Genomic DNA, 68,883 nt, shown 5'->3' with positions numbered 1-68,883 from the left:
TTATACCATTTGCTGTGCAGAATTTGTCTTCTATGTACAAACATATCAGGCTTGTGTCTAGGCCATCACAGTAGAGGGAGTTTCAAACTGCTGACCTTAAGGTTCACAGCCCGATTCGTAACCACTATGCTACCAGAGCCTCTTATAGGTTACAGACCTGGAAATCTTCCATAGCAATAGTCTCTGTCTCACAGGATAGCTATCAGTTGGAATCAAATGGCCAGCACACAACAGAAATGAGACAGGGTCTGCTACCTGGGACTCCCCGTGACTTAAAATCTCATTTTATTCAATTTATATTTCTTAGCCATCAGCTGAAAGACTGTCTGAATTTGTAGAGTGGCAACACCAGAATGTGAGTACCACCCTCCTTCCCCGCCATCCAAAGAAAGCAAACAGTGGGAGGGGAAGTGCTAGTTTATGCATAACTTGATCAAGACTTAGACTCTGGAATACAGCAGAACACTACTACCTTTTTAGAGTCTTATTTTATGTCTCATGGATCACAACTGTAAGTGTGGGGGAAAGTAGAAAAATGCAAGCCTCATACTGAGAACACAGATTTCAGAGGACAGGGACTCTGGTTCCAAACCTCTCTGGCTTTGGGTCTACAGACAGTCTCTCTATCCCCTACCAGTTTGGGTAATGTTGTTATCACAGCAACAGGAAGGGACTTCAGCAAAGAGACCACAGTAAGTCTCTAACACCTTATTGTGCCCAAAGCTCCGTTTTGTGCCATCAAGTTGATTTTGCCTCATAAGTGACCCTGTATAGTAGGGTTTCTGAGACCATAAATCTTTGTTGTTAAGTGATGTTGAGCCGTTTCTGACTAATAGCAACCCTGTGTAGGTTTTCTGAGAACTGACTGGTGAGTTTGCACCACTGACCTTGTGGTTCAAACCGACCTTGCGGTCCAGGGCTTATCCGACAGCTCCATACTAGGAGCAGAAAACCCCATCTTTCTCCTGTGGAGTGGCTGGTGGATTCAAACTGCTGACCTTTCAGTTAGCAGGCCAACGTGTAAACCTCCCCATGCCACCATTGCTGCTTACTTATGATTAGGTTTGTCGTTTGGTTGTTAAGTGCCATACAGTCAATTCCAACTCATAGCAACTCTGTAGAGGGTTTCCAAGGAGTGGCTGGTGAGTTTGAACTGCCAACTTTGCAGTCCAGTGCATTATCCCACAGTGCCAAACCAGGACTCCAATGACTACGTTAGGAGAGGCAAATCCAATGGGGAACTGCATGGAACAATGGCACCTGTGTCCTGTACTGGGTGCAACACCGATAGGGCTGAGATGGCTCAGAGGAAGGATGATTCTGAAGTCTTCCAATTGAAATCAAGGAAATCAGTAAACTAAATAAGGCAACTCTCACACAAACCTGAAGAGAGCAACCAAGTGATTTTGTCGCCATGAAACACCCTTACTCCTGGTTCTGGTTTAAAGGTATCTGGAGGTTCCTCCACCTCATCCCCAAATCTCAGCTCATTTACATCTTTTAGTTCACACCTCTAGGTACTGAGGGCCAATGGTTTGGGACCAAATATGCATTATCTGTAATTCCAGTTCCTATCCAGGGGCAAATCCCTCCCTGTCTGATGTGTCTTTTTTATCCCCTCTAAAACAGAGCTAACCTTTATCTTAATGCACAGGGAGGGTAACACGACTGCTTAGAACAGCAAGCACCTAGCTTACAATACCTGATAAAACATACTTTGGTCAAAGAAGAAAGGAATTATTATGTATATAAAAATACATGTTTTGTCAAAAATGTGACCCCAATCCTAGTTTTCTTAGCACCATTTGGTTAAAGCTCAGTACAATGAACTTTATTAAGTTTATAAGCAACCTCAATTAGTATTGCACTGAGCACCATTTAAAAACTCCACTATATTTATAATGGAATAGAACTGTAAGGTTATACAGAATTTACAGTACTGATTTTTTATAATAAGATCCATAAATACTGAAATTATCTTACAGCTACAGGGTCCCTGATCCAGGACTTTTGAATAAACATTTCCATGCTTTGAGTAATCTTTTTTTTTTTTTTTTTTTTTTTTTTACAATTTTTAAGCTATACTGTGAAATAGTAAGACTTCCAGGGTAGCCAGGTTTGAGTAGTAGTTATCACAGAATGCTACCTTTCTTTCTGTTACTTGCTCTTTGGGGGCCATAGGGTCTTGGAGCAAGAAAGAGCACAGTAGACTTTGCTTATAGGGCTCAGCATGAGCCATTTCTGTGTTAAAGCATAATGCCTGGGGAGAAACCAATGGAACAGAGAAAAGTAAATAAAGGAGAGAGAGAAATCACTACCTCTGACTTTAGAGTAACTTTCCAAATGGCAAGCACTATTGGGAAGTCTCTAAAATATATAGCATCTGTACAAACACAAGTACACACCCTCATCTGTACAGACACCTACACAAATATCTGCTGATATGCACACCCACCAGCTACAGATAACAAAGATGTTAGCTATAAATGTGATGTCCACCTGTAATAAACACTCAAACATGTTCATACCCACAAATACATACCCCTGCTTGTGGAGAATACATAGCAGGACTTGGGGTTTGGAGGATTCAGTGGGACAGAGGAATCAATTTCAGCCAGCTAATAAGCTCATGGCATGTCCTAGAGCTATGGCTGTATCTAAATGCCTTCAGGAGTCAAAAGCAAAGATGAGATGTAAAAATGGGAGTACTTGACTACAACCTTGGTAGACATGAAGGACAAACACCCATTCCCATTCAACACACCAACATAGCCACAATCTCCCCACTGGCAAGGCTACTTCCTTATACCATTTGCTGTGCAGAATTTGTCTTCTATGTACAAACATATCAGGCTTGTGTCTAGGCCATCACAGTAGAGCTAGTATCAATAAAGCGAATCACATGAATTGTTTCCCAGTGCATATACAAGTTATGTTTAAACTACCTTTTATATTGTAGTAGTCTAGTAGGTTTGAAATATTGAATTACCACATTGTGACAGAGACATGAAATGAGTACATGCTGTTGGAAAAACAGGGCCATTGGACTTGCTGGATCCAGGGTTGTTTCAGGCCTTCAATTTGTAAAAAAAAAAACACAGTATGTGCAAAGCACAATAAAATGAGGTAAATGGGTAGACTGAGAAGAGGGAGACAGAAAGGGGGAGAGGGTGGTAACAGTTGGGCATAAAAAACACTGGTGGTCAAGCTATTATCATTGTTGGTAAGTTTTTCTCTGGAGACTTCCTTTATAAACTTGAACAAAAGTGCTCTGCATTTTGACTCGATAATGCAAAGGGTAGCTGAACTAATCTTAAAAATTACTTCCAACTCTAGGCATGAACGTTTTTCTTTTTTAAACATTTAATTCGTAAGACTATCAAAAACCCCCACCTTCAAAAGTACATACATGACTTCCGGCAAGATGGTGGGCTAGGTAGATGCACGACACAGAACCTTGACAACAAAGATATGAGAGACAAAAGAAAACAGGCACTGATGAAACTTCTGGACTCTGAACTTCAGGAGAAATATCAGAGGCGATGGAGTGCTTGCTGGGAGAGGACAAGCAGGGATGGTGAGAGAGGGAGACTGCTTAACTGGTGATCGGCTGGCTACATGTGGCTCAACTCACTTGTAAGCAGCTATGGCAGCATAGGGAGGCCTGGCCGAACAGACTCAAGCAGGCGACAGAAAAGCTGCAATTTCTACTTTTTCCCCATGCTCCCCTGGTGACCAGTTCCCACCCTCATTCACCCACAGCACAGACCCTGCTCTCTGGGAGTTCAGAGCCATGTGGTTGGGAGTCATGCCAAGGTGAGGGGGGTCAGCTGTGTCAATTTGGTGAGCTGTTTTGTTGCCTGGATTCAGGTGCTTGGTTCCAGACCTACAAAACCTGCAGAACCACCAGACCACCATTTAGCCAGTTACCTGCCCCCAGCTTCCCTGTGGTCCTAACAGACACTGACACCAGATCCATTAAGGGCCCCATGATCTACTTCTAGATTGAGTGCCCTGAACACAGACCACAGCGAGGCCAATAGGAACTTCATCTAGGGCCTGGAACTCTGCTGTCACATCCCTTCCACAAGTACCTCGTGAGCTCCTTGAGTTGCAGGAGGCCCCTAGAGATTTCTTCCCTTTGGGTCCAACAATTGCATTGTTTGTTTTTACAAATTTGACAAACCTACAAGACTGAAAACAGGGTACTAGAGATACTCATGTATAATGAAGTCAACTACAATGCTCCAGACATAGCAGACAATTTTTAAGTCACACAAAGAAACAAGAGAGAATGGTTAAAACAAACGACCAAGATGGAAGAGCCAGAAGACATTTCTGACATAGAAAAATAATTTAAAAAGAATGATAATTAGGTACTTTCAAAATGATCAATAGAAAGATCAAGGAAAGCAAGGAGAACACAATAAAAATTTAGAAGAATTGAGGAAAACACTACAAGAGCAAACAGACAAAATAGATGCAAAATTTGAAACAATATAAAACCTGCAGTTAGAAATCCAGAAGAATAATAGTAACATCTCGGAAATGGACAATACATTGAATGGGCAAAGGAGTGGATGCAAAGCAATGGAAATCCAAATTTGTGAGCTAGAAGATAAAGCTCTCAAAACTAGTATGCTGACCCCATGGTACTTAACAACAACTAGTATGCTAGAAGAACAATCAGAAAAAAGAATGACAAAAACCCAAAGATCGCCTAATATTTATGTGGGACAACATGAAGAACAACTTATGGGTGACTGCAATTTCCGAACAGAAAAGATAAGCAGAGAGAAAATTGTTGAAGAGTTGTTGGAAGAAAACTCCCCTAAAATCATGAAACAAAAAAGATAAAACATACAAGAAGCTGAATGAACCCTAAACAGGATAGATCCCAAAAGAAAATCACCAAGACACAGCATAATCAAACTTTCAAAATCAAAGATAAGGAAGCAACATGGGAAAAAATGAAGTTACCTAACAAAGGAGAACCAGTAAGACTAAGCTCTGATTTCTCAGCAGAAACCATGTAGGCAAAAAGGCAATGAAATGCCATATACAAAATTCTGAAAGAAAAACATTACCAACAAAGAATCACATAACCAGCAAAGTTGTCCCTCAAATATGATAGTGAAATTAGGACATTTCATGGCAAACATAAATTAAAGGAATTTGTAATGACCAGACCAACTTTACAAATAATGTTAAAGGGTGTTCTTCAGACAGAGAACCAACAGAAGACAACAACCTAATATCAGCAGACAACAACTTGAGATTACATACATGATATCAACACCCAGAAATCAACCCAGATATACAAATACTTAAAACACAACAAACCTACAAGACTGAAAACAGGGTACTAGAGATACTCATGTATAATGAAGTCAACTACAAAGTAAGAGGGAGTAGTGTAGATAAAAGTAAAAAGAGGGAATGGTGTAGATACAGGATTTCCAAATGGCAAGGAAGATTATAAAATAAGCTGTTTTAAGCAAGAAGAAATATAATAAACTACAGGGTAACCTTAAAGAAAGATAGTACACCTGTATATTATGTGGAACAAAGAAGCCAGCAGCAGCATGAAAAACAAGAAAAGTAACAGCAATCAATTCAAACCTATTGATAATTGAATGTAAATAGATTAAATATATCAGTCAAGAGACAATTTAAAAAAATGGAAAAGAAAACTGGATGTTTTAATATGCTAAAAGAGACATATCAAAAAGACACAGACAACTTAAATGCCCATCAACCGAAGAATGTTTAAACAAATTTTGGTACATACACACAATGGAATACTTCAGAACACTGAAGAAAGATATATCTGTGAAACACCTCACAGCATTGTTGAACCTGGAGGACATTATACTGAGTGAAATTTGTCAATCACAAAAGGACAAACATTGTATGAGACCAATGTTGTAAAAAGTTTTAAAAAAATAAGTTTTTCTTGATAAAAGAGTCTATGATAGTTAAGGGGAGGATTATTCATGTTAACAAGGGTGACAGGGTAGACAACATACAAGAGGGAGGTTAGCACAAGAAAGGTGAAGGTAGCAGGAGACACACGGAAGACTACAATAACTAAAGTGAATAGAGGTAAATGCTGTGAACTGTTGGTACATGGAGGGGGCTGCAACCATGTAATAAAGCAGAGTATATGGTTTGTCAAATGTAAAACTGATGATCTGCTCTGTAAACCTTCACTCAATTCACAATAAACAATTTTTTTTTTTTTTAAAGTATATATATAAGAACAAAAAGTTATCTACTGGCTAAAATACTGCCAGGACAAAGAGCAACCACAAACATCTACTCTTCACTAAGCTTGCCTTCTCTGCAACATTTATAGTTCCGATTTTAATAACTTAGGCTGAGTTACAGAAAAATCTATAAACATTTAAGGCAAATGAAATCCTGTCTCCTGTAATGTGGACATAGATTCAACTAGCCCATAGATCCAGTTTGCTCCCCTTTAAAACAATCACCTATTGGTCTCAAGAACTGAAATAAAAATGCATTGTTTTCAATTGGGCGATGCAGCTTTCTGAAACTTGAAATGTTTTAATGCCATTTACATTGCTCCCACTACACCAGTACTCAAGCTATTAAGAGTTTGAAAGTGCAAAGGCTTTACAAAGATCCTGTATTTTATTGTGTTATTCTTTCAAAAGGACTCAGTACAAAGTCAGTGTGAAAAAAAAAAAATCGATATTCAATTTAAAACCAAAAACAATCATTTTAGAAAGACTGACATTCTCCTATGCAAAGAATGGAAAAGGGGAAGAGGGAGAGAGAAAATAAATTCCATAATTGAAACCTTTCTCCACCATGCTGGGCAGGCACATGCCCCGGGTCAGACCAAAACACTCTTAAGTCAACTCCTTCTGGACAGGGAATTTAAGATAGGGTCTGAAGCACAGTACTTTAAAATACTGATGTACAGTGTCAATTACTACATTGCTGCTGGTAGTTGGCTCCAACTCAATGACTATCTTAAGTGTAACAGAAGGAAAAGCTGCCCGGTCCAGAGCCAACTGCATGCTCTTTGGTTGGTTATGTGCTGTGGAGTAGGTTCTGACTCATAGTGACCCTGTACAGGGTTTCTGAGGCTGTAAATCTTTACAGGTGTAGTAAACCTCATCTTTCTCCTGCAGAACCACTGGTAGTTTCAAACTGCTGACCTTAAGATTAGCAGTCCAGCTCGCATCCACTAAATTACAAGAGCTCCTGATCTTTGCTATATTTGAGCTCAATTAACTATATGCAATGGGTGGCACAATTAACTATGTGTAGTTACCTAAAGGCGCATCAGTTAAGCAAGCACCCAGCTGCTTACCAAAAGGAGGGTGATTCAAATTTACCCAGTGACTCCTCAGGAAGAAAGACCTGGTGATATGTTTTCATAAAGATTACAGCTAAGAAAACCCTACGGGGTGGTTTTATTCTGTCATAATGCGTCCAAATCAACTGGATGGCTACCTATAGCAAAGCTCCATTTATGATAGTTCCAGTGGTACAGGGCTCACGGTGCCGCCGCATGGACACATTCTCTAGTCTGAACAAGATCATGGTTATGCAGCCAAAGTCTCACACACATTCACCACCTTTATCCTGTCTTTCAACATATATTTCCTGAGAATGACATCATAAGGAACTTCCAGTTTGAAGGGACTTAAGGTAAAAACTAAGAACAAAAGCACCATGGTTAGATGGCACGTCTTTTTCATGAACAGAAACATGTAGTTAGAAGTCTATCTTGGCTCCATGCCACAGCCTACAATCTCCCTTCTTTCCCAGCACATCTTTGTGAGCTGTGGACTGTTGATTCAAGAATGGTGTTTCCTTTTTTCAGGTACAGGTGTATTACAAATAACCAAAGCCAATTCTGATTTTAAAAATGATAAAAGAAAATATTGTACTGCATCTGAAACACATCAACAGTAGGAGTGTACACACACACAGGACATTTCGACAGTGCCCTCCTATACTCACACAAGGTAACCAATGTCCCTAACTACCTGGCCAAGGTAAGAATACATACTTTCTCAAGGTTTGTTTTGGAAACAAGAAGTAAAGGCAGCCTCCCTGAAAGGTGTCTGCAGGATTCTGGGATGGCTCTGGCTCCAGGTAGAATCATCTGTCCCCCAGGTCCAGGGGAGAGCCTAGTGAAATCAGCTGTATTTTCAGAAACAGATCATGTATGAATCGTTCTCGACCCCTTGGCTCCTTTACTTCTTCTCTAAATTCAACAGCCTATACATTTGCCTTTTCCCATGTCTACCAACTCTGGAAAGTAATTTAAACAGGGTTGAACCAGCCCCTTCATTGTTAGTAAACAGCTGTGATCCGAAAATATAGTGACTGACATCAGTAGCTGCCATTGTGGTAGGCAATGTTTGGTCTCCGTTGGCAGGGTAGCTTGGTACGTAAGCTTTGTAAGATCTTGTTTCTGTGGAAAGTAAGCACCAATCTGTACCAGCCGGTCCTGAGCTCACAGTGATTGTCTTCCCCTGGTTGGTATATGGTGGGGGTGAGGGGTGGATGGGACTGGGAAGTTTGGGGTTCCTGCTAACTGTCACTGATCTCCCTGGTGGGCACTCTGTACTTCTTGTATGGGTAACTGACTTGTACAAAGGACCTGAGGTCACAAACCAAGAGCCAGGTTCCTGTCAGCCCTAAAGACTGAACCTTCCTGGTCAGAGCTTCCAGCCAGATGGGACTGTATGGTGGGGTGTATGTTGGGGAAGGTTGTGTGGAACAAACTTGCTATGGACAAGCATTGAAAAGGGTTGCTGGCTTCAAGTCAGTAGGGTTAAGAAACAGGGCAGGTAGATTTCTCTTGGGAAAGAATAAAATCATTTAGCATGTGTAATCTGATAGTGCACATTTTTGTTGTAATATTTCTCTGAAGAACCTAAGGCAACAAAGACAAGATATAAAGGAAGGCATTTTCTGAACTGCCCATGGCTCTAGAAGGGTGTGATGAAACAGAACATTTGCACACAGACCTAAGTGGACACGTAGTGTCCAGTTTCCTGAAAGAGTGAAGATGTGTGCCCTAGTTGGGGCCAATCGAAGCAACGGGAGGACGTGGCCGTGGAGGAGAGACAGGAACTAGTTGTAAGGCAAGGTTCCCAAGAATGCCCCAGCTCAATTTGGTTTATAGCTGCAGAGAAACTCCAGGGAACAGCTTCTTGAGAAGTCCCGCTGACAAGAGTCAGACATCATTAGTCATTATTTTCAGGGCAGACGTGGCCTGCTTCCTTCCAGATAAAGTGCAGATGGTCATAGAGGACTACTGGTCTATCATCTGCCAGTTTCAGTCAGCAATGGAAAATTAAAAAAAACAAAAACAAAAGACACCCCTCTGGTATACATACATATATATATATATATCTATATATACTCTTTTTTATAAACCCACAAATATAGAACTTTTAAACGGATGTCTCAGACTGTAAGCGAAGGACAAATTTGTGAGACTTGGGGTCTATGAACTCTTCTGAAAGTACGATGAAGGGAATTTTCTTCACATTGACAACGAGGCTGAAATCCAGGCACTTAAGGACAAAAATGACTCCATCCTTTAAGCCATTAGTCACTGCCTCATCACTGACAAGTTTCCACTGGGTAGAGAGCCACCGATCCTTGTCATATTGTAGGGTGGGCCCTGCACTGAGGTAACGTTCCAGGAAGGCCTGAAAACAGAAGAGGGAGATGGTTAAGGAAGTATCCAGATCCAAGGGGAGTCCTGGCTCTCTCTCTTCCGGGGGTGCTACTGATTCTTAAACCGATAACAAATGACTTTCAATCAAAAAAAGACTTTATACCAGAGCCCAGCTTACTATTAAATTCCTACCAAATTCTCACAGTAGAGTCATTAGTGGGGAGGGGAAACTTTGTCAAGTTCCAAATTGGAGGGTGAAGGTACTATTAACCACAGAGGAAAAGAGAAGATAGGAAGGCTGGGATCAATGTTTGCCCGGAAGTCTTCACTAGCCCACCAGCCCACTCCATGGATATGGATGCAACTGTACCTACCCTCAAGTTATACAGGTGCCCATCACTGTAGGTGTACCTCCTCCTCCTAAATGTTCCTCTAAACAAGGGCAGAGGAACACAGAGGAACACTCATTGAAAAGATGCATGAATATACTTGGATGCCCTGAACCAGATGCTCTCCCGTTTCCTGGTTGTGGGACTTTGGACAATGGATATCACCTCTGTGCATCTTGGTTTCCTCAGAGGTAAGTGGAGATAATACTTCTATGAGGATGACATGGGCTAACTCTTATCGTGGATGTATGTCCAGGCTTGGCACATAGTGCAATCAATCTATGTGCATGCTGGTTATTATATGAGAGTGTATATGACAAGCCCAAGGGATGAGCAGCTACATCTACTTGTCGTCTCCCAAGTTCTTGGCTCCAGCAGCACTGAGCTTCTTACAGTTCTCTGCTTTCCCAGTACCTTCACGTATGCTGCTCTTCCTGCCACTTTACCATTAAATCTTTACTCAAACTCCCTGCTTGAGCCTTGCAGACAGATTACCATGCCCTCCTCGAAGTTCTTATTATCACTGGGCATGACTCTAGTGGGACACTTTCCTTTCTGACCATTTACTACTGATTTGCTTGTCTGTCCCTAATACTAGCAGTCTTCACTCTCATCGAGGGCAAAGATGATACTTCTGTTTTTGCATTTTGTGCCTTGCATATAGTAGGTGCTCAATGGTAGCGGTGGTGGTTGAGTGCCTTCAAGTAGATTCCGACTCATAGCAACCTTGTATAGGGTTTCTGGGACTGTAAATCTTTTCAGAAAGCCTTTACAGAGAGCAGAAAGCCTCATCTTTCACTTGTGGAGCAGCTGGTAGATTCAAACTGCTGACCTTGAGGTTAGCAGCCCAACTCATAACCCACTACCCTATGAGGGACGATCTCAATAGTATGTACATTAAATCAATAAATATACTGATTTTGTGTAGAAAGAGTGAGAAAGAACCAATCATTAACACAGACAGAAAAATAGTGGGATCCATCAATCTTGTCTTAGACACAGGCCAAGGAGAGTTTTTAAGCGGTACTCTCTTCTAGTCACACCTCACTGCTACTTCCAGTTACATTATTTTTGACCTGTGGGACATAGTTTCTAATGCAGAAAGGAGAGCTGTGTCTGCTATACAAAACACAGTCCTGTGTACAGTACTGGGTACAATGTTATGAATCAAAATGGACTCAACAGCACTACTGGATACTGTGCTGGGCCACAAAGGTCAGTTTGAACCTCAAGGTCAGCAGTTCAGACTCTCCAGCTGCTCCTCAGAAACCCTACACAAGGTTGCTGTGGGTTAGAAGTGACTCAATGGCACTTAAAATCAGTAAGAAAAAGACCTCAAAATACAGGGAAATGAAATGATCGATAGGTGAATAAACATTCATGGAAATAAAAAAAATGAAGAGTTCCACTACACTAATAATTAAAGAAACTGCCAACACTGTGGTTCAAGCTGACCTTGAAGTCAAGTGCTTATCCTTTGATGCCATACCAGGACTCCCATATATGCAGAATCATGTATATATCTAATTCTGCTGAGTATTTTCTTAGGATGAGTCCTAGAAGTGAGATTTGGCGGAATCAAAGAGTATGGAAATCTTTATGGTTTCTTCTTGAATATTTCTAAGGGGTTGTCACTGATTACAATTAGACAAGCAGTGCACAGTATACTTTACACAACCTTACCTGTATGGTGTTACGCACAAACGTGGTCAACACTTACACACAAACAATGTAATATATGTACTTGTTTACATATTTACTATATGTCCTGGTGTGGTGCTGTGGGTTAATGCCTGGACTACAAAGTTGGTTTGAACCACAAGGTTGATGGTTCAAGCTCACCAGCCACTCCTTGGAAACCTTATACCGTGTCACTAAGGGTCAGAACCAACACAACGGCACTTAACAACAACAAGAAGCTAGTTTAGTCCCTACCAAGGGATTAATGTGCCTTGTGCCACAGATAATAAGATTCTCATAAAATGACCCTTTCAGGTTGATGCTATCATGATTCCCATTTTACACACGAGGAGACACATGCATAGTAACTTGTTCAAATTCACAAACCAATTAAGTGTTAGAGCTAATATTTGCACCTACTTCCTACAGACAGGGGATTCACTAAATCCTTACTTTATTTTGCCTCTTTGATCACATCTCTCTGTTAGCAAAATGGTTGTTGTTCTTTTTATAATATCTCTAAAATCATAATCCAAATGACAATTCAGTAAAACTAATTCTCCAACATTTAACACATCTAATAAAGTGACAGTATTACTTCTATTGAGTCCTTACCAAGTGTCAGGAGTGGTTTAAAGATGTCACTCTTTGAGCTCTCATAAAACAATCAATGAAGGACTTATCAGTATTAACCCCATTTCACAGATTTCACGAGGCACAGAGCCATTATCTATTTACCCACATTTATACAGTTTGTGAAGGAGCCCTGGTACAGTAGTGGATTATGAGCTGGGCTGCTAACTGCAAGGTCAGTAGTTCAATTCTACCAGTCTCTTCATGGGAGAAAGATGAGGGTTTTTTGCTCCCAAAAAGATGTACAGCTTTAGAAACCTTATAGAGGGTCATTATGAGTTTAGTGGTAGCAGAGCCAGGTTGGAGTAAGTCAGTTTGGCACCAGAGCCCACAGTATGCCCTGAACAAGTATTCATACTGTCAAAGGAAATTTGTTCCTTTGTTTGAATCTAGAGGTCCTTGAAAAGTTTGAAAAATTGTACTAAGATCAGTAAGTGAGAATCACAAATTCTTACTAACTGCTGTTTTTAGCTAAGCCTAGTATTTTATCATTCTGGGAAATACTTCAAAATGTGATCTGTGGAGCTCTAGGGCAGGCATGGCCGAGGTGAGCAGAGCCAGCCCGGATGGCGCACCTTCGGGGTCATGCTGTTGGTGATGCAGAAGGCCAGGTGCTGGAGAATGCTCTCCATGCTGTGGTAGTGTTGTTGCCGGGTGGTACGCAGGTACTTCTGCAAAGCCCTGGCCATGGAGGGGAAGATGGCCTGCGCAGCCTCCCTGGAATCCATCACTTCTCCTGGGGCTTTCTGCTGCTCTTCGGCCTGGAGACGCTGGATGTGGATGAAGGCCTCTTCCACTGCAACCACTAGCCTGGGAAGGCAAATGACAACCCAGTAATCAGCACAGTGCCTACTGTAGGGTTCCTGAACTGAAGTCATGAAGGATCTGGAGGGATTCCTGACCAACTCAAGACCCAATCATGGTGGCCCCTTCTCTAACTGGCACTCCAGATGGTGGGGAAGGAAAAAAAGGAGACAAGAAGTTCTAAGGGTTGAATTGTGTCTCCTAAGAGACATGAGGGTGATCTTTCTTTTGTCATGCTGATTAGGCCATAATCAGAGAGGTTGTTTGTGGGTCCCAAATCTAGTCATCTCCAAATGTGCCTTATGTTGCTGTTAAGTGCCATTGAGTCGGTTCTGATCCATAGCAACCCTGTACAGGGATTTTAAGCACTGGCTGTTTGAGCTTGAACCACTGACTTTGCGGTTCAAACTGACTTTGCAGTGCCAGTGCATTAGCCCACAGTGCCACAGGGTGAATAGACCTAGGGAGACAAACAGACACACACAGGGATAAGACCATGTGAGGAGCCATCTACAAACCCAGAAATGTCAAGAAATGCCCAGGGCTACCTAGTGCGGTACCCTAAGTGCTAGACTTCAAGGTCAGTTTGAACCACACGGTTGGTGGTTCAAACTCACCAGTCACTCCTCGGTAATCCTATATAGGGTCGCTATGAGTCGGAACCAACTCCCTGGCACTTAACAACAATAATAAAAACAACAGATTCTGAAAGACTCTTCCAAGAGAGAGAGAGAGAGCAGAGCCTTGTCAATGCCCTGAATTTAGACTTTTCCAAAACTGTGAGACAACAAATTCCTATTCTTTAAAATCATTCAATTGTATTTTTGGTGCAGCAATACTAGGTAACAAAGACAGACAAATAATCCAAAAATAACATGTAGCATGGAGCTAGAAAGCAGCCCTGGAAATGTGGTGAGGAAGTCTCATTTCTCCCACTAATGAACTTGAGTAGCTCACTTCAGCCCTTTTCACTTTTCATCTCTTAAATAAAGCAGTTAGATAAAAAAAAAGAGTTCTCAAGTGACCTCAAACACTGCTAAAAAAAAGGCTCTGCGCCCACCGAGTGATGGCTGGTGGTGCAGAAGCAGCCTTGTAAAGAACCAGAGCTGAAAAATCAAAACCAAGGACAGAGCTGTAGCGTCCTTGATCCAGGGAAAGAGGAAGGGAGAAAGGAGGCACAGCACACATGATGAAGGCCAGCACTGTCCACTTCAATTAATATGCTGAGGTCCTGAAAATCAGCAAGGCCTGGGGACTTGTGAGAACCATGTCTTTCTCCCAACTCCAGACACACTGCATAGTAATATTGGGGTTGGGGCCTGGGGCCTGTGATCTGTATTTCAGAAGTCCTCTGAGTCATACTTAGATAATGTAAAGTTTCACACACAAAGGAGCTGCATATACTCCAAAGGCTCAAACAGGCCACATCTGTAAACCTGACAGCTCATTCAGGGTGTTGGTGTGTCCTGGAGACAGGGGGGCGTACCTGGCTCTCCGCTTTTTGACCCGACGTTCATGTTCTGCTTCTTCGTAATACAACTCGTTGTGGCTTGAGTCCCTGCGGCGAGCTGCTGCGGCAATCATTGCTCGGGACTGACCAGTGGCATTGTTACTGGGGCCTTTAGGGAGGAGAGTGGAGGAAGAACATTTGAATGGCAGAATCTGTCAATATGATCCACCTATCCACGAAGCACACACACAAACCCCAAGAGTAACTTCCAGGAAGCTGAGCTCCTAGGAGCTTGGCTCCTTCTTTACTATGCCCCAAGGCAGGAAGGGAACAAAACCTTCCTGAACCCCAAACTGGATCCGTGGACATGGAAAACAGACTCAGAAGGGGATGGAGAATGCTCGACAACGAAAACACCGGCCAGAAATCACACAGAGTGAGCAGGAGATGTTACTTACCATCTGCTACACAAAGGGCATAAGGGCAGCTGGAACATCACGTTTCAGCAACAAGACAATGAGAGAGAATGAGAGGGGTGGGGAGAACAAGGACAGACAGAGAAAAGAGAATGTGTCAAGGGATGTGAAGATACTGATTACACACAGGAAAACAAGCTATACTGGAGAGTCACATCATGGTAGCCACCGCATGCCAGAAAGTCAGTACTGGAGAACATGCCACAGGACACACATATGAACACACACTCCTGACTCCTAGTCTCCTTCCCTGGAACACTCATCATCTGAGCTTTTCAGGACAAGTTAAGTCTCCTGTGTTCTTCTGCTTTGCCAACTTAAGTGACTTGGTTTTGATAGTGGGAATTTTCAGATGACATGTGAAATTTACCAATCCTTTAGGATTTGCAAGGAGCACACATCTCAAACAGCCAAAAATATACAAGGGTGAGACTATCTCCACCCCAGCTGACACTCTATAAATCATTTGACTTGCTGACAACATGATCCTGTTCTAGGATTTGCAAAGCTCTTGCCCAGACCCAAGGTGCCTGTGAAGAAATGACACCGTGTCCTGTTTCTTGCACGAAACCATCTGATACCCTAAAACATACCTCTGACTTTCTCGCCTGGCCTCCAGCCTCCTGTCACCCTCTCAACTCCAGCTCCTAGCCAAGACTGAGAAATGCTTAGAAAGGATCTCGCCAGGTGCCTATACTATTGAGATCTCTATTCTTCACCGATCGGGGTGGCTTTTCTGAGTCTTTGAGCAATTTATCCAAATTCTAAAAAGCAGTCCTTTCCTAATAGCTTTCAGTAAAATGTTCTGAGCAGGAGGCAATAGTGACATATTGCTGTTGTTTTCAATCATAAACTCCCCAAGTGCAGGAAACTCCTAGATATGCAGACAATTCCTCTGAATGTCTGTTTGCTTGCAATAAAACAGAAATTGTTCTGAAATCAGAATGTATCATGAGGATAAATACTAAGAAAGGAGTAGAACTAAACAGACCACAAAATTTAAGCTAAATAATCATTCAAACTGTGTCTGATGCCCAACATCCACCAAAGAATGATTTTAAGGCACCTACCGTCTACATTGTAGACTTTCAGCCCAGCCATGTGCTTGGCTGCTCGGAATTTGGAGGCTGTGAGGAGGTTGGGGTTGTAGATGGTGAAATCTTTGTAGTAATTTTCTAGGACCACCAACGCTGCTCGCTGGATACTGAGGAAAGAAGGCAAAATTAATGCAAAGCTTTTCCATTGGAAAAGCAGGTTCAACATGAAAAATACTCTTTTTGCGTCAGGTGAAGTCACAAAACACCAAGTATAATGCCATAGGGAAGGTTACTGGGTCTTATCACATCTCTGTCCCCAGGATGAGGATTTGAAGATAAAACCAAGTCCTGTGGCCAAGTGGCTTCTGAGTCTACCCCAGACTATGTCACTGACCACCTCTCATCAAGCTGATAGTTGAGAGAGAAATTACGACTCCCGTCACATTTCTATAGATTACACAAAAGTTTTTTATTTCCCCCCTCAGTTTACAAAAGGACCTTTGGTCATGCTGTGAGTTATGCGCTGGGCTGCTAAGCGAATAGTCAGCAGTTCAAACCCACCAGGAGGAAAAACAAAATAAAATCTCTCTGAGAGAGATGAGGCTGTCTGCTCCTATAAAAATGTAGTTTCAGAAATCCTTAGGGGTAGCTTTATTCTGTCTTATAGGGCTACTATGAGTTGGAGTTGACTCAATGTCAGTGGGCTTGGTTTTACAGTTTTCTTATCTTTTCCCCTCAGGTTACAAAAGAAGAAATTGAGACCTAATGAGGTCAAGAGGCCTAATGATGACCAAAGAGCTAAGTGTCTTAGGTCCCACTCTATGTGTTCTCCCAGACTCCTTTGCCTTCTGGTATAGGAAATCCTGGATTTTAGGTCAGAAATGAATCAGAACAATTACAACCACACAGAGAAGGGTTCACTTCACAAAAGCAGAATGCAAACATTAAAAACACCAAAACCAAACCCAGTGCCATGCAGTCCCTTCTGACTCATGGTAAACCCATGTGTTACAAAGCACTGTTGTACCAGGTTTGCTTGGCTATACCTTTACAGAAGCAGACTTCCTTCCACAGTGTGGCTAGGTAGGTTTCCAATGCCAACTCTCTGGATAGTAGCACAAGGCACACTGTTTGCACCGCCCAGAAAGGGGCCTGATGCAGACATTATGCATTAGTTGACGTTGACTCCCGTTCTTCATCCCACCTGCGCCCCACTGGCCAGTCTGGCACCCTCTTTCCAGACCTCACTGAGCTCCCTGAAGTTTCAGCTGAGGCTGCTTTCTCTTTCAGTCCACACTCCTGCTCTTTGGACTCAGGTCTCCTGCCTCAATGTCCTATGATCTCCAACCCATGTCCCACCTGGACCCTCAGAGATCAGCGGGGGAGTTTGAATGTAGGATGCATTCTTGTTTTCCTTACCTAGTGTTGCTGTAACAGAAATACAAGTGGGTAGCTTTAACAGGCAGAAACTTATTTCTCCTAGTTCAGGGTGCTGGCTCTAAGAAAGACTTTCTCTGTTTGTTTAGGAGGAAGCATCTACTCCTGGGTACTCTTCATGTGGCCTGGCATCTCTAGGTTCCATCTCTGCTCTGCTTGCTTGCTTAATCTTTCTTATAATCTCAAAAGAGATTAATTTAAAACACAGTCTACACCAATCTTATTAACATAACAAAAACAACACAATCCAAAATGGGATTATAGCATAACTTTAGAGATTAGGATTTGCAACACATATATTTGGGGGACACAATTCAATCCCTAACAATTCCAAAGGCTGACATGCTTGTAAACTGACATTTTAGCTTCTATACTGATGCTAACTTCCTTCATGTGCAGGCTCTCTGTACTTGTCAGCCTTGGGTGACTTTGTGTGTTCTGGATGCAGATGCTCCTCAATGGAAAAGGATCACTCCCCACGCCACACACTGGAGAAGCAGAGGCAGGGATGGGAAGAGCAAGGAGCTGCTTTTCTGGAGAACACAGAGGAGTATGAAGCCAAGATGTTCAACATGGAGAACATACAGCTCCTCCATCCCCCTGCCCTCTTCAGCTGGGCATTCCCCCAGCTCTGTCCTCAGACACCCTGCCCACTGCTCAAATGTGGGGCTGGCTGCCTTCCAGGTTGTTGTTGTTAAGTGTCGTCAAGTCGGTTCTGACTCACGGCAACCCTGGAAAGGGTTTCTGAGGAGTGGCTGGTGAGTTTGAACTGCTGACCTTTCAGTTCAAACCAAGCTTGTGGTTGAGTGCTTATCCTAGAGTGCCACATCAGGGCTCCGCCTTCAAAGCAAGACGACTTCAAAGGTGAGTCTTGGGAAGTTTCCCAGGCTGGGGTGACAGCTGGGTCTGAATAGGATTGCTGAGAAGGCAGATGGGCCCACATGTCCTTCTGCAGTCCTGGGGGAGGACCTGGGACAATAGGAAAAGGGTAGGAAAGTAGGTACTGAGAAGGTAGTTAGGCCTCAGAAATGAGTATGGGAGGCAAAAGAACACACCCTTGGTCTTAAATACAAGGCACTTGCCACTTCAAAGAGGGATGGGCAGTGAGAACAAGGGTGTGTTCATGTATCAGCTCTCTTGGCCACCACAGTCATTTAAAGCAGGTATTATCATCACTCCCACTTTGCATACAGGAAACTGCAGCTCAGAAACTAATGAACCATACAACTGCACTCATCTAACCCACAGCAGGGCTGGATTTACAAACGCCCACTAGTGCTCTCTCCACCTAAGTATGTGCATATTGACACCTCAGGTGGGGGGTGGGAGGCGGCAACCTCCACTGTGATTGTTCATTTTTTCCTTTCCTAGTTCTTGGTTATGTAGAAGAGTTTATACAGATAATTTGCAAAGCTGAGGTCCAAGATGGGGCTGGTCTTTAATTCATGGATGACCATACCAGGAATCAGAGCATCTTGGGGAGCTTAGGTGGTGGTGGTGGTTGTGTGCCATGGAGTCGGTTCTGACTCATAGTGACCCTGTACAGGGTTTCCAAGGCTATACATTTTGACGGGAGGAGAACGCCTTGCAGTTCGCAGCCGGATTCGTAGCCACTACGCAACCAGTGCTTTTTTGGGGAGCTTTACCCCACAGAAAAACAGTGCATTGTCTAAACTTTCAGCTGGGGACACTAGCAACTTGATTTCCCCTTTGGGCTCTATGCCTAGCAATCACCACCGAGTCTAAAAATCATTGTCCATTCACCTGCTGACAAAAGAGTTCTTATTTCTCAGGTATACCAACAATGCCTCAACCAATGAGCAGCATGCAGTTGGTGCCAAGTATCAACCCTGATATGCCTATTCATAGGTTAACACTGGTTAACACTGTCAGGTGAAATCTGGCAAGACCAACCTTGAAGACTGGAAGTACACAATTCCTAACAGCAAATCTAGATTTTGCAAGTCCTTGTGGCACTGGGGGATAAACACTAGACAGCTAACTGCAAGGTCAAGGGTTCAAACCCACCAGCTGCTCCTTGGAAACTCTATACAGGGTCGCTATAAGTCCGACTTCACGGCACATAATCACCACCACCACCACCACCACCACCACCAAACGTCTGTCAGTTTGTCGTACTATGGTGGCTTGTGTGTTGCTGTGATGCTGGAAGCTATGCCACTGGTATTTTAAATACCAGCAGGGTCACCCAAGGTGGACAGATTTCAGTAGAGCTTCCACACTGAGATAGACTTGGAAAAAGGTGAGGTGGACCGCTTCTGAATGGTTAGCCACTGAATGGTTAACCTTAGGAATAGTGGCAGAACATTGTGAGAAACAGTGCTGGATGATGAGCCCCTTAGGTTGGAAGCACTCAAAATGGGACTGGGGAAGAGCTGCCTCCTCAAAGTACAGTTCACCATAATGATGCGAAGTGAGCAAATTTTGGGGACCTTCATTTGCTGATTGGGCACAACTCAAAATAAGAAAAACCGCTTCAAACATCCATTAATAATCGGAACATGCAATGTATGAAGCAAGAATCTAGGAAAATTGTAAGTTGTCAAAAATGAAATGGACTGCATAAAGATCAATATTACATAGCAGTAAAATTTTACTGAAGATAATTAAAAAATGATTCCAGCAAGAACATCAACAGGTAGTAGCAGAAATTCAAGCCAGATGAAGAAGAGGATTTCACTGCTGTCAGATGGATCTTGACTGAAAGCAGAGAATACCAAAAAGACGTTTTCTTGTGCTTTAGTGTCTATTCAAAGGCATTCAACCGTGTGGACCATAACAAACTATGGACAAACATTGTAAAGAGTGGGTATTCCAGAATATTTAATTGTGCCCATAATGAACCCGTACACAGGCCAAGAGGCAGTTGTTAGAACAGAAGAGGGTACTGACTGGCTTAAAATCAGGAGAGGTGTGCGCTAGGGTTGTAACCTTTCAATCAGTATGAGGAGCAAATAATCCGAGAAACTGGATTATATGAAGAGGAATTTGGCACCAGGATTGCAGGAAAGTCTTTAACAACCTGCAATATGCAGACCAGAACTTGCTTGCTGAAAGCAAAGAGGACTTAAAATACTTACTGGGAAGATCAAAGACTAAGCCTTTAGTATGAATTGCCCCTCAGTATAAACAACACAAAAATCCTCACAAATAAATAACATCATGATAAATGGAGAAAACATCAAAGTTGTCAAAAGCCTCAATTTGCTCTGATCCACAATCAACACTCACAGAAGCAGCATTCAAAAAATCAAGGGACATACTGCATTAGGCAAATCTGTTGCAAAAGACCTCTGTAAAGTGTTCAAGAGTAAGGATGTCAGCTTGAGGATTAAGGTGCACCCAACATAAGCCATGGTATTTTCAGTTGCCCCATATGCCTATGAAAGTTGGACAATGAAGAAGGAAGACCGTAGAAGAATTCATGCATTTGAGTTACGAGTTACGGTGTTGGAGAAGAATATTGAAGGTACCTTGGACTGCCAGAAGAACAAACAAATCTGTCTTCAAAAAAATACAGCCAGCATGCTCTTTAAAAGTGAGGATGTCTCTTGTACTTCGGACCAGTTCCTAGAGAAGGATATCATGCTTGGAAAGCAAAGTGTCAGTGAAAAAGACGAAGACCCTCCCCAGTGAGACAGACTGGCACAGTGGTAGCAGCAAAGGACTCAAGCTTAATAATGATTGTGAAAATGGCAGAGAACCATGCAGTGTTTCATTCTGCTGTACAAAGGATTTATATGAGTGGCAACCAACTCAACTGCACTGAAAAACAGTAACAGCCACTCACTGACTCAACCACTCACTCATCATTCTCACGTTTAAGCTTCTACACCTGCCAAGCACTGGGGATATGGAGATAAGAAGGAAGTAGTTTCTCCTTATTTCAGTCATAACGTGGAACATAAGCCTGTGACCACATGCTCTTAGAAAGACGCGCCTAGCTTCTGGAGAAGGAATTGAGGTGACAGTGTTATGTAGGAGCTACTTCTAGTTAACAGGTAATCTGTGTGTTCTTACAGGCTCTAGTACCTCACCAGGTGGACCCCACTTAGCACCATATCCCCAATTGCCTTTTCCCCTCTGTCTGTGGCATACTCTAAAGCAGGTCAAGTGAGGCTTCATATTCTATTCCATCCAGGAATTCCACACCACCCTCTCCATGGGAACACATCACAAACATATTCTTTTGCACACCATACTGTCCCCTACCCCATACTCCAAGAGCTTACAGATCCTCTTAACTTTTGGAATACACACACAATGAGTCTCAGTTTATACACACAGGCATATTGGGGTTCGAACTACTTCATCCCTTTGTTATAGGATCTAGCCTCATGTACTCATGAGGCTAACCTCCAAATCTGTTATCCTGAGGAAAATTTTAAACCTGAACTGAAATTCTTCTCTGAAGTCATCTTCAAACTAAACAACAGTTTAATGGAAATCGTAAAGAAGGTTCGCCTGGAGCACTGCACTCTTTTAAGGAATTACCCATATCAGATCAAGCTGACAGGTGTTAACTGTAAAGCACAGATGAATAATTGATGGGGCAGAGTCTATGTCAATGGGGAAGTAATATAGGCAAGCAAGCAGGGATGGGGACATTGTGAAGAATGCGACCCATGCCACTGAACCTTACACGTAGAAATTGTTGAACAGGTGTGTGATATGCTGTGTTTATTTTCACCAAAAATATTACAGCAACAAAAGATCTCATCCCACACTGGAATACTCTCTGCCCTCCAAAGTCATGGCCCTGAGTGGACTCGGACTCAGATCATAGTGACCTTAACAGGGCAGAGTAGAACTGCCCCATAGGGTTTCCAAGGCTGGAATTTTTATGGAAGCTAACTTACTCCAGCAGAGCAGCAGGTGCGTTTAAACTGCTCTCCTTTCGATTAACAGCCAAGCGCATCAACCAGCGCTCCACCAGGGCTCATTCTGACATGGTACCATTCAGCCAACATCTCTAGGGCCCTGGATTCCAGCAGAAAATTATTTCTCTGATCAAAAGCCAAAAGTAAACAGGCAAATTTCAGAGGATACCCTCTGGTCTTGTCTTCAAAGCAAAACCATCTTTGCTTGTTGGGTTTTGATGTTCTACTCAGACAGACCACAAAGAGGATCTCAGGAAATCATACTAGCTTAGTAGGGATTGGGGAGATAGGAGGCAGAACTGCTAGATAGGAGCTTCACACTTCAACCTCTCCAGCTTGCAACCAGACAAAGCGCCCCCTGCTGCATGGAGGAAGAGCTACTGCCCACACCTGGCTTCAACAGGGCTTCTCCTTCTGAGGGTGTAGCCCACACATCCCCTCACACTCCACTGAGAGAAGGTCGCCAAACTGGGCAAGTACCCCGAGTTTAAAGTTCTAAGTCTACAACCTACCTCACAGTCCAGCTCAGACCAATGTTCTGGCAAGCATTCAAGGACAGAGTGGGTAACATCAGACAGGAGTTGTGGGTATTACTCAAGTGAGTCTCCCAGAGCTTAAGAATCTTAGCTCAGAAAAACTCAACACAGGAAGAAGTTCAGATGTCCTTCTCTTCCTCCGGCACTCTCATTTCAACAGTGGAATCAAATGACTCAGAACCCGAAATGGTTCTGGCCCGCCTCCCAGGCAGACAAGTTAACACCGGAGCTGAAGGGTTCTTGGGTGAAGTTTATAAAGACCTCTAAGAGTTGTTCACACCTTTGCCTTGAGAAAATGACATGCTTAACCCTTCACGTATCTCGCAATATCAGGGAATGAGAGTTTCGACATAAGTGAAAATAAAATACCACGTAATAAAGTGCCCACATGGAAAAAAAAAAAGTGGTTGGAATATTTTGGATTTAAACCTTTCACGCTTTTCTTTACCTTTTTAAAGAGAGCAAATGGGTGATGAAGGGTGAATTCTACACTTTTGAATATCCAAGTTTTTCAATGAATAAAATGCAGTTAAGACACTGGGTGTACACTGCGGCACAGGTTTGCATATTCAAGTCTGACTTTTGTGTTTTTCTATATTCCCCCCTTACTGTTGGCTATCAGAGTCACTACTAGTTGATGCCAACATACCTCTCCTTCTGTTCTCATATACTCGTAACTTGGTTATAAATCAGGAAAATGGGCTTATTGAGGGGCCCAAATGAGGAACTGTGCTCTAACTGATACTGGCTTAGTAGGGGAGTCTGACATCTATTTCATTTTGAAATCTAAGGCCATTTTTATCTCTTCAGGTTCCTGATACATGCTATGTATTCAGTTTGTTGAACAACCAACTTTAGGATGAAAATAATACATTACACATATATCATTCAGAGTCTTTGTGTGGCGCTGTAGGATAAGCACTGGACTGAAAGGTCAGTTTGAACCACAAAGTCAGCAGTTCAAACTCACCAGCTGCTCCTTGGAAACTGTAAACAGGATCACTATGAGTTGAAATCAACTCACCAGCACTTAGCAACAGCAGCCATTTATCATTCGGAAGAAAGATGCGGTTTTCTGCTCCTAAAAAGATTTAGTCTCAGAAACCCTATAGTCACCCTATGAGATGGAATTAATTTCACAGCACATGACAACCACCACCACCATCAGTGTATCAGTGATAGAGTCCCTTGTTGTTGTTGTTATGTGCCGTGGAGTCGGTTCCAACTCATAGCGACCCTGTACAGGGTTTCTGAGGCTGTAAATGTTTACGGGAGCAGCAAGCCTCATCTTTCTCCCGCAGAACAGCTGGTAGTTTCGAACTGCCGACCTTGTGGTTCACAGCCTGATTCGTAACCAATACGCTACCAGAGCTCCTTGAGTCCCTAAGTGGTAAAATGGTTTAGTCATGTGACTACTAACTGAAAGGTTGGCTGTTTGAACACACCCAAAGGAATCTCGAAAGAAAGGTTTTCCAGTATGCTTCCAAAACGTCCCAGGCTTGAAAACCCTTTGAAGTTGCTCTACTCTGTACACATGGATGGGGGGAGGGGGAGCAGGAGTCATAATTGATACAACAGCAATTCTTCCTTTCTACATTCCTTCCTCTCCCCCTTGCCCCCTTTTTTAAAATAGCTTTTATCATGAACTGAGTGAAGTTTTGAAGGTTTACAGGGAAGACCATCAGTTTTACATTCAACAAATCATTGCAATGATTATAACACCCCCCACTCATGCACCATCAGCTAACAGTATTTACTTGTATTACCATTTTCTTTTGAGGTCCACAAACCGCATTGAAAATGTGTATTCGTTAAATGGTCAAAGGGCACATTTTGCAAGTCGGCCTCCTGCCTGCAGGGACACTGCCTTCTTCAGTCCTCTGCTGCTCTGTCTGTCTACACCATTGCCTCTGCCACCATCTCTGTGGTCACTGCCTTTCTGGTTAGGATCCCTTGTTTCTCTCATGTTCTTCCCTCTAGATGGTTCTAGGGTCCTCTGTTCTTGAAATGACTTGTTAACTGCTCCCCCTTTTTACATAACTGCTCCCCCTCTTCCACATTTACAGTTGTGACAATCGGCATTAGACCTGATAACAATTACTCACAATTGAATCATAAAGTCCTATCCCCATCATCATCAAACCCATTTGGACAAGAGGAAAACTATTTAGTGGGGATTCTACCAAACTCCCTCATTCAGACACTAAGCATCCTCCTGAAAGCTTTGTAAGCTAGACACTGTCTTTATAGCCCACTCCCCCAATTTTGATAGCTGAAATCTAAGTTGCCCATCCCCCTCCCTTCCTTTTTAAAGATGGTATTGACTGGTGAGGATAATAATCCAGCATCTACTGGGCAGTGCTGAGCACATGGGCACTGCATCCTTCATAGCCCACAATACAGAGTTCAGGGAGCCCTTTTCCCTTAGTCTGGGCGTGCGAGGCTCAGAAGTTTGTAATTTTCTAGCTCCCAAAGATGGCATCACATAAAACCAAAGACTTTCCTTTAGGAAAAAGCCTTTCCCAACTCTCCGGTCCCACTGACTCCAGACTCCCAGCATCAGCAGCCACCACCTGTGACCACTGTAGCCTTTCAGGTGAGGCAGTGGGCTGGCCTCGCCTCTTCCACAAGCATATCTGTGTGAGCTCCTCATGAAGAGGGACTCGACCTTTGGTTTCCCCACGGGGACACAGTATGTGTTAGCTTGCCTTGTTCATTCATGGACCAGTCCTGAGTGTGTGTTTTATAAAAAGCATGCAACTCCAGAGGCAAAAGGGGCCTCAAAGATGAGTAAAAGTAAACACTTCAGCTGGGCCTAATCTCTAGGCCAGATGATTTCTGGGGAAGGAGGGAGTGAAGAAATTCCAAGTAGGTGAGAAACTTGCCACCTCTTTTCCAGTTGCTGTTGAGTGACTATAATTCCTGACAATTCCATGCGTGTCATAGCAAAACTGTACAGAACTCCATATGGTTTTCAACTGCAGAGCTTTTGAAAGGAGATCACCAGGATTTCTTCCTAGGTGCCTCTAAGTGAAGTCGAACCACCAACCTTTCAGTTAGCAGCTGACTCCAGTAGCTGTTTGCACCAACCAGGGACTCCATTACCTCTGACACCACTGTCATGCCCAGAGACAGAAAACATCATCTAACTAAAGCATCCTTATGTAGACACCCTGTATTACAGGGTGGAGCCTGAGGTATAGGCTGTGAGCACGGCCTATGGAAAACCCCCGGCAAGGAGCACTCTTCCAAGGTGGAGAACCATGAGCTCAATATCACTTTCTAATTTCCAGTGGAGTCTCCAGGTGGTATAAACAGTTTGAGTCTGACTCTAACCTAAAGGTTGGTGATTTGAACCTCCCCAGTGGTCCACTGGAAGAAAGGCCTCGTAATGTGTTTCCATGACAACTACACACAGGAACCCCTAGGGAGCAGTTTTCTGTATCACACGGGGTTATGAGTCAGAATCAACTGGATGGCAAAGGGTCTATGGAATGCACTTTCTTCTATTGTTGTCTAGAGAAAAACCCTCTCACAGACTAAATATTTTTGAAAAACAGCAAATGGAGATATCAGGACTCTTCAAAATTTCTTGGAAAAATGCCATTATCTTTCAATCCCACGTTTCCATGAACTTTCTAAAGCTCCCTCATATAAATAGCTAGAACAGAAACTGACTTAGATTTACATATTAAAACACAAATACAGGAACCCCAAATCTAAACATAAAAAGACAACTACAAAGTGGATCATTGAATACCCAGGATCAGAAGCAGCTGATGTTGTCACTAAAGGGAAATGGCAAGGCAGAGACTGGAGGGATGCAGCTATACGCCAAGGACACGAAGGATTGTTGAGAACCACCCGGAAGCTAGGAAGAGCCTTCAGTGGGAACAAGGCCCTATTAACACCTTGATGTTAGGCTTCTAGTCTCCAGGGTTGTGATAACACACTTAAGTTGTTTTAAACCATCCAGTTTGCAGTATTTTGTTACAACCACCCTTAGGAAACTAATAACACATATTCAGGAAAGAAGAATGGAGGTACATAAAGGGCAAGGCTGCCCTAAATTCAAGGGTCACTGAGGCCCTAAACAAAAGATGCAAAAAGGTGAGAAGTAAAGAGAGAGGACAAGGCGGAGGGCGCGGGCTGGGAGTGTGTGGGCCTGAGAGGGCAAGCTGACTGTGAGGAGCCAGGACATCAATATTAAATGCTGCCCAGGTAACTCAGAGACTAGTGTTTAAGGAATATCTGCTCAGGTGACTACAGATTGGGGTCCAAACCCGCATCTTTGAGGACCCCAAATGAAACGGATTCAACTTTTTGTGGAAGTCCCTGACCTGTGAGAGTTTTATTTGACAGCTACTTCTCAAGAATCCACAAAAGCTAAGTCTTCCCTGTTCTCTGGACTTGGAGATCAACTGGGCATTTGTCGTAGTTTGTGTGAGGCCAGAGAAGCAAATATAATTACCCCCTGTGAACACCACCACCCGCCTCTGCTGAGAACCAGGGCAGGTGGGTTTTCATCTCCGGACCCTTCTGCCTTCTAATTAAAATGTTTGTTTCACAGCTGCATTGAGGAAGTTAGCTTATACAAGTCCCACACAAGAACAAGGAGGGGCAGACACTGGAATGAGTTGTGTTTACTGACAGGTTTGGGTTAAGCTGCAGAAAAAGCTAGATTTTCTGGTACTTTCTGGAGACAGACTGCTGGCGAGGCCCACAGGAAGGCCATTCTTCTGGGTCGCTGATGTTTCCGGACACATCAGACCACAAGTTTGGAGAATAAATCTACTGGTGACTTATACCTGTATGTGGAAACTTCAGGGACCAAATTATTTTAATCAATGTTCACTAACCAGAAAGTATGCCTCCTATACTTTGAATATCCAGCTGTAGATAAGCAGGGATTTGCCCCTGAAAGATGAACAAACTGGGACTTGAACCCTAGTATATCTAATTCCAGAATCACTAGGTGGTGCAAATAATTAGCATGCTTAGTGGCTAACCAAATGGTTGGTGGTTCAAGGTCACCCAGAGGAGCCTCAGAAGAAAGATCTGGCAATCTATGTCTGAAAAATAGGTCTTTCAAAACTCTATGGAACAAAGTTTTATTCTGACACACATGAGGTTGCCATGTGTTGGAATTGATTTGACAGCAACCGGCTTATATCTAATTCTAATGTTCAAAGCAGGTAGAGTGAATAGGACTTGAAAATCATGAGATAGCCTCCAAAGTAAAGGCCGCAGGGGTTGGGGGGGTATGTGGGACCATACCCCAAGGGACTTCCCCCTTTAAGTTTCTGACAATAAAGTGTAGTGTGATTCTGGGAAATGGTGCTGTAGGATAAGCACTGGACCTCAAGGTCTGTTTGAACCACGAGGCAGGTGGTTCAAACTCATTAGCTGCTCCTTGGAAATCCTATACAGGGTTGCTATGAGTCAGAACCAATTTGAAGGCACTTAACAACAACAACAACACAGAGTACGCAGAGGAGTTCACTTTATCAACTCTGAGAAGACTAAGAGCCACATGTAACTACACCTGGTTCTTCAGTCTCAGGCACTAAACAACAGCATCCAGCTGTGTGCAACCCTGTGGAATGCATTGCCATGATCCACCAGGGGGGCTCAGCGGGCAGTGTCTGTCGTCATGGACAACACAGATAAGACAGCCTCCTTATGACTCTCTTCGCCACAGCAGAGATGCTGGCTGGCCTCTCGCCCTTGGGTGTCTGTGACAGATGTGTTTCCTCTGCAGAGAGGTCTGGCCACAGTCACAGCCTGCCTGGGGAACGCCCAGCCTCACCCTCAGGCCTCAACACAGGACTGCCACCTCCCTGCAAGGTCCAACCTACGGTGTGCCTCCCCTGCCTGGGGTGCGAACTCAACTTTCTCAGAGCTTTCAATTACTGTGCTGAATCACATGAAGATAAACAACAGAGACAAGGTATCAAAGACAACCGCCTGCTCTTAGCTTTTGATGATGTGGGTTCTCTAAGAAGTATATTTAGATGTGGACTAAGAGGACTCCTGACCCACCCAGAATGCCTGGCTGACCATGTTCTCCTCAACCTCAGCACCTCTTACTTGGGAAAATCCCCAGGGGCACACAATGGAAGGCTGGAGTCTGGGGTGACCCTCCTTGCCAATCAGTTTGTCCAACTGGACCTCTGCTCACAGGCCCAAACTAGTCCAGGAGCAGAGCGGAGCTGGGCAGTGGTTTTCCAGGACCAGGCAAGATCACTGCCAATGTGCTCTCCTGAATGAGTGTAGAACCTTGAATCACACCCATTCCCTCCCACACTCAAGGGTAGGTGTCCTGCAGGGGAAGAAACGGCACTGTTCAGGCACACTCTCCGGCTTCAGCTGTCTGGCTGCCTCTCAGAAAGACCAATTAAACAAGCTGGACTCTCTCCTTCACCCAGGTGTTCTGTGAGCGGGGACTCCACACTGCCTCAATGAGAGACTTGCGGGTAGACCACAAGCAAAGGAGGTTCTTCCAGCTGTGGCTGCTGTCTGGAGGCCACTGTATAAACACAAGGGTCCAGTGTCCAGCACCTCACACTCTCATTAAAGCCACTTGGAACACACACCACAGGATCAAACCACAAACGGTAACTCCATTCCCGCCTTAGAGATTCTCCCACAGCAAATCAAGTCTGAAGTAAAAATCTTCATAGTCCAACGTTTTAGTTCTGACTAGTTTTTAACCTTTTGCTATTTTAAAGAGGTGTGGGTGGCATACACTCTTTATGGAAAAGCCATCAGTCAAAACACACATTTCTAAAACTGAGACTGTATAGAAAACCATGATGGTAAATAACAAGAACCATGATCTCGGGTGGTCCCTTAGGGCACTCCCCAATGTCAAGTGCAATGGCTCTGGGCCCTCCCAAGGTAGACGGGATTGGTCTTTAAGCATGAGAGAGGGTTACAGCTCAATGCGACAATCAAGTTTGATGAGCGGTGACCCAGAATCAGACACGAGATTTTGAACAGAGCCAGAAGTGCCTGGGAATTACTGGAGTAACTTGAACCTCCCCAGGACACTCTCCTGTTCTCACTTCTATTTAGCAAACCAAAGTGCAAGCAAGAGAAGCAAGGTCTCCATTCAAGCTGAGAGGATGTATGTGTGAGCTGGGGGAGGAACAATATGAGTTTTGTTTCATCAGGGTCAAGCTGGGCTTCCTGACCCCCTTATTTCTCCCTGGTTTGGAGGTTAAAAATCATGAGTGTATGCAATGCTCCTTTTGCAACACAACAATGTGATGCTCACACACAAACATAAACTTGCACTGCTTGAGAAAGATTCCAAGAATCACTTCTTGTAAAGCACAGGTAGGTCTGTGGCTCAGTAACCAGACTGTTAATGAAAAAGGTCTACGGTCGCCACCACTTCCTATGATGCCCTTAGTCTCAATGAATGAAGTGTGTCTGGAAAGTCTACACAGTGAAGATTTGCTGAATAAACAAATCTGTGTTGGAATAAATGCAGCCAGAATGCTCCTTAGAAGCCAGGATAGCAAAACTTTGTCTCTCATACTTTGGACATGTTATTAGGGGGACCAGGCCCTGGAGAAGTATATTGTTGTTATGTGCCGTGGAGTTGGTTCCAACTCATAGCAACCTGTACAGGGTTTCTAAGGCTGTAAATCTTTACGGGAGCAGAAAACCTCATGTTTCTCCCGTGGAACAGGTGGTAGTTTCGGACTGCTGACCCTGAGGTTAGCAGCTCAATTCGTAACCACTACTATACCAGAGCTCCATTATAGTTCATAAAATAGAGGGTCAGCGAACAAGAGGAAGACTCAGCAATTTGTAATAACACAATGGCAGGAACAATGGACTCAAACACAGTATCAATTATGAGGATGGCTCAGGACAGTATTTCTTTCTGTTATGCATCGGGTCGCTATGAGTCAGAACCAACTTAAGGGCCCCTAATGGTGCTGTGGGTTAATGCAATGAAGTACAAGGCTGGTTTGAACCGCAAGGTTGGCAGTTCAAGCTCACCAGTCGCTCCTTGGAAATTCTATACAGGGTCGCTCTGAGTCAGAACCAACTCAACAGCACTTAACAACAATATGCAAAGTAAGAAAACAGAATCTGAGGCTAAGAGCCTGGGGAGGTTGCAGGGGTTGTTATAAATCATTAGTTGCCAGTACTGCTTCTCAGTACTCCCACCCTTGTTCAATCTTTTCTCCTAAAGCCTGGGTTGCGCTATACAAGAGAACCAACTTAGTGGAAGCAACACACCTGGGAACTTCTGCTTTGTGCCCTTGGGAGCCCTGAGTTGCCATATCAGCAGCCCAGCTACCCTAATGAGGGAACCCAGAAGAGGGGTTGTGTGGGGAGCGAGAGAATCTCAGACTACAGCAGACTCAACAGGTGAGTGCAATCATACAATGATCACTGTCCAAACCACCAAAATAACCTTCCTGCAAGTACAGCCCAGTTTGTACAACTGTGAGGACTAAAGCAGTTGTATAAAGCTACTAAATTTTGAGGTGGTTGTTACAGAAGTTTTCTATGAGACATGGAAAGTAAATACAATAAAAAAGATTAGCTGTCTACGGTCACTAACCAAAGGATAACACCTAGTTTGTGGTATTAAGGACCAAGCTTTGTTGACTGAATGAATGAATGACAGACAGAGCTAGTGAATGAACCAAAGAGTACAAAGCCAGCCATCTCTGACAATCCTCTTCATTCTCTCTTTTCTAGGCCTGAAGTTGTGAGATTCATTGAGATAATGTATAAAAATAAAAGGAGCACCCAGGCTGCCCCATGGTCATTGGTGTTAGGTACTATTGAGTCAGCCCCTGGCTTTGTTGTTACCAACATTGAGCTTCCTCATCATGTCTTTCCATAAATTTAATTGATTTGATTCCTATGTATTTCATCTGGCAAGGCCCAAGTTTATAGTCACCATTTAGGTTATGATGGGAGTATTATGGCTTCATACAATAAGCACTGGACTGCAAACCACAAGGATCTCAGTGTGAGCCCACCAGCCACTCCCGCAAAGATTTAAAAGCCTTGGAAACCCTATATAGGGTTGCGGTGAGTTGGACCTGATTCAAAGGCACTTAACAGCAACAACAACAATTTATGTTGGTGAAAAAAAAAGATATTTGCAATGAATGTCATTATTCTTGCAAAATTCTATCATGTGGTCTCAAGGGTTATTTCTATCACCAAGGCCATATTGTTCAGTAGTTACTGAACATTCTTTGTTTCCAACTTTTTGTATTATAATCACCAGTGACGATCATTGCAGCTTGATTGAATTGACAGATCAACATCAGATGGAGAAACTGACAGAATTTTCCAATTTCTTTATCTTTGGCATTAGTAGTTGCTGGAGGAGTTTGTAGGGATTAACTGACGTTCCTCGAATTCCTTGTAAGCATATGGATATTATCTTATCGCGGACAACATTTTACTTCAGTGTGTATATATATAGATGTATATTTGTTTTTAAACTTTTTATTGTGAATTTGGGTAAGCTCAGAATAGATCTTGAAATGTTATTTCTGACGATGAATGTCATGCCTCTTTATCATTCCTCACATAATAAACCATAGGATTGTCTAATTCAAAACAGTCCACTGCAGCTTACTAATGCCTGGGTTATTGATCTTTATGTGTTCCATTTCATTTCAGATGACTTCCAATCTTTGTACATTCCACATTCAATTATTAATGGATGCTTGCAGCTGTTTCTTCCCATTTTTTAAGAAAACAGCTGCAAACATCAGCAAATGAAGGTCTCAAAGCTTTACCCTACATCCATGTCATTATGGTAAACTCTACTTTGAGGAGGCAGCTTGTCCCCAATGGTATTCTGAGTGTCTTCCAACTGGAGGGACTCATCTTTGGCATAAATCAAGACAATGATCTGCTTTTATACATAGGGTTTTCATTGGTCAGTTTGTTTACATGGATATCACCAGGTTCTTCTTCCTCGTCTGTCTTAGTCTGGAAGCTACACTGAAACTTGTCCACCATGAGTGATTATACTGGTATTTGAAATACTGGTGGCATAGCCACCATTGTGCAACAAACTGACAGGACATTGAGTACATGGTAAGCACTCAAAAAAGTCTTACACACTTGTTCATGCATTTTTAAAGCAGTCACTTTAATCAGAGGCAGTAAGGTGAAATGGTGATGTTCACACTGGAACCAGACAACCTGGATTCAAGTTCTGGGTCCCACAATGACAAACTTACATCCTTGGACAACTTTTCTGTGCCTCAATTTTTAATGAGTATCATGCTTCACTAGGTGGTTGTGAACATCACTTAGCCAAATTGTTAAGAATTTACTAAGTACCTGGCATGCAGTAAGGACTCTGTAATTGTTAGTTAAGCTTTTCAATGTTTCTTGTTTGTACATTTCAGATTCAGTTGGTTAATTACATGAGCTTCTGCGCTCCATATTCATATTATTTCCCCCTTTAAACATTTCAAAAGGGAGGCATTATTACTTAGTATAATAAGATGCTCATTTTCAGTTTCTTCGCTCCATTCTTCTGACTTTCTCATTTCTGACCACCACGTGCAATCACATTTCTAATGACTTACAAATCTTATGTGAAATCTTAAAGAAAGCTCAAAACTCTGTTTGAGAATGGAGTCAGGAAAAGTGCCCAGTGAGGAGTATGTGGGGCATTATAATTTAAATGTGCTGAGGCACCAGGGAGTCAGGCAAAGGATGGTGCTGGTGTCTGGTGAACCTTAACTATAAAATGGGGAGATCACTATACCACCTGCCCTGACCATTCCAGGGCCACAAATAAAATTAGACCAAGCCTAGGAAAAGTTCTTATAATCCAAAATCACTGTACAAAGGGGAGAATGCAGCATCATCTGTTTGTGGTACTTGACTTTCTACAACACCCTTTCCATTTCTGAAAGTTTTCATGTAAGCCCAGTCTTCCTGCCAACAAGTAGGGCCAGGTCAAGTACCCATATTGAGAGCACAGGAGAAGCACATTTTTCTTAAGAACCCCAAAATGCAGGCAGTCTTTTAACAACTATCAAAAATAGCTCAGTCAGTTCTGTTAAATCATTTCTGAAAACCAAAAAAAAAACTCATCAGAGGTCTGCACCTAAGCCAAATCAGTGGCTGTAAAGAAAAGATAGTACATGAAGGCAGAAACAGGAACAGCTTGTGGTTCCGGCCAGGGCTGATGAAGGCCTGCTCTTCTGATCCACCCCCCGCAAGGTTCTATGCCTCTCTGGAAGCCCCCTTCCCTCCTGTCTCTACACTTCACAAAGGATGCTTACAAGTTATATTTCTGGCTCAGTCACTCATCCAGCCACCACTGAGTCTAGACCAGATTTAGCCTGAGGGCCGGCGGGTGACCAAGACCATACAATGCCAGGAGGGCACAATGCCAAGCCTGGCCTGACTTTCACAGACTGGCTGTCCCATAGGCACCGACCCTGCCAGAGGGCTCCATTTGTGACGTCTTCTTTCCACCCCCATAACCCACCAGGGTCTCCATGTGAGGGACAAAGGGGCCTTATTAAAGGCAGGGAGAGGAGGAAAACCCACAACTCTAAAGAGGGGTGGAAAGGAAGGTACTGAGGGCCCCACACACTGGGAACAGACCACCATCTAGATATCCCAGGACCTAGGGTTGCTGGGCAGTTGTCAGTTGTGGTAAGAACCAAGAGGTATGCAAGAAGTCTGTGAGTCCAGCAGCACAAAAAGGCCTGCCACAGGATGGGGCCTGCCTATCTCACCCACTTCTGCCCCCTGCAGCAGAGCTACTGGTGAGATGCCAGGGCTGCTGCTAGCAGCATACCACAGGCATACTTTCCTGGGGCTGTTTTCTCTCCTCTCCCTGCCCTACCCTAATCGCCACGGAGACCATGTGAATCCAAAACCAAGTCCCTCAGTGGATCAGGAAGGGTGGCAGTTCCCTTGAACACTAAATCACGCAGTCATCAGGCAAGTGTTACAATGGGCAGATCAACTAGGCATAAGGGGAGAACAGAGTCCTGATCCCCCCAACATGGGAACCCAGGAGTCAGTCCTACTACCCGGATGACCCGGTCCCACTGCCACAGCTCCAGATTTACACGACCAAGACTGATGCTCAACAACAACCTGGCAATTGCCTGGTGTCTTGGCTACAAGTATGAGATTCTAAATACCACTCATCGCCATTGTGACCAGAACCAGATTTGTCTCCATCACCGTAACCGCTAGCCAAGACTACCCTTGAGACACTATTTCCCACTGGACTTTATCGGGACCACTGCCTGAAAGTCACTTGTCCTGGTGTATTCCCATGCCCTATTCACATGTATGTTCCAGTGCCTAAACCCACAGTGGTGTACAGGTCTTTGGTCTTCAAGTGCACTGTATGCTTGCTCCACAAGTTCTGAGATGAAGAGCTGTGAAGGCAGCCACCCTGTGTACCAGTGCCAGTTGTTGTCAAGTAGACTGGCTCATGGCAAACCCGTGTGTGCCAGAGCAGAACTGTACTCCACAGGGTTCTCAATGGCGGATTTCTTTGGAAGTACGATGCCACGCCTTTCTTCTGAGTTGCCTCTAGGTGGACTTGAACCACCCACTTTCAGTTCACAGATGCCTAATACAAAGTTTGCTGGACATTGTCCAACACACATTGTGGGGAAAGAAAGTTGTCTGAGATGACTAAGCATCAGTGAATTGCCTTCAGAATCCTGTGGGCATTTTCAAAGGACTCTGAACACCAGATATTGCTGCAAAAACCACAAATTCAAAACTGATTCCCTCTGTGGATCGGCAAGGGGAGCAGCTCCCTTGAAGATGAAACCATCTGGTCCTCAAATGGTACAAAAAGAGTCAGAGGAATAGAAGCTGGTACGTGCCAACACAGAGATGGTTTGGCAGTGTGACCCAGACTCCATCTCCTGGGTCCCAGCCAAAATTATGACAAAGACAACTGCTTCGATGCCCACTAAGATGTCCTTACCAATTTTGGCTGCTTTGCCTGTTACCACAGCAGTAATAGCTACAATTTACTAAGTGCTCATCATGTGCCACGCAGGTCACAGAAATGAGCATACAGTGCCTAAGGAGGCAGAAAAACCTACTGGAAAGGCAAAGGCTTTGATTTTAGATCTTCTAGATGATTCAGTGCTCAAGTGGAGTGTCAACTGTGTGTCAGGCTTAGTGCAGGGCACTGGATACAATGGGGAGAAAGATACAGCGCTTTCTTTAGGGAGCTCATCATTTGTATAGGAAAAGAGATAAAAAAAACTAGACCAGTAAATACAAAGCTGGAGATGCTACAATGGAGGTACTTACAGACACAGCTTCCTGACATCTGGGGGTGAATCCTAAACAAAGTGAGCCATACTACTGTATGCAAATAACTATATCCCACAAACTCCAGTTTGTGTAACATTATCTACTGAAAGGTTTTATGAAGACTAAGTAAAACACTCTATACCTGGTGGATGAAGCAGTCAAGAAATCAAACTACATTAGGAAAATCTGCTGCACAAGACCTCATTAAAGTGTTCAAGAGCAAAGATGTCAGTTTGACGACTAAAGTGTGCCTGACCCAAGCCATGGTACTTTCAATAACTTCATACGCATGTGAAAGTTGGACAGGGAATAAGGAAGACCATAGAAGAATTGATGCACTTGAGTTATGGTGTTGGAGGAGAATATTAAAAGTACCACAGATGCCAGAAGAATAAATAAATCTGTGTTGGAAGAAGTGCAGCCAGAATGCTCCCTGGAAGCCAGGATGGCCAGATTTCGTCTCTCTTATTTTAGACATATTACCAGGAGTGATGGTCCTTGGAGAAGGATATCATGTTTGATAAAGTGGAGGGCTGGAGAAAATGAGGAAGGCCCCCCAACAAGATGGATTGACACAGTGGCAGCAGCGATGGGCTCCAACATAGCAACGATTTTGAGGACCGGTCAGTGTTTCATTCTGTTGTGCCTAGGGTTGCTATGAGTCAGTACTAACTTGATGGCACCCAACAACAACAACAAAAATGTACCTGGTGTAGTGCTGTAGGATTAGCACTGGACTGTGAACCACAAGATCAGCATACAGTTCAACATATGAGTTGAACTGATTCAACAACACTTAACAACACCATACCAAGTTCTTACCCTTAGGGTAAATTAGAATAAAATTAATCAAAAGATAATGAGACTTATGCATATATTTAAAGTATGACATCCCAATTTGATCACTATCCTTTCCTCATGCATACATTTTAAAACTAACCCCTTGGCCTATCTGATCTCTAATGTGCACTAAATTCTATATTGGAGGGTCACTAAGATGACTATATAATTTATTGGCCAAACCAGGTAACCTCTAAGAGTAGAAAAAAACAGGACAATTAAGAATTACATTGAGATACCAGATGTGCCATTTAGCGCAAAATGAGCTGCTGATCATCTTATCCATCACCCACAGGTCAATTTCAGGGGCAAGATGAGCAGTCATCACTATGGATTCATTCTCCATCAATGTTGGGAGCTGCCAACAACTCTAAGAACCTGCAAAACCCCAATGTGCATGAAAGCCAGTACACGCAATCCCACTCCGAGGTTAGGAGAGTGAGGACCCAAGACTGTGTACCCTGCAGGCATCTTCCTTTCCTCTCCAGACACACACACAGTTCCTCCCAGAACCAGAAGAGAGACTCCATGTGGTTCCAACACACAGCATCTGCCATCACCTCCATGTGGTAAGGACTTGTTTTCTTCTTGAGAGGCACGAGTGGCCCTGCTCCCCAGCCCCCGAGGGTCTTCCCTTACCTCAGGTGTCCCAGGCTGTAAAATCGGGACTCGCCGTCGGTGGAGCGGACCACCTGCAGTGTGAACATGGGCTGCAGTTGCCTGAGCTCCAGCAGGACGATGGCCAGGTAGTGGATGAAGAGGAGGGCGTCCACAAGAGACACTGCATATTGCACAATGCCCTGGTAGTTTCGGTCCCGAGAGTCCAAAATGCGGACCCCATAGAAAAGCCAATAGGAAATGACAAACAGAAAAATAAGAACCATGAGGAGGGCCCGGAACACAAACACCCGCGGCACATCAGCTCTCTGCTTGCGGAAAAAGAGCGCCCAGGTTCCGATGAGCAGAATGAGGAGTTTGAAAGCCACAGAAATGAAGAGTCCCTCACAAATCGTCCCACAAGGCTCCAGCTCCTCCCTCCACAGGATCGGGGGTAACAGGATGAAGGCAATGGGGGTGAGGAAAACTAGAAGTCCAAGAAAGGCAGCGATGGTGAGGCCCAAGTAGCGTTTACAATCCAGCCCCACACTGTCCTCCATGTCCTTGCTGATTCTGGCAATGTCCTCCTGCGATATACTGTGCTCTGAGGTGCCTGTGATGGCCGTGGTGGTCTCTCCCCAGTTGTCATCCTGATGGGAAGAAAACAGTGAGGATGAAGAGCAACTCGTCACACAGGTCATTTGTAAGATCCCCAAGGCAAGGAAAACGTGGAGGGCCTGCCTCGTTTTACCAACTCACATTGGGTTTGCTTGAGAATGAAGTTCAATTCTTTCAATAGAAGACATAGTTTTAACTTTAACAATATTGAAATATTTCAAAATGGATTATATTTCTATCTGCTCAAACAGAGAATCCTTCAGTCACCCTCTTTGCTTGTTTGTTTTGGTAATGTATTACTCATGAGTAGATATGGTACCAAAGGATAAGCATTCAACCTCAAGGTCCGTTTGAACCACTCACCAGCCATTCCTAACCCTGTCACTCCTAACCCTTTACAGGGTCGTTATGAGTTGGAACTGACGCAAGGGCACTCAACAACAACAACATCTACTATAAAGCTGATTACCAACTTACCATGTTGAAATCCCCAAAGAAGCTCAGAGGGACCTGGAGCTATTTGAACTGCAATCAACAATCCTATTGTTAGGCTAACCATGTGAGAAATTCAACCATAGATTAAGAAGAAAACTCTGTTTTCTTGTCTGGGTCTTAAAAAGGGTAACAAAGTCCAAGTTCTGTAAGTGGGAAATCTTCTACTTACAATTAACCCGCATTGTTTGTAGCTTTTGTATTTTTTAATCCACCTTCTCTCTAAAATGTATTTATAAACTACAAATCAATATTCAAGGCTCCTTCACAATCATCTGTGGTGGTGGTGGCTGAGTGCCGTGGAGTCAGTTCCGACCCATAGCGACCCTATACAGGGTTTCCAAGGCTCTAAATCTTTATGGGAACAGCTGGTAGTTTTGAACTGTTAAACTTGTGGTTCGCAACCCGATTCGTAACCACTACACTACCAGAACTCCTTATAGTCATCTGTACAACAGCAAAAATTTTGACTGGGTCAATCACACGTTCTCAGCTGAGGTCAAGCAGGCAACAGACAACTCTGCCTTTTTGCTTCAGCTTTCAATTAATGTTTAGTTGACATTAATTTTTTTACTTACTTCCACGTGTTTTGTTTTTCTTTTGCTGGTGGAGGTGTTTTGCTGTTTAAAATGGTCCCCAACCATACTGATTAAGTGCTATCTAGTGCCCTTCAGCACAAGAAGGCTGCATTGTGCCTGTTTAAAGAAAATGCATGTGCTAAATAAGGCTTGCTTGGGCATGAGTTATAGTGCTGATGGCGTTAGGTTTCATGTTAATGAATCAATAATATATATTAAATCAGGTGCCTTTCAGCATAAATGCACATAAAACAAGGTTATGTATTGATTAGTTGATGAAAATGTTATGACCACAAGCTTGCAAGCACCTCACCCTGTATTTCCCCTCTGAGTGTGTGTTAATTTAGTGTTCACAGCAGCTTTACAGAACTTAACTAAGAAGAATAAGAATCAACTGTGTTAAGTAATAGTCTACCTGCCAACAGTCCACACAGTGTCCTAGGGGCTCTGTGAACAGAGTCGTTACAAGTTAGGTGCTGACCTCAAGATCAGCAGTTCGAAATTACCAGCTGTTCCGTGGAAGAAAGATGAAGCTTTCTGCTCCCATAAAGATTTATAGCCTTGGAAACTCTATACAGGGTCACTGTGAGTTGGAACCAATTCCACAGTACATTGCCACCACCACCACACAGTATCCTGGTGTGGCTCTATGGGTTAATGCGCTGGACCGCATTTGGTTTGAATTGCATGGTCAGTGGTCCTAACCCACCAGCCACTCCCTATGCAGCGTCACTATGGGTTGAACCAACTTGACGGCACTTAACAACAACAACACAATGTCAAGACCCACTTACAAAGTATCAATATCACTCTGTAACAGCATTTCTCATTGGTCAGGCTAAGAGAATTAAAATACCTATGACCAAAATAGTTTGAAAATTCCTCCCCAAACACATGTTCTCATGGCAAACTAAACATCCAGGACACAGAAATAGCCAAGATCATTATACTGTGTCACGTGTCTGTGTTTTCTCTCTGTAAGTCAGAACTGACCCATTGGCCCAACAACAAATAGTTTCTAATTGGAATAATCAGTCTATTTGTTTGCAACTACTAGGATATGAAACCATTTTGTTATTTCACTGGTAATTATGACTATTCCGAATCAACAATAGAGCAACAAGGAAGTAAAATGTCACATGGGGCCCACAGAGGTTATGCCTCAGAGATTTATATATATGATTTAACTTGGAAAAAATAATCAATCAAGATGCAATGACAAGTTGGGTGAAATTAATGAACAGGATACCAAGTTAGAAAAACCTGAATTTCTAACTGGTTAATACCTGAATCAGAAAGATAGAAATCTCTTAGAATAATCCTCACATCTAAGAATAATCAAAATAAGATTTTTAAAACGTACAGCCTGTGGCAAGAGATGTTAGTAGTGGTGAAGGTCTGAACCTGTGAATCTGAACTTGGCAAGTCAAGAGAGCCACATACCAAGGAAGAAGTTGCTATCTAAGACAAGAGTCAGAAGTAACTAGGACTCTCCTCACTCTGGAAAATGGCCTGGCCGTTTCATACAAAATTAAATATACACTTCTCTGTATGTGGTATACGCGTACAATGGAATACAACTCACTAAAAATAAAGGCAGAACTGCTGATATTCACCAAAACATGGACAAAACTTGAAATGATTATGCAGAGGGAGAAAAAGTGAAAACAAAAGGATGTAATTCCAACCGACCATATTAAATACCAAAACAGGCAAAACGAAATCTACAGTGATAGAAATCAACACAGGAATTGCCTTGGAGGGATAAAGGTAGGGGCAGGATTGGCTAGGAAGAGCATAAGAAAAGTTTATGGAATGACAGAAATATGTATCTTGGTTAAGGGTGTGGAAATACGTATCTTGGTAAGGGTGTGGGAATGTGTGTATGAATTTCTTAAAACTCATCCAACTGTACTTTTCTGATCTCGGTTCATTTCTTCATATGTAAATGTAGTTCAATTTAAAAAGAAAAGAAAAGAATTAAGGGAAGGTTAAAACCACAAACACACAGATGGTTTTAAAATAAGGTGCATTATTAGTTCCAGACCATAGAAAATAACTTACTTTCTAACAGTTTGAAGGCAAGTACTGGATTTCATGTTTTATACTGTGCCTAGCATTCAATTGATTATCAAAGTTAAAATCATTATTATTAGTATTTTATGGTCACTTTTTGTGACCATGATACTATACTGTTCTGATCTAGTCATTCATCCACCCTTTTTACCTGCATACAGAGCTGCTAACTAACTAAATCCTCTGATCATTTTAAGAATGTGTGCACATTTGTGCCTAAAAATTTAGATGTCCAAATGGTTCTCTAAAGCTTGATGCTCCTCTTAGAAGAGAAAGGGTCCTCTAATCCTATATCCCCTGGGTTTTTGATGAAGCAACTAATGCCTGCAAAGGTTGTGATTGCTCAAGGTCACCCGCTCCTCATAAGTACAGATGTTCAATGCTTTTCCCATCACATCTTCCTGGAGTAAACAAGAATAGCTCCCAGTGCAAGCTTCCCAGTGAGCTACAACTTACACAGGCTGCAAAGAAAGAAAAAAAGAAAACGTCTTTGCAGTGGCCAACAGCACTTCTGAATTCACATCTAAAAGGAAACTGACTTCCTAAAGCAAGGTTAGTGGTTCAATCTCACCAGCTGCTCTTCGGAAACCCTATACTGGGTTGCTTTGGGTTGCAACCAACTCAACAGCACTTACCAACAGTAACAAAAAAGCATTTATTGGTGATCCAAACACAATCCTAGAATTGGTCACATTCATCTACCATCACTCCATTCATCACCCAGGCAGACACTGCAACAGTGCTGAAAGCATGTGCTCATCACTGAATAAAGCCCACACTCAACCCAAAATTGAAGCTCTGGATCCCAGCAACATCTTGTAGACTCTAAGTAATTCACACTTCAGTCCATATTTCCACTTGAAAAGGCTTATCTGTGTGTACCTCCAGCGGTGCACAGGTACATGCTGATACCTATATCTTTACAGCTGTGCGTGCATACACTGCTTTGCTTATTTAGGGACAAGGCTGGACATGTATATATTTCAGGAACTACAGAGGGTGTGCAAACATGTTTCTGAGTATAGCTCAGATGTTTATTTAAATCTAGTGGGCTGCCAGCCAGTTGAGAATGTGAAAAGAACCCACACAGTGTTGCGTGTTTTTTTGTTTTTTTGTTGAATTATTAAACTTCCAATATTTACAAGTTAGGTGATTTCACCTACGATTCTATTCCAACTTTTCTTAAATATAGCAAAACCTGGTCATATTGAACCTGGATTCCTGAGTGGTACCAAGTGTCGGGAGCTAAGGAACCACACTGGTCCTTTAACTAGGAAATGGAGTCTCCAGTCTGCATAGACCACATCACTCTGCACCACAGCCCTTGTTGTCAAGTGCTAAGTGACATCAAGGAGGTTCCGACACATACCCAGAGGTTTCCAAGGCTATAACTCTTGGCAGAGCAGAAAGCCTCACCTTTATTCCTTGGAGCGGCTGGTGGATTTGACCCGGTGACCTCCAGTCCAGATTTATCCTACAGAGCCAACGTGCTCTCCAACACACCCCTGGTGGTGGTGATGGTGGTGGTGGTGTGCCATGGAGTGTCATGGAGTTGGTTCTGACTCATAGTGACCCGTGTATAGCCTGGTTCCCGAGGCTATAATTCTTTACAGGAGCCGAGAGGCTCATCTTTCTCCCGCAGAATGGCTGGCAGTTTTGAAATGCTGACCATGAGGTTAGCAGTCGACTCATAATCACTATGCTATCAGACCTCCTTCCAACACACCCCTGGTGGGGGTGGCGGTGGTGTGCCGGGGAGTTGGTTCTGACTCATAAGTGACCCTGTATGGGGCTTCCGAGGCTGTAAATCTTTATGAGAGTAGAAAGATGAGGCCATCTTTCTCCCATGGAACGGTTGGTAGTTTCGAACACTGACCGTGAGATTAGCAACCCACCTTGAAACCACTATACTACCAGAGCTCCTTAACATATCCCTAACAGACTATTATTCACCTTCAAGCCTGCCTGTTATATTTTTTTCCTCTTTTTTATCCAGGGCTTATTCCTTTATTTGTGTTTCCATTACTAATAGGTTGGCGCTTCAAATCCACCCAGAGGTATCTCAGAAGAAATGCCTGGGGATTTGCTTCCAAATGGCCACAACCTTGAAACCTTTATGGAGTGGATTTGCGCATACGGGGCTCTCCATGAGTCAGAATCAACTTGATGGCAACTGATTTTTTTCTTTTTTTTTTTTAACTAAGCATTTGAGTATACAGTTCCTGACTTATTTCTTACAAATATTAGTGGTGTTCAGTCTAGGGCATCCAAACACTTTCTTTTGTTTCCCAGTACTGATTTAGGTTCTTCAGAGAGGGAGTTTCTTTCCTTCTCTTACACTGTTATATTTTGGAATGAGTCTTCAGAGACTTTAGCCTGTAACTTTTCCCTTCCCTGTCCTGTCATCAACTTGGCTGGCTTCTTTCCAACACCATTCAAAGTGAACCAACCAATTACACTTCAGAAGAATCTCCAAGTAAGCCAATGGCAGCACAGTGTCCTTAGACTAACAAGAAACCATGGGACGAGGATAAACTAATTTACATGCTACAAAAACAAAGATTAAAAACCCAAGAGAACCTATGGCAACACAACTTAGGAAAACATTTACTGAAAGGAGCCTTGGTCAAGTGGCAGTATGCTTCCAGAATGCTTTGATCCATACCTGAACTTCCTCTGTCCGAGTGGAATCATTTGCCAACAGGGGCTCTCCAGTGGGAGCTTGGATGGTGACAGATTTTTCTGAACCCCTGCCATCTTTACTCCGGGGTGATTTGTGTCTCTCTCTGTTTCTCTCCCTGAGGGGTGGCAGAGGAAAAAAAGATAAAACAGCTGGCACATTTAGGTCATGCTAATTTAACTCTGGTTCATTAACATGTAACCGATTTCAGTTTGAATTCTTGAAAATCTTACAAGTCCAGGCACACATGCATGTTCATATACACACAGAGACCCATCCCCTAGGGTAAGGCGAGTAAGCTGATGTTATTCCTTACTTTGTTTTTCCCTCTTGCCATTTCATTCCAAGACCCAAAACAAACCCTGTCACTCCTCCTCTATCTACAGTGCTATTTTATCAAAGCCTAAAATTTTGAATATTATAATTTCTGTAGCTAAGACACATTTCATTGTAAAAAAAAAATTAATTAAAAACAAAAAAAATGACTGACTTGATCGGGTTATCATTTGCCTAAACTGATTTTTCTAGGACTTTTTCCACGAGGACAATGCTTAACAGAGAAATTTAGCTTGGATTTTCCCCCTAAGAAATCTGGGGCACATTGTTACCCTACACTTTTGGACAAGAAAAAAAGAAAGGAAATTTTAAACCAGCACAACGAATTGTTTACTTTTTGTTCCCACAAATTCAAAGCTGGCAGTCATTCCCATAGGGGTCTAGCTGAACTGAAGAGACCCACAGGAACAATAAAGGAAGGACAATGACCCTGTGTGTGTGTGTGTGTGTGTGTGTGTGTGTGTGTGTGTGTATTCATGCCTCCTAAGGAAAGCAGGCTACTGCATCATTTTACCCCAGATGAACTTCCTGGGTGGTCTTTCAGGGTGCACCCTGCTATGTGTCAATCTTGCAGTTAGAAAAGCAATCAATAAATCACTGTGGCAAAACCTAGAGGTCACAACCTAGGCAGTAAACACCTATGGAAACAGGCATTCCTGTCCCCAGCTGCTAAGAGTAAGCCCAGGAGCCCCCATGGTATGCACCCACCCACTACTGCTGAGTCATTCCAACTTGTAGAGATTCTACAGGGCAGAGCAGAGCTGCTGGTTTCTAAGACAGTAAATCCAAATAGAAGCACATTGCCTTGTCTTTCCACTGCAGAGCAGCTGGGGAATTCGAATCACTGACCTTTCACTTAGCAGCCCAATGCTTAACCCACAGCACCACCTTGGTGATTAAGAGTCAATAAAGTGCCCTCAGTCTCCTGTCCCCACCAGTTGCCTTTACATCAGACTTCCTTCCTACAATCACTGGCTCTCATTCCCAAGGTTTCCTAGGCAGGATAATAGTAGCATTATGGATACAGACTTTGGAGACAAATAATCAGATCTCAGCTTTGTCCCACTAAATATTTAGCCTAGCACAGTTATTCGATCTCTGAAAACTTCCGTTTCCTCATCTGTGAAATGGGGACAATACTTTCCACACAGATAATGTACGTTATGCTCTGGTAGCACACTAGTTACGAATTGGGCTGTGAACCTCAAGGTCAGCAGTTTGAAATTACCAGCTGTTCCACGGGAGAAAGATGGCTTTCTGCTCCCGTAAAGATTTACAGCTTTGGAAACCCTGAGCAGGGTCGCTATGAGTCGGAACCGACTCCACGGCACATAACCACCAAGAGTACCTGGTATGGCACTTTAAGATAAGCATTAGGCCACAAAGTCTGTTTGAACTGAAAGGTCGGCGGTTCAAACTCATCAGCCACTGTTCGGGAACCTTATACAGGGACAATATGAGTGGAAGCTGACTCTCGATGGCACTAAACAACAACAGTTAAGCACTCATTTACTAAATGAAAGGTTGATGGCTGAAATCCATTCAGCAGAACCTCAGAAGACTGACTTGGCAATCTGCTTCTGAAAGGTCACAGCCGTGAAAACTTTAGACAGCAGTTCTATTCTGCACATGTGGGGTCACCATGAATTGGAGCTGACTCGATGGCAACGTAACACCAGCGCTATACCAAAGACAAACTGGAAGATTTTTACAACATGAATATTCCTACTGCTTACCCTACACCCTACACCTAACAAAGTATCACAGCATAAAGATGCCTCTGACGCTACTGTGAGGCGTCACGATCGGACCATGACCTCACAGAGCACTAAAGCTATGTGCTCAAATATAATTGCTTCCAAAGGCGCCTACTGTGAGAAACTATTTGGGAGCAATTTCCCACTGCTTGGTCAGGCTCTCGGATGAGTAGGAGATTCAGTCAAGGATCACTGTTCCAGCAGTGGTTGTAGATTTGTTAGTCAGATAGTGTAGGCAAGTGTTGCCTTTTATCTTACTCGATTTCTCCTCTCCCCAACTTCTCAACCATGATCATTCTCTCTGCCATCAGCTAAGTCACATGCTCATGAACCCATCTATTTATTCTCTAGTCCGACAGGGTCAAATCCTGTGAGAGCAAAAATTCCACAGGAAATCACAATTCTTTCACTGAGTGCCAATCCATCAAGCTTGAAAACTACCAGGGCAGGATTGCAGGTGGGGAGGCCCCCCAGGGCTCGACAGAGCCCCTCCAAAGCCAAACAACCCCCAACTCCCACCCCCAGAACCAACTCTTAAAGGGCTAATAGCAACCAAATACAAAACAGTTGTCGTGTATGGTAATTTTCCTGCAGACATTCAAAGCAAACCAGATAAGACCTTTTATCTGATAGTTCAGTATTTCTCACCCACCCAAGATTGAAATACAAACCAGTGCTTCCCAAACCTAACTGTGCAAGAAAAAAACCAACCAAGTGTGTGTGTGTGGTGAGGGCTGGGGTGGGGTGGGGGGAGTGGTTGGGTATTATGTACAGATTCACTGGTTGGCCCCAATGCCAAAACATTAAATCTAGAAGGGAGACAGTTGTTGTTGTTGTTGTTAAGTGCTGTCAAGTCAATTCTGACCCACAGCGACCCTGTATAGGGTTTCCAAGGAGTAGCTAGTGAGCTTGAACCACTGACCTTGTAGTTCAAATGACTTTGCCGTCTGACACATCAGCCCACAGTGTCACACCAGTTGTTGTTGTTGTTAAGTGCCATCGAGTTGTATCCAACCCATAGCAACCCTGTATAGGGTTTCCAAGGAGCAGCTGGTGACCTTGAACCACCAACTTTGTAGTTCAAACGGCTTTGCAGTCTGGCGCATTAACCCACAGCGCCATACCAGGAGTCTACACCAATAGGAATCTACAATTTCACCAGTACCCCAGGTGATTAAGATGCAGTTGGTCCAGGAAAACTCTCCCCATACAAATGCTCTGGCAGGGGAGAACGGTTGTCGGAGACTGCCTGGGATGTCCACCTGTTTGTGAAATGCAGCATGCTCTTCCTACACACAATGGGGACTCAATAATGAGAACCTTAGATGTAACGCTGAGCAGTACAACGTGCCAGGGCTTCTTTATAGAAGTATTATTACGTGGATGAGGCTGGAGGAAGGGCTCAAGGCAGTAACCAACCATGACTGAGAGCCACCAGGTACCTTCCAACTGTTCCTATCAACTCAGCAGCCCACATGTACTGCTTATTAAGTGTTGCCCTCATTATCAAGGGAGTGAGAACTACAATACGGCTGTTATAAAAATAGCTGGTCCAGGGAGGTCTGTGGGCCAAGCTAGGACCAGGACTTAATCATAAAATCCAATAAAAATAACTGCTATTCAGTGCTTTCTTAGTTTACTGAGCTGCAAGTCATGGGATGGCCACTTTGCTGAAACAGTTATCCAAATACTTCTCCCTGTAGCTCCAGATGCCATAACACAAAGAAAAACTTGTAGCTGCCAAGGGGTCCTGGTATGTCGCTGTGGGCTAGTGCAAAGTCGTTTGAACTGCAAAGGTTGGTGGTTCAAGCTCACCAACTGCTCCTTGGAAACCCTATACAGGGTCGCTATGGGTGGGAATTGAATCGATGGCATTTAAACAACAAGGGTCTCTGGTAGAGGGTTCCCTGATGGTGAAGACAATCAGTTTCTTGTGTTTAAAAATATAGAAATAGGAGACCAAGGAGTAAACAGGCTCTCAAACTGCCAAAAGGGATGGATGGGCTATTCAGAACACATGCATGCTTGTGTGTTTCAGGCCTGCTAAGTGGTCCAGATCACCTGTGTGCCTGTGCTTGGCAGGTGTGTCGGGCACAGGTATCTATGTATCTTTTATCTGTATATCGGTCTCTGCATAACATCTGCAAGTATGAGTATAGATCAGTCTATTTGTGTGTGTGTATATGCGTGTGAAAGAGGTGAGAAGATCAAGAGACGGCATGTAGGAGGCGTGAACATGTGTCTGTACCTGCTGTGTGTACAATGCTTCTATTTAAACGAGTCTAGAGCAGAGCCCTTGCAGGCCACTTTAAACCCTCTCTTGCCCAAACCAGAATCCCTGCAATTCCATCCTGTCTCCACGTCAGGTCAGCATTTCCTGAGCAGATTATTTAGTCCTGTTTCTGTTGTTTGCCTATTTCTATTTGGGGAAAGCTGGCCCCACCGGTTACTCCTCCCTTTCCTTCTCCACACCACCCACTACCTCTCCCTTCTCTCTGCTGCTGGGGGCTGACATGCTGCTTCCTCCAGCCCTGACTGGGGCAAGGGCTGGGCACAGGGCAAATCGGAGCAGCTTCTGAACAAACGCACCAATTCTGCCAGACCACAGACAACCAGATTTTAGACAGAGTTTTGAAATGTCTTCATCACATGATTCCCCTCTATTTCCCTCAAGTGGGAAAAGCAAAGTTTTAAAGGTGCAACTAGTCAAGCCTAAAGCACCTAACATTATAACTTCAGGCAGATATCTCCGTGCTTCAGCTTGGTCATTGTTGTTAAGTGCCCTCAAGCTGGTTCCAACTCATAGAGACACTTTATAGGGTTTCGGAGAAGTAACTGATGAGTTTGAACCACCGACTCTGCGGTTCAAATCGACCTTGCAGTTCAGCACATTAACCCACAGCACCACACCAGGACTCCATGCTTCAGTTTTTTTTTTTTTTTTTTTAATGCTTTATTGTGAATTATGTGATAGTTTACATGGGAGAACATTAGCTTTACATTCATCCTATCATATATCGTTTCATTGCCATTGCTACAATCCCCTCCATGCATCATCAAACAACCAAAGGGTACACCCTGCAAGCCTGCCCCTGGTCATCAGAACACAAACCCCTCTCCCCCTTTGGGTCTAAAGACCCCAGCCACTCCACCTCTCCATGTCATCATCTCTGCCTCCATCTCTGGCGTCACTGCTTCTCTGGGTAGGGTCTCGCACTCCGCTCTTCTCCCTTGATGGTTCCAGGGACCTCCACTCCTAGACTGCAAAGTCAATCACTCCCCTCCTTTTGCTACAAAACATCCAACTTCACATTTCCAACCCTTCAGTCAGTTCTGATAACAATTATTCACTATTGTACGACAAGGGACCTATCCCCATCTCCTTTCATTAGCCCCGCCCAGACAGATTGAATACTACTCACTGGAAATTCTACCTTCCTCCATGCCCTCTGGATCTAGGTTCCCTCTTGATAGTCTGTAAGCCAGTCACGTTTTGCTTTTGTAGCAAACCCCCCCCCTCCCCCATTTTGGGTAGCCAATGTCCAAGTTTCCCATCCCTGTCTACTCTGTGTATGGAGGGGGTGGGAATGACCCTTGCTGTAAAGATTTGTTCCCTCTTTTGAGCTACTGTATCCATAGGTTTAAGTCAAGTTCATCAAATTGTATCAGATTACACTTTTTTTCCTCTTCTTTCTTCTTCTAGTTGAGCTCTGATCATCCAGTCACTGAAGCCAGGTCAAGTGGGTATTATCTGCAAGTGTGGGTGTTCGTATGCATATGCCCTCTCTTCTTATCAGCTGGACGCATCATTCTCCACTCTAGTCCTCTGTGGCTATGACACTGACTCTGGGCCCAAGAGTCCCCAGGTCTTGCCACACTAGGTCTCCACCTGGGTTCACAGAAGTCTATTGAACATTGTAGGGCTTAGCTCACAGCTTCATTGCTGTTTTTCCCTTACCTCCCCTTATCGGTGACCAACATGGTCTCCAATCAGAGCATGTATTCCCATTGAGTCTCAGTCTTGGAAGAGGGTTTGCCCTGAGGGGACCCCACCACCGGTCCTTGATGTCTCCTGGGCGAGCAACTTGCTTGATCTTCCATGCTTCAGTTTTATCACCTGTTAAATGGGGACACTAGCACCCACCTTTCCAGGATTGCTGTGAGGTACAGAGATGGTAACTGTAAGGGGAGCCCAGTAGCAGCTGTATTTAAATCTCTTTTCCCAATAGGTTGGAGATCTCTGCTGGAGTCTGCATCATTTTCCCAGCAAGCTATTGGGCACCCTCTGGAGACAGCACTAACATCTTTGTTAGAGCCCAATTCCCCTGTCATCTGCTTGGAACCTGACCAGTCCTCCAAAGACAGACACAGCCACAGTGTCATTAGGCATCTCGAGTTTAGTGCAATTTACCATTCTTCTGAGTTAGATTTCTACTAAAATTACCAAAAAGCAAGGCCCTCCCTGTTTCTTACTCTTCCATTAAAATTCCTGACACAACCAAAAGGTCAACAGTTACTCTATAGCAAAGATGAGAAGACAAGGGGTTGGGAAACTAGAGTACACTATAGATGAAACAACTAGAATATAATTGAAGAGAACGTGGACACATTGCTAAAAACGTAACTTTTGTCAAGGAACAATTTGTGCAGAAACTGTCCAAGAGGAAACTCATTTGCGGTGTAAACTTTAACTGAAAACACAATAAAGTACCATTTAAAAAATGCCTACTATATCATTAAAGCCAAGTAGCTTTAACAGGAACACTCTTGGGTGATACAATACACTTGGCTGGGTCTAGGGACCTGTACACAGCCTGCTGATAAGTACTCGTGTTACTGCTTAATATTCATAGGAGGCTCCAACCACGTATTAAATGCACATATAATCTATAGATTTCATCCTTTACACTATATAATCACTGTGTGGTACTGTGGATTTACTTGGTATGTCCCTTTTATCTAAGCAAAGTCTTCTTAATGTCCACCAAAAGTGGGACCATGCAAATAGGGTGTATAGGACTCAAACACTGGGAATGGTTAGTTTTGCCATCCCGTGTAGGTTTAAAGAGAGGGACAGAGGCAGGAACAGATGATCGCAGGACCATCAAGAAAGAAGAGCCAAGAGTGGGGCATGAGATCCCTACCTGGAAAAGCCGAGGTGGCAGAGGTGGTGACATGGAGAGACAATACAGCCACGGGCTTCCCAGCCCATGGACCTAGTAAAGCTGAGTGCCCACAGGCAGGAGGCTGGCTTGCAGAATGTGCCCTTTGGGCATTTGGAGACAAGGTAAAGGAGATTTTTAACACTTGCCAAGAGGGCAGAGGTCAAGGGGCCACAAGGCTGAGAGGTGTGCCTGCAATATGGCAGAAAAGAGGTGTTCCTGACTAGGTTCTCTATTCTGCATCCTGAATTGTTTCTGATCCTGAATTTTACCCTCTTCACTCCCCTAATTAACTCCATAATCGTGAGTATTGTCTATGAGTTCTGAGCGGGCACCACAACAGATTCTAGAACCCAGACATGAAGCAGAGAGTGCTGTGGGAGGAATGGTTGGTGTCAGAATAGGGTAAGAAGGTTGTTGGGTGGGGAGGCATGTCTGACCTTCACTTCATAAGAGTTGGCTTTAGGCTGATTTTGAATTTGATTCTCCTCCCCTCTTGTGAAGCTAGAGGAAGTCAGACATGGTCCTCCATACCATTTTTGAAACTGTTTATGGACTGAATTGTAAACTCCCCCAATGAGCATAAAAAATAGAAAATGTGTTGAATTCCTGGCCCTTGAACCTGTGGATATGATACTATTTGGAAAACCCGGTTTTCTTTGTTATGCTAATGTGGCCAGGCTAGGGTGGATCCTAAACCTAACCATTTCTGAGTTATAAAAAGATCAGAAAAGCCACAGGAAAGGTGTGTGTTAGGGGAGAAAGGGAGAGATGTCATGTCAAGAAAAGCCAAAGAACCAAGAAAGGTGTTGGGGGCGAATGACAAGGAAAGACTCCACCTGGCCTAAGAACCTGATTTGGACTTTTAGCCTCCAGAACCACAAAAAATAATTTTTTGTTCCTTGAAAGGCACCCACTTATGGAATTTGTGTCAAAGTGTGGGTCATCCCTTCAGTCATAGGACTATCATGCATGGGTTCTGTTTGGTTGGTTGTTGTTTTAAGAACCCATAGAGTGCACCTCTAACTCTAATGCTCATCTGAGCTTGACTGAGAAGTAGGCATTCAATAATATTTCTCTGCTAACTGATTTAAAGTCTCAGCCTGTATTATTGTTTGCCAAGCACTTTCCACATTGGCCCAAGAAGGCACTAAGTATTGCATTCTGTTTTAATTGAAAGTTATAGTCTCTTAAAGTTACCACAAGAGCACTGGAGTATCAATTTCTGGAGGCCCCAAGAGGCCTGAGGAAACAACAGAGAGTAGCAATAGGCCCTGAAGCGACTGCCAGCCAGTAATGCTTCCCTCCCAGAATCCTCCTCCATTCACCCACAAGCTAGCTCCACAGTATCCCCAGTTCCTACTTCTGTCACTGTGGTATGGGCAACGGGAGCCTGGCACATTGACAAGGGAACTGTTTTTTCCTGTCAGGTCCAAAGAGTTGGTATTTCAAAACCACTGTTTCTGGTACTTCACATTAATCTGATGCGTTTACCCACTGGTTAAATTTGTGGCTAAATTTTCACCAACAGAGGGTTTCTTTCTCAAGATTCTGGCTCTGGTTTGTGACTTTAGGCCCCACTCATCAGCACTGTCACGGAGCTCTGGTAGCGTAGTGGTTATGAATCAGGCTGCGAACTACAAGGTCAGCAGTTCAAAATTACCAGCTGCTCCATTGGAGAAAGATGAGGCTTTCTGCTCCCATAAGATTTACAGCCTCAGAAACCCTGTTTAGGGTCGCTATGGGTCGGAACTAATTCGACAGCACTTAACAACAGCAAGAACATAAGCACTGTCAACCTTGCCTACACCTGAGTCCTTTCCATTCCCATCCTGACTAGAAAGGCTCACCTGGGGGGTTCTAGCAAGGCTCAATTACATCCCTTCCCCCAATTTTTACAAGAGCAATTTAGAAAATAATGGCAGCTTAAAGTAGAACCTCCCTTATTCCATACTCAAGAGCTATGGTCAATATGTTGATATTTATCTTTATATAGATAGATAGATATGTAGGTAGGCAGGCAGGCAGACAGACAGACAGACATATATATGTTATTGTGTTGTGCGCCATTGAGTCAGAAGCACCGCGTAAGGTTACTGGAGCAACTGGGGGGTTTGAACCAATCTGTGGTTAGCAGTTCACTGCATATCCTATAGCATCACACCAAAATTTCTTCTACAGACACACACACACACACACACACACACACGTGTGTGTGTATGATGTGGTGCTGTAGGATAAGCACTGGATTTCTAACTGCAAGGTTGGTGGTTCAAACTCACTAGCTGCTTCTTGGAACCAACTTGATGGCACTTAACAACAACAACATATATATGCAATAGATAAGCAATGTACTGCAAAGCATAAAGTTGGCAATTCAAACCAACCAGCTGCTCCTCAGAAACCCTATACAGGGCCGCTATCAGTTGGAACCAACTCAACAGCACTTAACAACAATAGCAATGTAATGTGCAAAGTCTTGAGTCCTGTTTTTTGTAACCTGATCTCAGGAACGTTTACTCATGGCATCAATGAACCCTTGAAAAGTCATCCTTCATAGTCATTGATTCCATTTGTTTTATTACAAAATACAAACTGTGGAAAACTGAACCAATACAGAAGCAAAGTCAGTCACTGTCTTCTACTAAACCCCTTCCCTGCGGTTGACCACTCCAGGCATCTTGAAGAAGAAGAATACCCTTCTAGATCTTTTTCTGTGTGTGTACATCCAAGAGATATGCAGATGAATAAGTAAATTAGTGATACATAACTTTTTGTCGTTTTACAAAACAAACCCCCTACTCAAATACTTATACAGGGAAGTGCTTAGTAAGTGACTCCCCTGAGTTGTGGCTAAAGGTGTGCCTAGAGTGGCATGACCTTTCCCTTCGGGCTGGGGCCAACTTGTGCTACCAACATGATGCTAAAGTTTAGCCACTGTTTACTGACTTCCAACTCTGAGCTGTACTAACTGTTTTACATGTATAAAAACCAAACCCAAGGTCATCAAGTGTTTTCTAACTCATAGGACCGTGCGAGGACAGAGTAGGACTGCTTCTTAGGATTTCTGTACATCTTTACAGGAACAGGCAGTCCATATTACTCTCGTGGAGCTGCTGGTGAGTTTCTGTTTTATGTGCATGGTGGTGGTGGTGTGGTGGTTGTGTGCCAAGGAGTCAGTTCTGATTCACAGGATTTCGGAGGCTATAAATCTTTATGGGAACAGAAAGCCTCATCTTTGTCTCTTGGAGTGGCTGGTAGATTTGAACTGCTAATCTTGTGGTTTGCAGCCCAACTCAAAGCCAACTCTACTGCCGGGGCTCCTTTTTACCTGTGTAATCACATGTAATCTACTCAATAATACTATAGGGAGAATATTGTACCCATTTCACAGATGAGACTCTGAGTGGTAGCACTGAAATTTAACGGACTGCATTCATCGAACCACTGCTTTTCACCTCCCTCCCTTTTATCCTTCCTTCCTCCCTCCCTCCCCGCTCTACTCACTAAACATTCTGCAGGCCTATGATGTTGCCATATGGAAAAAGCACCGGACCGCAAGGCTTGCTTGAACCAAAAGGTTGGCAGTTCAAACTCCTCAGCCATTCCTCAGAAACCCTATACAGGGTCGCTATGATTCTGAACTGACTGGAGGGACAGCACTTAACAACAACATCATAGAACAGAGGAGGAGGAATTTGGCTGTAAAGTTGAGTTGGTCTGCATCACCCAGGGCCACCTTTTCAAAACCCAGGCCTATTCACCAGTAAAACTCAACAGAGAGAAATAAGGGGCCAGGGCAATCCCACCAGCTCAATCCCCCGACCCCCAACCCCAAATGCATAATGGACAATGAGTCAGCAGCTTGGGTGAAAAACAACTAAAATCAATACTCTTTTTTAACACTTTCCACTTATATCTTTGGTAAAGATTTGGTAGAGTTGTCATCTAAGGGAAGTACTTAGAAATGAAAAACATTTTAGACTCCAGGGAGAAACTTTAATTTAAAGTTAATTGTGAGAAATTAAGGTCATCAACTGTAATGGTGGCTATAAAATGTAAATTGGTGGTGTAGTTACTCCCAGTGCATGTTAAGTGTCTTACAGCTCAGCTTCTCAGGCATCAATGGACTTGCAGATAGCAACAGCCCTTAAGCCGGAACCGCTTTTAGTAAAGTGAGTTAAGAAAGTCACAAGTCAAGCAAATCAGGGTCAATTTGAAAGTTCCCCCACAAAAACAACAGGGCCAATCAATAGCTTACATACCCTTGTCTGTGAGATTTTTTCGAATGACTTGAATAGTAAGAATATCCAGAATGTGTGGATTCGGTATCCATAGCAAAGGAGAGCCAGGGAGCAGGGTACTATTTCTTCTCCGTGGTAGAGAACTTTGTCCACAACACTTCTTAGGCCTCAAGGAGTCTGGAAATCAGAGGAACCTGGGAAGACAGCAAGAGAGAAACAGATATCAATCTTCAAAGGCAATCTAAATGAGGCTGGAATCGAAAAGACAGCAGCAAATTTTAGTCCATAGCAACCTCCTCTCTGGGGTCTCTGCTATGGAACAAATGACAGCAAGTGTGAAGCACCTGGCTCTGCAGGGCCCCTCAAGCAGTAAAGAGGCTCCCCAGGGATCTGGGAGGGACACAGGATGGGAGCTGAGCAGGCCAATCCTGTTACAGTGGGAGGAAAATCCGAGGTGGCTGGACTCTGCCTGTGTCCAGTTCCTAGGCACCACCTCACCCCTCATGGAGTCTGAGGCTGTAGGACAGGACTAACACAGCCAGCCCTGGACACTGCGCCCAACCATCCACTGCCAGTTTGCTGGTTTGTAAAAACAATAGTCAGAAAAGTACCTTTAAGGGATTTGTTCATCATTCCCCAAAGCCAATTTTTAAAAAGGAAGAGCTCTATTTCTTTGATCCAGGAATCCAAATGCCTAAGAATTCATCTTAGAGTTCTAATCTCATTCTCTCTCTCTCTCTCTCTCTCTCTTTTAATAGAAAAAATATTAATACCCTGTAGCCCGTGGACTGATAGTTTGGAGGATCAAATCCCCTCAGAGGCACTTGGCAAGCGACTTCCCCCAAAACAGCCATTGAAAACCCTAGAGAATGCAGTTCTGCTCTGACAAATAGGGGGTCACCATGAGTTTGAAGCCACTTAACGGCAATGGCAACCAGTTATTATTAAACGCCAGAAACAATCTACATGCTCAAAAAACAAAACAACAGATGACTAGGTAAGAAAAACATGGTTTATCCACTCAAGTATATGTTGTTGTTGTTAAGTGCCGTCGAGTCGGTTCCGACCCATAGCGAGCCTTAACAGGGTTTCTGAGGCTGTAAATCTTTACGGGAGCAGAAAGCCTCATCTTTCTCCCACGGAACAGCTGGTAGTTTCGAACTGCTGACCTTACGATCCACAGCCCTATTCATAACTACGCTACCAGAGCTCCTTAAAGAAGTATACTAGCTGCTTAAAATTGTAATTATGCAGAAGGGAACTTTTTAGGATAGAAATCAAACCCACTGCCATCAAGTTAGTTCTGCCGTATAGCAACCCTACAAAACAAGGTAGAGTTGCTCCATAGAGTTTGTTGTTGTTGTTATGTGCCGTGGAGTCGGTTCTGAATCATAGCGACCCTGTACAGGGTTTCTGAGGCTATATATTTTCACGGGAGCAGAAAGCCTCATCTTTCTCCCGCAGAACAGCTGGTAGTTTCCAACTGCTGACCCTGAGGTTAGCAGCCCAATTCATAACCACTACACTACCAGCATAGGGTTTGTTTACGAGGTTATAAACCTTTACGGAAGCAGACTGTCTTATCTCTCTCCCACTGAACAGTGGGTGGGTTCAAACCACCAACCTTTTGGTTAGCAACCCAATGCTTAACCCATGATGGCATCTTCTTATGATATAATGATAAAAGCAGGAGACAAGATTGTAAATCGATCATAATCATTACAGTTACAGTCATATAAAAACGCTTTGTAAGGATGAGCATTAGGAAGGCAAATCAGAAAATTAAAGCAAGTGATTTCTTACTGGCAGGATCCTGGGTCTTTCCCACTGTTTTCCTGGGATATAAGCTTGCAATAAAAATAAATTAAAAAACATTTCCCAGTACATTCATTTCACCTGAGTCCCCAAATGCTAAACTTTTACTTCTAGAAAACTTGATTCACAAATTCTACCTCTCCCTGCCCCCACCTCAGAGCCAGAGGTCTCATCCCAGCACCCTCACCCTGGAAGCTATAACTGCAAACAGCCTGTGAAGTACCTGTGAATAAAAAACAAAAGACCTGCAAATGCCATGCTCCAGCCTTTACAAGGAGGCCTGGTTTCCCTGACTCCAGCACTACCTGCAAAAATCTTGAGGGAATCAGGCCAGGAAGCTGATTGTGCCTGAAAATTACACCAACACAGCCTCCAAACCCTCCAACACAGCTTAGGATGGGAGCCTGCCCTTCCCATTCCATTCTGCTGGAAGTGAAGTGTGTTCTCTCAAAGGATCTGTGACCCAGAGTTAACTTGTCTGGTCTGGGATGCCTGACTTATTTCATTTATCCTCTGCCATCAGGAACCCAAGACTAGCAGTGGGGAGGGAAACCTGGGTTCTAGCCAGAACTCCGCCACTGTCTAGTACAACATTGGATAAGCCACTTGCCTTGGTGAGCCTCAGTTGGCTCAGTTATAAAATGGGGATAAATCAACCACTGGAAAAATGAAAGTGGTGGCTATCAATACTCCCTGGCTGGCTCAAAATCCCTGATACCCTCTTCTGTCTCTCCAGTAAGAGAAAGGTTTGGGAAGAAGCAGGGCAGGCTAGTGCCTGTGCTGACCACTACACCCGGCGCTGACCACCACACCAGGTGCTCACCTACAGGTATGCAGTCAGACAGTAGGGGCTTCCATCTCAGTGCACACCTTACTAACTGTCTGTACACTTGAGCAAGTCGTTTCCCCTCGGAACCTCAAGTTTCCTCATCTGTAAAATAAGAATTCTGGCATAGGATAAACATCGGACCACAAGAATTCACAGTTTGAATTGCAAGGTCAGCGGTTCAACCTCATCAGTTGCTCCCTGGAAACTCCTATACAGGGTGGGTTCGCTATGAATTGGAACCAACTCAATGACACTTAATAACAATCACAACAAAATAAGAATAAAACTGCCCTTGTGAGATTAAATGTGAAAATAAACATTTTTGAAAATGTTCATTTTACTCTGGGACCTAACACTTCCATTTTCTTAGAAGACTTCAAGAGTTGGCTCATCTTTTTTCTCCTTACCTTGTCTCCCACCATGTCCACCAGCAACTTTAACAAGGGTACTAACTAGCTTTCAGCATCTTAGATTCTCATTTCCGTTTTGCTCCTGACTGCTGTTTCTTCATCTTTTCTGTTTCTCCATTGGCTTCCTACCTGGCACACACTATTGAAGAGGTGCAGACAAGCTCTCCAGGTCTGCCCTGCAGAGAGCCTGGTTTCCTGATTGACTCTCACGTAGCGCTCTGCTGACCTGCAAACTCTTCAAGCCCTGCCAGCTTCTTCACCAACACAAGTGACTGCCCTCGGCTACATCCATCATTAACCCTTCACGACTCCGACATTTTCTTCTGCCTTCTAACCCATGGCTGCTGTTATTTTTTTAAGTTTTTATTGTGAATTGGGTGATAGTTTACATGGGAGAACATCAGCTTTACATTCATCCTGTTGTATTTCGTTTCATTGCAATGACTACAATCCCCTCCATGCATCATCATTCAACAGCATTTGCTTCTATTCCCTAGGTTTTGTTTGTTTTTTGGATGTACACCAAAGCACTCAAGAATATACACCCATTCAAACAACCAAAGGCCCATGGCTGTTTTTAAAAAATATTTAATTCTTGGTGAACTATATACACAAGATCACATACCAATTCAACAATGTGTACATGTACTGTTCAGTACAACTCATAACTCCTGATTCCTCTTTCCATCCCAACTTCTGTTGCCTCGGGCTAAATGCTGCAGTGGCGGCACAGAAACAGGCAGCTCTGGTCCCACACACCTGGGCTGGTCGTAGTTTCCTGCTTCCTAGCTGTGAGACCTTGTGGGTAGATGGTTAACTCTCTGGACATTATATGAGATCAGGGAGCCCTGATAAAGCTGTGGGTTAAGCATTGGACTGTTCACCGCAGAGTGGGTGGTTCAAACTCAATAGCTGCTCCATGGGAGAACGATGAGGTTTATCTGCTCCCATAAAGATTTAGTCTAAGAAACCGTATGTAAGGCTGCTATAAGTTGAAATGAACTGGATGGCAGTAGGCTTTGGTGGGAAGCAATAGATCATTCCATGCTATCTCCTTCTAGAGCTGTTGTGATCAAGAGACTCCCCATGTGAAGCCACTGGCACCTGGCAGCCTAAGTGTCCTCTCTCCCCTCCCCCCACACAAGAGAGTGTCATTCCTTGTGCTCATGAAAACTCGGCCATGCATTAAGGCAACTCCAGGCATGTTCTTCAAAGGAAAGACACGGGCTCATGAGTGTGCTTTGGGGAAAGGCTTTACCTAACTCCAGCTACCCTCTTCCGCTTTCTCTCCCACAAGTCCTGCCTATCTTTACCAAGGGGTGGCCAGTACATGCTGCCACTCCTTCCATCCTGACTTCTCCATCCTCAATCCTAGGTTAGCCAGAGACTGCAGTGAACCAAATCCAAAGTCTACTCCCCCACCTGTCATCCCCTGTTGTTGATGTTGTCAAGTGCCATCAAATCAGTTCTGACCCATAGCGACCCTGTATAAGGTTTCCAAGACTGTAAATCTTTACGGAAGCAGAAACCCTCATCTTTTTCCCTGCGGAACAGCTGGTAGTTTCAAACTGCTAACGCCCAACTCATAACCTCTATGGTACCAGAGCTCCTTTTCTGACCTATAGCGACCCTGTATAGGGTTTCCGAAGAGCAGCTGGTGAGCTTGAACCGCCAACGTTGAGGTTCTAACCTACTTTGCAGTCTAGTGCATTAACCCACAGCACCACACCAGGACTCCCTATTCCATTTATCCATTGCATTAATAATAACTGGCACAAGGTCAATCCTGAAAATGCAAAGATAATTCATATTCCTGCTTTCCCACCTCTCCATCTCTAACACTAGCTATGTACGTGACATTTTCTCTCTCGAACCCTAACAACTCAGGGTTAAACCCACTGCCACTGGGTCAATTCCGATTGACAGCAACCCCATACAGTAGGTTTTCCAAGGCTGTAAATCTTGATGGGAACAGTCTCATCTTTCTCTGGCAGAGCAGCTGGTGGGTTTGAACTGCCGATCATGCAGTTAGTAAACCAGTGCTTAACCTACAGCACCACCAGAGCTCCTAACAATCCACATTGTTATTGTTGTTGTTGAGTGCCACTAGGGTAGTTACAACTCATAGTGACCCTGTGTAGTGTTTCTGACAAACAATGTCCAGTGCTTGAGGTTAGCAGTTCAGCGCTTATCCTATAGCACTACACCAGAACAATCCATAGTTAGAGGTCTTTATTTTAAAATAAACAAACAAACAAACAAGCAAACAAACAACTGCCTACACAGCCCTCTTCTACCCACCAGAAGCCTCCAGGTTTCCAAATGCAGGGGTCTCCACGAGTTGGACACTGTCCTTAGAATCAACTGCCAGAGAAGCAGGTGCCAGGCCCTGCAGGCCCTGACACACCCATGTGTTTTTGTTTGTTAATTAACTTGAATAACTCAAAGAACTCACAAAAAGAAGTATACTATAGCAAGCTTTTCAGTAAGGACACCACTGTTGAGGACTGGGAGAGTTTTCAGCATGGCGCCGCATGTCCCCAGAGATGTGCTGGTCCTTCCATGTGTATCATCAATCTAGATGCTCAACAAGAAAGAAGCTCCAAGGTCCAGAGTCCTACAGGATACTCACTAAGGGTTCAATTACATATGCATGTGGGGGCCTGAATGCATAGTCAATGATTGACTGAATCACTGAATATGCATCATGGGGAGGCGGTGCTCTTTTTCTTGAAGTTAACTTATAGCCAAGGGTGGTCCTTGGACTTACACTTCATTTGCACATGTGTCACCTGGCTGTTTTAGAAGACCAGAGGCACCTTGGGTTGCTGAGGAATTCTAAAGGCTATTTTCAGAAACCAGAGACAAAAGGCCAAATAGAGTTCTTGATCCCACATGTTCAGTCACCCAACCATAGGGAGCAAAGGGCACTGCTGAAGGCATGATGCATGGGAAGTCCAACCACAAGCTACCCTCCTGTTGGATGGCACCCATGCTACAACTCCCCCCACACACCCTCCTCCTGCCCCCACCAAGCTGTCTCTTTAGACGCAAAACTCACCCTGCTATTCTTCTCCATCTGTGGATTTACTATAAGGTCCTTGGAAATAGGAACTATGGCTTTACTTCTTGTTGTTGTTATAAGTGACATCGAGTCAATTTGGACTCATAACGACCTTGTATAGGGTTTCCGAGGAACAACTGGTGGGTTTGAATTGCCGACATTGTGGTTCTCAGTCCAGTACTGATCCTACAGCGCTACACCAGGAGTCCTTACTAGATATTCTGAACACTCTAGAAATCCAACTGATAATTATGGAGAGAAGAAATGCCAACTCTGTTACTTCCTACTCAGATGCTCTTACTTTACTTGGGATTCTCATCACCATCCACAACTGCTTCCCAGTGTCCTGGCCTACGTCCCTCCTCCAGGTCAACAGTCCTCATCCTATTGATCTTATAAGGGATCCTAGTGGTACAGTGGATAAATGTGTGGCTGCTAACCAGAAGGTTCATGGTTCATGTGCACCTTTTGGTTCTGTGGGATAAAGACTGGCAATCTGCTCCTATAAAAATTACGTAGCCAAACCGACTGCCATCTAGCCGATTTCAACTCATAGCCACCCTGTATAGGGTTTCTAAAACTGTAAGTCTTACGGGAGCAGACAGCCTCATCTTTCTCCCCTAGAGCTACTGGTGGGTTGGAACCAGCAACCTTGTAGTTAACAGTCCAGTGTTATCCTCAGTGACATCTGGTCTCTTTCCCATAAAGATTGTTGTTGTTGTTGCTGTATGTTGTCAAGTTGGTTCTGACTCATAGCAGCCTCTGTATTGGTTTCTGACAGTGGCTGGTGGGCATGAATTGCTGATTTTGCAGTTAGCAGTACTGTGCTAATCCTATCAGATTATTGCCTAGAAAACCCTATACGGTAGTTGGACTCTGTCACATGGGGTCACAATGAGTCAAAAATTGACTTGATGGCATCTAACAATATCAGCAAGGAGATCTGGTAGTGTAGTGGTTACGAATCGGGCTGCGAACTGCAAATTCACCAGTTCGAAACTACCAGCTGCCCTGTGAGAGAAAGATGCGGCTTTCTGCTCCCATAAAGATTTACAGCCTTGGAAAGCCTGTTCAGGGTCGCTATGGGTCGGAACTGACTCGAAGGCACTTAACAACAACAACATCAATCCTGTAAATGTAATCCTGTGCCACTTTCACCGCACACCCTCAGCCATCACTAAATTCTGTCTGGCCCACCTCAGGGATCCTCCTCCTCCTCCCCTTCTCTCAGTTCAGGTCACCCACTCCCCCCCCCCCAGGTCCCTCATCAACACAGAGCTGAATTATTACAGAAGCTTCTAGGTTTCCTAATCACATCTAATCTACGCAGAGCTCAGGCCATGTCTATCTATTGGAGCCATCATCTCTTGTCCAAGATCTGAGTGAGGATTAAGGAGAAGCAATAAAAGGTAAACTAATACAATCCTGGTGTGGTGCTGTAGGATGTACAGTCAACAATTAGGCCAGTTTGATCTGCAAGGTTGGCTGTTCAAACTCACCAGCTTCTCCTGGGAAACCCTATACAGGGATCCTAGGAGTCAAAACCGGACTTCTGGTGTGACGCTGCCGATTAATGCAGTAAACTGCAAAATTGGTTTGGGCTGTAAAGGGCAGCAGTTCCAATTCACCAGCTGCTCCTCAGAAACCCTGTACAGGGACTCTGTACAGGCTCGCTATGAGTCGGATCTGACTTGACGGCACTTAACAACAACAAAATGAATCAAAACCAACTAGATGGCACTTAATAAGACCAAGAAGAGGCTAACTGATAAAATCCGGAAATGAATAGGAAACACACCCTGAAGCTTATCACTGAAGTGATATATTGACAAGATTGGGCCCCATATATGCACAAGAAATTAACAGAACTCAGATAAGGAATCCCTTATCAGGAAGGATAATAAAATACTGGAAAGGAGTCAGGCTCTCTGGGTGATAACTGACAGGCTAATACACTGAACTCAGTGGGATGCAGCATTGTTTTTAAGTGCCATGGAGTCAATTTCAACCCTGTATAGGGTTTCTAGGAGTGGGCGGTAGGTTTGAACTGCTGACCTTATAGTATAGAAGTCCAGTGCCTATCCTACAGTGCCACACCAGGCACCATATAAAGGTGTAAATATGGACCCTAGAAGCTAAGTGTCTTTCAATCTGATTCCTGATATGAGCAGTCATGGTCGTGGCCCTGGCTGGAGAGCAAATAGGGTGATCTTTTTAAATCACAGATGGAGTCACTTTTCCTGTTTAAAATCAATCCTTCTATGATATTTTACTGCACTGTGAATAAAATACAGTCTTTCCTCTGGTCTGTAAGATCCTGCCATTTTCCCAGCTCTCTCCTCCAGTCCCAGTTCTTTTAAAGCACCAGGTACTTTCCAGGCATCTGGACGGAGTTCAGTATTTACCTGTTGTTCAGTCTATAGTTGATGTTAAAGGCCGTCGGTTTAGTCAGTTCCAACTCATAGCGACCCTGTCTAGGGTTTCTGAGAAGCAGCTAGTGGTTTTGAACTTACAACCTTGTGGTTCACAATCCAGTGTTGATCCTACAGCACCACACCAGGAATCCTCACTTCACACACCCCATTTTGCCTAAATTCTACCACCCATGCCACTAAGGTTTACTACTGTTTCTAAGTCTTTCCTGATCTCCCAATCTAAATTAGGTTCTTTCACAGCGCTGTTCTTTTACATCACATTCTCTAACTATCCATTTATGTGTACCACGACTTAATGCTGGCTGCTGTAATAAATTGTAAGCTCCACGAGGGTGTTGTTAAGTGCCCAGTCGGTTCCAACCCCACAGCGACCCTGTACAGGCTTTCCGAGGAATAGCTGGTGAGCTTGAACCACTGACCTTGTAGTTCAAACTGACTTTGCAGTCCAGAGCATTAACCAGCGCACCACACCAGGACTCCCCATGAAGGTAGGAACCACATTTATTACTGTCTCTAGTGCCTAGAACAAAATGCACCATCTCCACCACTACCAGTTGCTGCCAACACCAACTCACAGCAACCCCTTGTATGTCAGAGTAGAACTGCGCTCCTGAGTGTTTCCAATGGCTGATATTTCTCTCTCATGGTAGAGCTGAACCTCCAAACTAGTAACAGTTGATCCTGTTAACTATTTGCCCCCACCCAGGGGCTCTCGGAACATAAAAGGACTAATTAATGTTTGCTGAAAGGTTATTTTGTTGTTGTTGATGTTTTTATTGTGAATTGGGTATTTACAGATTTTCAGAGCAAATCAGTTTTCTATTACACAATTCATACATATTTTGTTTCATGTCATGGATTGCAATCCCCACAATATAACAGCACTTATCCCACTTCCTCCCTGTGTTTCCTTGGTTCCACTCCTCCTCTTCTAACCCTTCCTGCCTTCTGAACTTTACCCTTGGGCAAATGCTGCCCCTTTGATTTTAAATGGTTGATGAGTGAAGGGTTTTGTGACAGCCCTTGACACACTGAGCTTTTGGATTCATTCTGAAAGGTTAAAGATTATCTGTTTCAATTCTTTCATTTCTTAGGTAAGAAAAGACACACAAGGGTCAGACTGACTCCCCAGGGAAGTCAGAATTACCAAGAGAGAAACCGCATGGATGGTTTGCATGGCAGACTCATTCAATGGTTCCAGTTTATAATCCACATGGTGGTGGTGGTAGTTGTGTGCCAGGAAGCCGGTTCCGACTTATAGAGATCCTGCATAGTGTTTCCAAGGCTGTAAATCTTTTCAGGAGCAGAATGCCTCATCTTTCTCTGGCGGAACAGCTGGTAGTTTCTAACTGCTGACCTTGAGGTTGGCAGTCCACTATGCTATCAGAGCTCCTTAATAATCCAGATAGATTGCGTACATATATGCAACAGCTCCTTCCAGGCAGCCACTGATCAACTGCCTCCTCCTCTTACTGCTTGCTGTCACCAACCCATGGCTTGGGTGAGGTCTTGTTGTTGTTGTTAAGTGCCATCCAGTTGGTTCCAACTCATAGTGACCCTGAACAGGGTTTTCAAGTAGTGGCTGATGAGTTTGAACCACCAACCTTGTGGTTCAAACTGACATTGTGGTCCAGTGCTTTCTCCTACAGCGCCACACCAGGACTAAACTCATCAAGCCACATGGCAGAAGAACAAGACCACAGTTGAGGCTGTCCAGTATACATCTGTCTGAGTGACAGCATCCAAAATTCTGGAATTCCTAGGGTGAAAAAAAATGTCACAAGGAACCTCCTTTGCCACCCTTTATTAAAAGCAAAGTGAGAGGAGCAGTGGCCTCAAACAGAATCTTCTCCTAAAGTAATGTTGCTGTTGTTAAGTGCCTTTGAGTCAGTTCCGACTCATAGCACCCCGTATAGGGTTTCTAAGGAGCAGATGGTGAGCTTGAACCACTGACTTTGTGGTTCAAACCAACCTTGTGGTCCAGTGCTTTATACCACAGTGCCACACCAGGACTCCAAAGTCATGTTAACTCCTATAAAATACGCCTATTACTTAAAAGAAAAATACAGTGCTCAGAAAACTCATGTGGGAAATAATACGTTATGGTAATGATAGTGGTAAACATAAGCTAACCTTCACCAAAAGGAAATTATAAAAACATCAACAACTCTGCCTAGAGCTATTAAGTAATTAAGGGAGGCCAGGTTTGGGAGAGTGAAAGTTACCTTGCAGGAGTTCGGAGACACATGCTGAATTTTAAAGAGCCAATCAGCTCCCTCTCTAGTCGATGTGCTTCCAAGAGGAAGTTCTGGTACAACTGTTTATACATATGATCTATACTGGGTACATGACTTGGAATATTAGATTTTTATCATACATAGAATTTTAAAGAGCTCATTACATCTTAAAGCTAATCTTTTTCTTCAAGGTACCCATTTTGAATGATATGGTTGGTACTCAAGAGGAAAATGGCAATTTAAATAATTTTGTTTAGAGTCAACTTTTCTCCTATGGAGAGTAACAACCAACACAGATTCTGGAGTTAAGACTTGTTTTGGCTCCTTTTCCTATTCATGGGGAACCCCAGGGATGAAACCTTTGTGATCATATGGTTTTCATTGGCTGATTTCTCAGAAGTAGCTCACCAGGCCTTTTTGTTGTTGTTATTGTTGTTGTTAAGTGCCTCTGAGTGGGTTCTGACTAATGTTGTTGTTGTTGTTAAGTGCCATTGAGTGGGTTCCAACCCAAAGCGATCCTGTATAGGGTTTCCGAGGAGAAGTGGGTGAGCTTGAACCGCCCACCTTGTAGTTCAAATGGCTTTGCAGTCTGGCGCATTAACCCACAACGCCACATCAGGACTCCTTCTGGCTCATAGTGATCGACTATTTATAGGGCTTCCAAGGAGCTGCTGATGAGTTTGAACCACAGACCTTGTGGTTCAAACCGACCTTGCAGCCCAGTGTTTTATCCCACAGCGCCACACTAGGACTCCTACCAGGCCTTTTATTACAGTGCAAATCCTAGCTCTGGTATTTGCCATCTGTGATAAGAGCAAGCTACTTAACTCTCTTATGATTCTGTTTCCTTTACTGTAACTACAAGATCATATTTTGCTGACTGTATAGGATTGTGAAGGTCAGTGAAAAGATGGAACTGTCAACAAGATGGAATGACACAGTGGCTGCAACAATGGACTCAAACATAACAACTGGAAGGTGTAAGATCTGGCAGTGTTTTGTTCTGTCACGCACAGGGTCACTATGAGTTGGAACTAACTTGATGACATCTAACAACAGCATAGGATTGTGGTGGGTGTTTAACAAAATAATTCATTAGAATCACTGAGATGTCTGGCATAGAGTAAGCACTCACAAATAACATTATTATTATTGTATTGTTGTTGTCAGGTGCCATCGAGTCGGAACCAACTCATAGCGACCCCATGCACAGCAGAACGAAACAATGTCTGATCCTGGGCCAACCTCACTACCGCTGCCACACTTGAGTCCATCAATGATGCCACCTGGCCAATCCATTTCGTTAGGGGTCTTGCTCTTTTTCTCTGACCCTCCACCTTACCCAACATGACATCCTTCTCCAGCGACTGTTTCCTCCAGGCAATATGTCCAAAGTATGAGAGACGAAGCTTAGCTATCTTGGCCTCCAAGGAGCACTCTGGCTGCACTTCTTCCAAAACAGATCTATTGGTTCTTTAGGCAGTCCATGGCACTTTCAGTATTCTCCTCCAACACCACAACTCAAACGCATCAATTCTTCTACAATCTTCCGTATTCACTGTCCAGCTTTCATATCCATATGAGGCTATTAAAAAACCATGGCCTGGGTCAGGCGCACTTTATTATTGTATAGCTCCCAGAATATGCATCTTCTTCATTGAACTGAAGTACATTTTTTGGCCCATGCTGGTTAAGTGTCTAGTTCACCTTTAATCAACATTATTAACTTCAGATCAGCTCCTCGGTGACCCCATTGTTTCTTGCAGGCCCCCTTTTTTACTGTTTCTTGTTTAGAAGTGAATGTCAGAGAGATCAGAGAAAACTGTTTTTTCGTGAGTCTGTTAGGAAGGGCAACGGGGTTGGAAGGGAGGGCGCTGAGATATCTAGCAAGGTCTTCAAAACCTGTGGTCTGTAAACCATAAACCACTCATCAAAGTAACCAATGTGAGGAGCAGCAGGACTTGTGGCATTTGTGAGAAACCCAATGATTCTTTTGTTACAGCTGGGCTCTTACAAAGGAATGATTCTGGGCCACTCTTCACAAAAGAAAGAAAATGTCAACCTCATTTTACCTGTCTCGCCAATGATTTCAGCTCACCTTCCTAGAATAACTACCCCTGGCTTAAGCCACAAATTACCTCTGCAGCATCTCCAAAAGCTGGGTATAGATTTCTGAAGAGCTGTGAATGGTTAAGGTGTCTGGAGTTTTATGATGTATATTTGTTTCCAAGTGACTCCTGTCTTCCTTGCTAGATTCTGAGCTTCAGGAAAAAAAGAGACTTCATGAGGACTACCTCTTCCGTGGAATCTTTGTGTGGTACTGTAGGATAAGCAGAGGACTCATAACTGCAAGGTTGGTGATTCAAATCCACCTGCT

The 68,883-nt window shown here is 43.7% G+C and overlaps 1 protein-coding gene across 2 annotated transcripts; it reads right to left on the bottom strand.

Annotated features, from left to right (window-relative positions):
• Window positions 1–9,000: 9,000 nt before the first annotated feature.
• VANGL1 (VANGL planar cell polarity protein 1) lies at window positions 9,001–55,812 on the bottom strand. Of its 2 annotated transcripts, none has more exons than XM_006874794.1 (7): window positions 55,738–55,812; window positions 44,203–44,335; window positions 37,816–38,423; window positions 16,179–16,312; window positions 14,669–14,801; window positions 12,954–13,188; window positions 9,001–9,707 (listed from the first exon to the last, which is right to left on the bottom strand). In XM_006874794.1, the coding sequence occupies exons 1-7, from the start codon at window positions 55,806–55,808 to the stop codon at window positions 9,447–9,449; spliced, it is 1,575 nt and encodes a 524-aa protein (XP_006874856.1). In that variant the 5' UTR covers window positions 55,809–55,812; the 3' UTR covers window positions 9,001–9,446. The 2 variants fall into 2 exon arrangements, with proteins under 2 accessions (XP_006874856.1, XP_006874857.1); XM_006874795.1 differs by having other exon boundaries at window positions 9,447–9,707; window positions 44,209–44,335; window positions 55,738–55,808.
• Window positions 55,813–68,883: the final 13,071 nt, after the last annotated feature.

This window comes from Chrysochloris asiatica, unplaced genomic scaffold (genome assembly GCF_000296735.1).
Source record: "Chrysochloris asiatica unplaced genomic scaffold, ChrAsi1.0 scaffold00302, whole genome shotgun sequence".
In the NCBI taxonomy this organism is placed as follows: Eukaryota; Metazoa; Chordata; class Mammalia; order Afrosoricida; family Chrysochloridae; genus Chrysochloris; species Chrysochloris asiatica.
This window is presented reverse-complemented; position numbering and strand designations above follow the sequence as displayed.

Bases quoted from the DNA above. Each gene is read 5' to 3' on its own strand.
- VANGL1 (XM_006874794.1), bottom strand. From the start codon at position 55,808: ATGGATACCGAATCCACACATTCTGGATATTCTTACTATTCAAGTCAT. The intron at 44,336-55,737 runs GTATGTAAGCTA...GCCACCCCTCAG, and splicing joins AAAAAATCTCACAGACAAGG to GGAGAGAAACAGAGAGAGAC. The intron at 14,802-16,178 runs GTAGGTGCCTTA...TCCTCCCTAAAG, and splicing joins GAAAGTCTACAATGTAGACG to GCCCCAGTAACAATGCCACT.